At 43.8% G+C, this 72089-nt stretch overlaps 1 protein-coding gene and 1 long non-coding RNA gene across 3 annotated transcripts; both read left to right on the forward strand.

Annotated features, from left to right (window-relative positions):
- Nucleotides 1-14278: 14278 nt before the first annotated feature.
- On the forward strand, nucleotides 14279-44043 carry Dmrtc1 (DMRT like family C1). 2 transcript variants are annotated; one of them, XM_075957527.1, is made up of 7 exons: nucleotides 14279-14412; nucleotides 40292-40443; nucleotides 40734-40789; nucleotides 41095-41231; nucleotides 42189-42255; nucleotides 42425-42554; nucleotides 43516-44043. In XM_075957527.1, exons 2-7 carry the CDS (start codon nucleotides 40374-40376, stop codon nucleotides 43626-43628), a joined length of 573 nt encoding a protein of 190 aa, XP_075813642.1. In that variant the 5' UTR covers nucleotides 14279-14412; nucleotides 40292-40373; the 3' UTR covers nucleotides 43629-44043. The 2 variants fall into 2 exon arrangements, with proteins under 2 accessions (XP_075813642.1, XP_075813643.1); XM_075957528.1 differs by lacking the exon at nucleotides 14279-14412 and adding an exon at nucleotides 30294-30329.
- A 14529-nt stretch (nucleotides 44044-58572) lies between these two features.
- Nucleotides 58573-60585, forward strand: LOC142841041 (uncharacterized). The gene is made up of 4 exons (XR_012909004.1): nucleotides 58573-59001; nucleotides 59671-59815; nucleotides 60121-60179; nucleotides 60529-60585. It is a non-coding gene; the product is annotated as an uncharacterized LOC142841041 (long non-coding RNA).
- Nucleotides 60586-72089: the final 11504 nt, after the last annotated feature.

A 72089-nucleotide genomic window follows, 5' to 3' on the forward strand; every position in this document is an offset into this window, starting at 1 on the left:
GGTTTTCTCAGCCTGCCTTCTTATACTGCCCAGGACCATCAGCCAATGGATGGCACTGTCCACAATAAGCTGGGCCCTCCCACATTAACCACCAATCAAGGAACTGCATCACAGACAAAACCAATTGGGATATTCTCCATTGAGGTTCCCTGTTAAAAAATGACTTTTGATTGTGTCAAGGTAACATAAAACTAGCCAGTGCACATGAATTTGTGTGTGTGTGTGTGTGTGTGTATGTGTGTAAGTGGACAATATATATTTGCTACTGAAAGTGTAAGATTTAATATCATGCTTCACAGCTTCCCTCATTAAGTTGTATAGACCTTGAGGTTGGTTTATTTTGGTATGTGTTGTTTTGTATTTGGAAGTATTTTTATAGTAACGGTTTATTTTTTTTTTAATGGAAAGAGATGGAATCGATGATTGTTTCAATTCAAACTTGGAATGCTGATGAAATAGCCCATTCAGTCAGTGAATTGTAAGGGTCTGATAGGTTACTATTCCTTTCAGCACTAATTTTGCATGGCGGTTGTCCTATTCTAAACTCGATCAGATTGTATTTCATGTGATCTCTTGGTTAATGACCTCTTGACTGTCCCTTCTGATCTCCTGCAATGGTTCTTCTAGAACACTATATTCCCCAGACAAGTACCCAATTTCCTTTCTTACATTTACGTTTTATGGGCTTGTGAGCAGATGACTTTGCCATGCCATGTTTGGGTTCATGGCACCTGAACATGGTTTGATGAACACAGACTGCAGTTGTGTTAAACTCCAGTAGTTCCAAGAAATCTGCTACTTTGGCCAACATCTGGAGTAAATGTCCTTTTAACCTTAGGCAAGCCTGATAAGCTGCAGAGATACAGCACCTATTTCTTAAGAGCAGGACTCAAAGAAAGATGCGAGCTGTCAGGTGGAACCTTGCCAGTAGGCCATGAGTCTCGTGGTAAAATATAAAATAATGGAAATGGGTTAAATTAAGATTTATGAGCTAGCCCATAAGAAGCTGGAGGTAACAGGCCAAGCAGTGATTTAAATGATATAGTTTCTGAGTGATTATTTTGGTTCTGGGCACCTGGGAACAAACAAGCAGCCTACTACAACAAAGGAGGAAATGCCTGGACGGACTGTATTAGCTGGGCAGCCACGAGGCCATCCTGGACTCCACTGCATGCTGATCTCAAACACAAAGAAACCCTTTTAACCAAAAGGGTTTCTGAAAAGGTTAAGTACAAAGGCTCTCGGAGCTCAGATATTAATAGATCCAAACAAGTCCTCTGACACTAGAATATTCTGCTTTTAGGTTGTTTCAGCCTCTTTAATCCAGGAAAACCTGTTTCAGAACTGGAGTACATCCATAATTGAGCTATTCCACAATCCACAAGTCCTATTTCTGGGACTAACATGGGGACATTAATTCCAAAATAGTCTTGCAACCAAAATAGTCTTCCAATCACACAATGATCTAGCCTCCCCAGACTTTCTCAAGGATACCATCTCTACATAATGAACAGGGTTGTGGCAATTCAGTTGCTACCCAGGGTCACTTGGAATTTGCTACCTTGGTAGTCCATTGGTTCCTTCATAATGCCCAAAATGAATTTTAACCCCAATTTTTAAAGAGCCTCAAGTTACATGTATTTCTACGGAACCATCCAAATTGAAACAAGAGATGATTTTTGTACCATGTGATTAAAAGCCATGTCAGTAAGAGTATATAACAATACTTGTTACGGATTGGACACAATGCCCGCCTTCCTCCCCATAAGCTCTTGTATTGAGGCTAATGCCCAGTGGTGTTGCTATGTGAAGAGGTTTTAAAAGTTTTGGGAGAGATCTAGCTGAAGAAACCAGGTTACTGGGCTGGGTCATTGGAGAGACATGATTGTTGTATGGAGAGGGCCCCTGTTTGTCCCTGCTGTCCGGCAAGCTTATACCTGAAATAACCACACAGAAACTGTATTAATTTGAACACTGCCTGGCCCATTAGCTTTCACTTCTTATTGGCTAACTCACCTTCTGTGAAAACAAAAGGAGAACCTCTTTTCCAAAGCAACTTATCCTTAGACAAAAATTTGGAAGTCATGATTCCTTTATAATATACATGCTGGTTTAGCTTAGCAGCCCATTCAATGAAATGTTCCTCTGTACTTAGCTCCTTCACAGTAAAAAAATTCAGTAATATACAGAAACACAATAATATACAGAATCCAGACTCTCTGTAAATTGTCCCTTTTTACATGGCTTATTTTTCTTTACTCCTTTTAATCTATCACTATCTGTAGTCTGTCTCTTTAAAGACTTTACCCTTTTTAAAAAGCATTAACTTTATTTTATGACTCTGTATACTCTTTTTTCTTTTCTCTCTCAAGCCAGATATATTTATATAACACCATGACCCATTTTTAGGTCTTTTATGTCTGAATCTGTCCTTATTGCATTGTCTGTAATTCTCTACTTTCTTGAAGAGCTTTTAAAATGCTAAGCAGCTTGGTTGCAGCTGCTCTGGATGTTGGCTCTGCCTCTCTCCAAATTTAAAATAGTGGGAGCCCCACCAGTGCTAGCTCTGGGACTGCCAGGCAGGAGCCGGGCTCAGCAGTCCAACCCTGAGAATGAGCATGCAGCACATCAACCCTTTTTATCTGAGTTACAGCCAAATCTTCCATGCCGAGCACTGCACAGCCTGGAAACATCTCTGTGTATGGCAGCAGAAATCCATCATGCTCTCCTGCTTGTGCATGCCTTGTAGACCTGATTCCACTACCTGCCTAGGCAGGGAGTGTTGAGCCACAGGCATTGTCTCAACCACTTTCCTCCCAAAACTAGTAGGCACAGAAACATGCAGGCCCACAAATGCCATTGAAGTGATTCATAGCTGGAGTTCATGCTGGTGGCACAGCCCAGGAAGCTGCGTTTTAAAACCGCGCGGCTTTTTTTCCTGCTATGGCTGCTGAGTCAGGAAAATCTTTCTTAAAGGAGCTAAGGCATGATGCCTTCAAACTTTCTCTATTTTTTCTTCTAAAATTCCTTTTTAAGCCCTCTCAGGTTTTACATGGAGTTAGTTGACCATGTTGAAGCACCAACTGTTGTATAGAGAGGGCCCCTTGAAGGCGAAGGTGTAAGTCAAAAACAATCCCACACCAGTTTAGAATTATGATTAATAGAATGGTTATTTATTTAAAGGGGAAAAAACTTACAGATCACCTCCCAGACAACAGCCCTCTGCACAATCAGGAAGGGAGTCTAGTCGCCCGAAGCAGAGCAGGAAGTAAGAGAGAGCGAGAAGGGAAGTGGCCGTTTTTTTAAAGGGAGAGAGACCAGGCTCCAATGGGCTGGTATCTCAGTGGCTATTGCCTGGAGGAGCAGAAGGACCTCCCGCAACAGCCCCTTGTTTGTTCCTTCTGCCTGGCTAACTTACACCCGAAATAACCACACAGAAACTGTATTAATTTAAACACTGCCTTGCCCATTAGCTCTAACTTCTTATTGGCTAACTCTTACATCTTGATATAGCCCATTTCTATTAATCTATGTATTGCCACGTGGCTGTGGCTTACTGGCAAGATTCTAACTGGTGTCTGTCTGAGATGGAGGATCCATGGCTTCTCCTGACTCTGCTTTTCTTCCTCCTAGCATTCAGTTGTGTTTTCTCTGCCAACCTAAGTTCCACTCTATCAACTAGGCCAAGGCAGTTCCTTTATTCATTAGCCAATAAAAGCAACACATGAACAGAAGAACCTCCTACACCACATGATCCTTGGTCCCCTTTCTTTCATATTGTCACTACTTCCTGTCTGCCACTAGGTATTGTTTCCTCTGCCTCCTAATCCTGCTGTCACAATCCTGTGCTTTATCATGGACCTAGAAACACAGCCGTCCATGATCAACTGACCCTTTTGAAACTGTGAGTCAGAGGAAATCCTTCCTTGGGTAATACGCTACTCTAAGGTAGTTGTAAACTGAAACACAGAAGTAACAGATCACTCTAGTGTACACCATCATCACCATGACTCTGTGGAGCTTTGCGATGATCAGAGGCCCCTGAAAGTGGCATTCATAACATCTGGCACCCATGTCCTGACCCACAAAGTAAGTCTTGGTAAATAAAGGAGACCCTGCTAAATACTGGGAAAGCCAAATAAACCTCAGTGGGATTCCTTAGATTCCCAAAATTTGAACCTCCAGTGGAGACATTTAGGGGCTCCATGCCATGGAGTCTCACTGGTGCCCCACCAGCCTCGAATCGGACTACTCCAGTTTGTATTCTGTTTCAGTGCTAGCTAGCCTGATCCACAAAGGAATAACACCTGTACCCAGTACACATGGGGGACTGGAACTACCTGACCCTACTTGGAACAGAGAACATCTCATCTGGCAGTATTTTTCCAGAAGCAGGTGTTACTATTCTAAAACTTTCACCAGTTATGATGGGCTTAAAGGTTATCTGCTCTCAAATCCTTTCTGCCAGGAAGTATATAGTTTGTATATATACTGTATATTGTATATAGGCCAATGTCTAGCATCATGCACACCTTGCAGAAAGGTAGAAAGACCCCAAGGTGGCCCTGATGTTAATATTTTATAATGGCATAACTGATGCTACTTATTTACCACCCTCAATCCTAAATCTGGGCTGCCTGTGAGCCCAAGAACATAGAAGGCACCTATTACTACAGGTAGACACTGAACACGCAGAGAACTCTCTAAAATCTTGAAAACATTCTTGTGGGGCTTGTAGCTAGCACTGGCCTGGTGTTACCCACTGACTTATGGGCACATAAATATCTAGGGTCTGGTTTTTGTGGCTAATTGCTAGCCCACCTATACAATACCACAGTATCTTTATCTTCAGTGTACAGCTATTCCTCTACACTATCACACGCAAGGCGCGTTGTACTATCAGGACAAGTCATAATGTGGTCCTGTGTTTGTAGTCCTCCTCTGACCCATCTTCATATTAGTTTTCATGACTGACTCCTGGATCTGGCCCAAGAGCTGGACTAATCTTCAAAGCCCATTGGCACAGCCAGCCAACCCTAAAATCCCAAAGGATGACTATGGCTCAGACAACACCCATATTCCAGGCTCCTGGGCCACAGTTGTCTTCTCCCTTGTTCTCCACATCACAAGTAGTAAAGCACTCCTCACATGGTTTACATGCATACTCCCACCTTAGGAATACAAACCCCATTAACATTAGGGCTCCATCTTGTCCCTTGGACCTCCAGTGGAGAAACTACTGCTTAGGGATAGCCCTGTGCTAACCAACACATACACATCACTGTAGCTACATCTCCTAATGTCAGACCTCTTATCTGCTCTGGTGATCATGCCACCTTCTTTGCCGTGAATATGGATCAGGAACCACATAATTGCACATGGCTGTTTGGTTTCTCATGCTTACATGCTGTAACATACTCCTCTTCCCCACATGTGTAAGGAATCTGAGCAATACAATATCTGAACAGTAACTGACTCATTTGCCCTGCCTCTGACAACTCATGTCCCATATCCCACCTTGCTAAACTCTCTCTTAGCAGCTTCACCCACAATCTGCCAACCCAGATTTCCCTGCTCCTTTCTCCATGACTGTAATGTGCTGCAAGAGACAGATAGCTCCTTCAGCACTATTCAAAAACCTCCCGGGCTTTTCCTGTCTCGAATGTTTCCCAACATTTGCCATACTCTTGTCTCCTTCAGGGGCTAACCTCATGTTGAGTGTGCCTGGGTGAGCAGTAAATATTCACATCATGTAACCTAGTGCTAGATGAAGTGTGTGAATTATCTTGATTTTCATACACATCTTCTAAGGACAGGGAATCACAGAGCTGGCAGCTGGCCAGAATATCCCCTCTGCAGTAGGGGTGGGATATATTCATCTGCAAGTTGGATAGTGTTAGAAACAGGGAAGTATTATGGATCTGCATGATGCTGACGAATCTTAAAATCATTATACTGAGAAAAAGAAGTCAGGTAAAAGAACATCTAATGGTTCAATAAGTAAACGGGTACAGAATGGGCAAAATTAATCTATGCTGATACAAAGAAGAAAGGTAGCTATGCCTGGGGAAGGCAGTGGGTACTGATTAGAAAGGAACATGGGGGAATTCTGGGAGTGATTTAAGTTATCTCTATTCTGATCTGTGCTTTAGCTACAAGGTCCAGTGCATTTTGCAATAATCAGCTACCTGTAGACTTCCCACCTGCACTTGTTCGTTTTACAGTATGTAACTGATGCTTCAATTTGAATTATCTCAGCACAAAACTAACCTCACACAGGTCTGTCTGCAAGCTTTATTTCTGACTTTATATTTCCACTCAAATCCTCAATCTCTCCCTCTTTCTTGATTTTGTTTCTGTTTTGATGGTGTTAGTTGAATTTAAGATTTTGCACCTGGAAATCATGTGTTCCTAAAATGCAAAGACTCCCTTTTAATTGTTGAATTTAAGAGATTTAGAATTCTATTCATCATGATCATTTTATGTTAGGGCTTATTAGACCAGTACTATGCCATCACCTCTGGACAATGCATTGGTTAACAATCCTCAATATTTCAAGCTTCCCTGAAGAAAAGGAGGATAACATATCAATGGAAGATTTTCTAGTAGATGGGAGAGCAATGTGCGTAAACCTGTTGTTATGTCATGGTGGAAGAGAAAAGAAACGAGGGAAACATGCATGAATACAAATTGTCTAGAGATACACTAATTGAAGCGAGGTGTTTGTGTACATGCTTGCAACGCCAGCATGGTAGGCAGTGGTAGACAATCACAGTAAATAGAGGCCAGCCTGGTCTACACAGTGAGTTCCCCATGTCAGACCTAGTCCCATTCCCCAAAGGTAGAATACCTAGACTAGGATTGATTGTGTTGCATCAAGATAAATATATCAACAATCTTCACAAATCCCAGATCCCAGACCTAAAGCAATGTAGACATGTAATTTGGTAAGTTTAGATAATATTTATACTAAGACTCAAAAATATCAGTGCATACTTCAATGCTCACTGCAGAAATCGCTCCCGGGCAGACACACTCGATGAAGCAAGCTGCCAGGTTAGACATGCTGAATCTTCCCAGTAAGACCAGTGCTCACAGATTATTGGAGAAGGGTTGATCAGGATATCAGAATTAGCCAGTAAGGGCTAGAGCTAAAGGGCCAAGCATTGATTAAAAGAATACAGTGTCTGTGTAATTATTTCGGGGCATAAGCTAGCCGAGCAGGCAGCTGGGGTGTTGGGGACGCAGCCCCGTTGCCGCTCCTTATTACTACAAATGGCGCCCGATGTGATGGACTAAACGCACTTAAAAAACCTGAGAAGGCTTAAAAATAAGGGAGAGAGAGTTTAACACAGATTTTTGCTGTTTGTTGGTGGCGTGCTGTAGAGAAATTTCCTGATTCGGCAACAGCAGCAGAAAAAACGCTGTGTCATTTTAAAGTGCAGCTTCTTGGGGCTGTGCTGCCAGTGTGACTCTAGCTTTAAAGCATTTGTGGCACTCTGCTTGCTAGAGGCAAGCAAGCGCTCTCATCTAAGAGAAGCTTCCTGACTCAGCTTTAGCTGCAAAACCCTGCAGCTCATTAAGAGGTCCTGCCACGAAACACTTAAATGATGTTGACAAAAAGCTGAATGCATGCTTTTCGGTTTTCAGCCGTAGCAGGAAAAAAGCTACTCCGTTTAAAAATGCCGGCTTTCTGGGCTGTCCTGCCATGGCAAACTCTGACTCTTTTATGCAGGCGGTTCGTGCGGTTTGCAAGCACAGGCTGCTGAAGCTCGCTTGCTAGCAGGGACCTTGAAATGCCTTAGAATTGTGGCAGTAAACATGGCTACAGCCAGTACCTCAGCCATGAGGCTGGAAAGCTAAGGAATAGGCTACATCTAGCCGGCAAAGCCACGCCTTTAATCCTACTGAGATTGCTTGTTAAATTAAAGACTCATGTGGTCAGAAAAGGAGAGAGATACAGTAAAGAGAGATTCAAAGACAAAGAAAATTTCTAAATGGTTTACTGTGTGTTAAAAATATATGCAGGCTAAAAGCTGAAGTTCTTAAAACAAAAAAAAAGGAAGAGAGTTGTTGTGTGTGGTAGTACACACCTTTAATCCCAACACTTGGAAGGCAGAGGGAGATAGACCTCTGTGACTTCAAGGTGTGGTAGCACACGCCTTTAATCCCAGTGCCTAAAAGGCAGAGACAAACAGATCTCTGCGAGTTCAAGGTGTAGTAGCAAACACCTTTAATCCCAATGCCTGGGAAGCAGAGACAGGCAGATCTCTGAGAGTTCAAAGACAGCCTGGTCTACAGAGGTATTCCAGGTCAAAGATAAATGCTCAAAAAGCAAAAAGTTAACCTAGGAATGTCACAGCTTAGACTCTTAAGTGCCTAGTGATTTAAAGGCGCAAATCAAAAGTGCTCCTGGATAGTAAAAAATTGCAGATTCACAATAGGACAGATTCAGATCACTAAATGAGTCACACTGTTGGATGAATATACGTAGGCTTGGGAGAGAGAAGAAAAAGAATATAGAGAATAAAGTTAATGGTTAAAAAAAAGGCAAAGTCTTTAAAGAGATAGAGTATAGATAGTTAAGAGATTAAAAGAAATAAAGAAAAATAAGCCACATAAAAATGGAAAATTCACAGAGAGTCTGGATTATGTACATTGTGTTTTCTTTAAAATTTTTGACTGTGAAGGAGCTAAGTACAGAGAGACATTTCATTATATGGGCTGCCAAATGGAACCAGAATGGATATCATGAGGGTATGATTTCAGAGTTTGGGTTGAAGGATATGATGCTTTGGAGAGGGTCTTCTTTTGTTTTCACAGAGGACCAGACCCTGTGGATTGCATCTACCCCGATATGGTTTGATAGACCACGACCTCCCGAAAGGTTCCTGTCAACACCCTCAAAAAATTACTTCACTCAACTGCCAACTGAGATAAACCTGGCACACAGGTTACACCCTAAATGATCTGATTACAGCGCCCCCATTCAGCAGGAAGCAGTTTGGAGAGAAAAAACTGCGCCCATGTTCCCAAATTATTGTTTATAAATGTTCTTTTACATTTAAAGGGGGATATGATATAGATATGAATAATTTGCATTAGTATAGATTTTGCTTTATTGATAGAGATTTAAGGTCAATTTTGTTATATGTATATGCATATTTCTGCTATTGATTAAGATATTGTGATTGTGTAGTTCATTAAAAATGTAATGTATAATTAGGAAATATAGGTTGTTGATGGATAATCATAAATAATAGTCAAGTTTGTAGTCACGTTAGTTAATATTTTCTAGATGTGTGTAGATATATTTTAGATAAGCATTCTTCATATTTTTCAAAGATTATAGGATATGGCATTTTAAATGTTTTAATAACTTAGGACTTTTCATGACAATGAGACACATCTGCTCCTGGCAGCACCAATCTACTTCAAGAGGAAGATGGGCATTGAAGAGGCTACTTATGGAGTTTGATAGCCATTTGGGCAAGAAACTGCTCTTGCCTGGACTGTTGCATAAACTGGACAAAGAGAACCCGCAGAGAAAGGACTGCTGAACTTGCCTAAGGTGAGATGATCTTTCGGGGTCCTGATTCATGAAAGATTTTGGGAGACATTCTGCAGGACACAACAGATAGTGACTGAACTGACTTTGAATTTTCCTGCTTTATGGAAATGTCTGCTGGATACCATGGGCCTGAAGGCTGAAGATGGATGCCCCAACGGTACAGAGGAACTTTGGGTGACTGGCCAGGCAGCGAGATGTCTCTGTCATTTCTAGAGTTTTAAAAGTTGCTTTTTTCTTGTTTGCTTAGGGAGTATTGTATCTTTCTGGAGTCTTTGATGGAGTTAAGAATAGTTAGTTATAGTTATAGTTTTCCTTAGTTATGATAAAGATTATTGTAACTTTTACTTGATAACTGTTTGTTATATGTAATTTTGCTATGTTAAAGTTAAAGCCTTTTTTTTTTGTTTAAACCGAAAAAGGGGAAATGATGGAGGAAGGTCATTGGTTAAATATAAAGAAACTGCTTGGTCCTCATTGGTTAGAAGATAGGTGGGAGGAGTAAACAGAACAGAACGCTGGGAGGAAGAGGAGGTGAGCTCAGACTCCACAGCTCTCCTCTCCGGAGCAGACGCCTCAGAGAGATGCCATGCCCCACCTCCGACCCAGGATGGACTTAGGCTAGAATCTTCCCGGTAAGACCTGTGCTCACAATTTATTAGAGATGGGTTGATCGGGATATCAGAGTTAGCCAGTAAGGGCTAGAGCTAAAGGGCCAAGTAGTGATTAAAAGAATGCAGTGTCCGTGTAATTATTTCGGGGCATAAGGTAGCTGAGCAGGCAGCTGCTGTGTTGGGGACACAGCCCCGTCGCCGCTCCTTATTACTACATTGCATCAAGATAAATATATCAACAATCTTCACAAATCCCAGATCCCAGACCTAAAGCAATGTAGACATGTAATTTGGTAAGTTTAGATAATATTCATACTAAGACTCAAAAATATCAGTGCACCAATTATGGGACTGTTTCTCTGGGATTACTGTTGTAGACTGGGCAAACACAGTACAGATCATCTAGCTCACTGATTTTCACCTAAATAATACTTATTCTGGATTTTGAAATTGCCTCCTACAAGTCTTCCTCTCCACACAGAAAAAGCACACACTAAACAGTCTTTGCATCTGCTCTGAGATTCAAACCTGCCTGGACACCCTGTATTTTTTTCTGGCAACCAGAGCCAGGATGCGCATCTGCATGTGAACACCTCTGGTTGAGTGCTTATTCCCTGAAAACATCAATAAATGTCATGAACTCATTTCCAGTCTTCTATCACATTTGATGGCCAATATGTTGGGTCACACCTGTCTCTGTTTCCTCCTGAATGTTTCCCTGGGTTTAACCACTTAAAAAATAGTTGTCACTACTTCAATTCCTGACTGAGGACAGATTGGTGACATGTTTTTGTTTTGGTTGTTGTTGTTTTTGCCTCTTGAATTTCTAGAGCATGCTAACATGAGCTGTATGTGGCAATGGTGTGGGTTAGAGTGCCTAAGTCTCAGCAACAGCATATAGAGTGATGCATAGAGCAAGACAGACCTGGGACTCCATCCCTTCCCTATGAACATGGCTAGCAGCAGGCTGCTGGCAGTGTGGGTTGTTGTATGGTGGCTCTTCTGCAATTGCAAGTGCATTGGCCTTGGCTTTTTGCCTGTTCTTGGACTGCAGAACACAGTCTCATCTGGTTGTGGACAGAGGTAAGTGTCAGACATCTCGCTGGGCTGACGGTTGATTTTATCAGGGGTGAAGTAACGAGAAGGCACAGTTTCTCAGTGGAGGTACCTGGGCTCCAGTCCAGAACATAGGTGAAACCTGTCAAGTGTCCAACTGCCTGTGCTTAGTGACCAAGGCAGAGAAGACTGTGTACTGCTGGCAGAATTTTAATGAGTGCACAGTCAGAGGTTCCAGCATGTTCCCTTGGCTTGCTTTCTTCTTCTTTTCTTTCTTGTTTTTAACAGTTAAAAGCCACCCAAAGAGAAACGATGTGAATCATTGATAATGAAACACCTTTGAGTGGGATTTAAAATGCATGTCCAAATAAAACACCACAGGGTTTTGTTTAGTGGAAAATTTTTCTGGTGATGATTATCTTGTGGGTGAGGGTCCAATCTGGAGCCAGAGACAATGCTGTTATGTGGAGTATAAGATTGCCTGAGCAGTCAAGAGAGTGAAAAAGCACCTTTAAGAGTTCAAAAGTTATGGGTACAAAAGAGTAGTTCCTACCTGTAGGATGAGAAAAGACAGAGGTCTAGGGAGTAAGAGAAGGCACTCCCTCCCTCCCTGGCTGCAATCAGACCTCTTGGAGACAGCATGGATGTGAAAAGATCTTTTTGTCCCGGGATGGAGAAACTTGCCAGAGAATAAGGGTCTGTGTGACTCTATAGAAGAGACCTCCATTGCAGAGTTGGGGAGCGTGGTGGTCCATGGAGGGGTGAGTCCCCCAGGGGCAGTGTGGTGGTTTGATTAGGCATGGCCCCCATAGACTCGTGTGTTTGAATGTTTGGCCTATAGGAAATGGCACTATTAGGAGGTGTTGCCTTGTTGGAGCAGGAGTGGCCTTGTTGGAGGAAGTGTGTCACTGTGGGGGTGGGATTTGAGGTCTCATATGCTGAAGCTACACCCAGTGATGTAGCCTCCTTCTGCTGCTGTAGATCAAGATGTAGAATTCTCAGCGCCTTCTCAGAGCACCATGTCCACCTGCATGCCCCACCATGTCCTGCCATGATGATTATGAACTAAACCTCTGAAACTGTAAGCCAGCCCCAATCAAATGTTTTCCTTAGAAGAGTTGCCTTGGTCATGGTGTCTTTCACGGCAATAGAAACCCTAAGACAGGCAACCATGGGAAGGCGAGCAAGCCCTGAGGGGCAGCTGGAGTTTATCTGTGCTGACCTCTGACCTCCCCACAGTGAACACCCTAACCTGGATGCTGGAATGGAAGGGAAGCACGTCCCTGCTGGGACTTGCCAGACCACTCCAGTGTTTGACACCTACAGCACCTAGCGCTTGCTTAGCTGGCACAGGAGAAAGGGTAACCGTTACCAGCTCCTCTGCCACCAGGCCGGACAAAGGAAAACTGATTTGGACCAGGACAAACAATAGATAGGAAATGAACTCTAGGGACATCAGGAACCCACAACCTACTGCATTTAGTTCAAAGGCACTAGACTCCCTCTGGTTAAAGACAACAGCAGAAATTTCATAGGAGGAACATTAGACAACAAAGTATCACAGTCCTAGTCAGAGTGACTAGAAAGAAGAAAGCGGTAAAGGAACTGCAGCATGCAATGAACACCCACTGAGAGCAAATTCCAGTTAAGGGCAGTTGTTGTTCATATGGCTTTATAGCAGATCAGTTAAAGATAGGAGACAACCGGGCTTCTGACATGTCAAAAATAATTAGAACACATAGTGGGGAAATATCCAGCTCAGAGCAACAGTAAAACAAAAGGGGGCATTGACAACATCAGAAAAATGCAATAGGTACTCAAGGCAACTTATAAAGAAAACTGAAGTACCCTGAATAGAAGCCAGAATCAATGGCAGGACGTACGTTTTTGTGGTTGATAATCTCCACATTTTCCAGATGCTAACTGTCCTTGGTGCTGAGCTCTACATACCCGGCTATCCTAGTGCAAATCAAGCCATGGACGTCTTGATATTAGCAAATTTTGACCATGATATTCATATAGAGGACAAGATTTTTCAAAAGATTTGAAAACAGAATAATGAGGGGAAATTATTTTATTCAGACGATAAAACATGCTCAAGTCTCCATAACAGGAGGAGCAGCAATAAAATGCCAGCAGCGGGAGAAATTTGAAAAACAGAAGCGTCGGCATCATGTGGAAATTCAGGGACCATTTCATCGGGATACAGAGCCAGTCGCAGACATTAAGAAAAAGAGGCTGATAGCTTACACTCTAGAAAGGGCAGGCTGAAAACGGAATTCTAACCTGTTGGACACGCTGCAACAAAAAGAGGTAATGGCTGGGGTGGAGAAATCTTCTGGTTCCTTGTGGGCTGCCTGGGAGCTGACCTCTGTGCTCAGGGTTTATTGAAGGTTCCTGAATGTCAGATGACGACAGGCCTGAGGAAAGGAAGTACTGTGTGGGGGAACAAAGAGGTCCAGTGAGGTGGGAGGCAGAGGACTAAGTAAACAAAGATGCCACGGGCTCTGGAAAGTTAGATTATACTTAATGTCTCTCTGGACTGTGTAGTGGAGAGGCCACATACCGAAAGGGCATGCGACCACCGCAGCCCTCCCAAGTGGAGCACGCCTAGAGGAAGCAGGAGGGCCTGTTGCTGGAGAAAGGCCTCCCTCCACTCAGGGGCAGAGCCATCTGTCTCCTAGGGAGCTGGCTCCTCTAGGAGCAGGGGGAGGGAGACACAGGTGATCCCAAAGGACCGATTCTTCCCAGTAACAGCCAATAGGGAGGAAGGCAGGCTTGCTTTGAGTGTGGTCCCGAGGCTTCTGGTCTCTTGAAAGGCTGGCCTCAGCGGCCCCCACCTCTGGGAGCAGCGCCCCCGCACCCTTCCGGCCCGGGGCTGCAGTACCGTCCCCGGCCGGCAGAGGCGCTGCGGGGCGGCGCCAGCGCGTTCCCACAGGTCGCGGCGGAGGCTGCGCCCCCTCCCCTGCCCGCTTCCTGGTCCTCGGGGTGTGAGGGCCGCAGCCTGGGACTCCAGACCCAGGGGCTGCGGGTGTCCTCGGCGGCCGCCGCAGCGTCCGCGGCGACGTCACGGTCCTCGCGGCCTCGCAGCCAGCGCTCAGGCCGGCCGCCGAATGCCCGTGGACGCGCATCTCCTCCCCGAGTTCCTGCTTCCCGGGCCAGCCAAAGCCGCAGGTGAGAACGTCCGCGGTAGAGGTGGCACCCAGGGCCTGCGGGTCTCAGAGGGCCCCTGGCCTCCTTCTCTCCTCCTTGCCCAGGAAACCCCGCGGGGGCGCCGGCAGCGGGGACGCTAAGTGCTGCCCGGAGCCCCAAGAGCATTTCTTCTGAGGCACGTAGCCCCCCTCCCCCGCCCAGGTGCTTCTGCGAGCTCCTTTGTGGACCCCCCAAGCCCCTAGGGGATCCCCCGCCGAGCACCCCGCGGGCCCCACCACCCCTGGCGCGCATGCCCAGAGCCCTGGGAGCTAGAAAGTAGCTGAGCTGCTGGCGCAGTACCTGCTGGCTAAGAACGCGAAGACTGTGTGGATCAAAAGGGCAGACATGCTGAAGTGTGTCATCCTAAAGGTGCAGGAGCTTCTTCCCCGAGATTTTCAAGAGAACCTCTGACCTCCCCGAGTTAGTCTTTGGGTCTAGGTGAAGGAACTTGGCCCTCCAGAGCACGCCTATGTCCCTAACAGAAAAAAAAAAAAAAACCAGCCTGCCCTGCCTTGGGGGCCTGACAGGCGACCAGACCAGGGCAAGCACGCCAAAGACTGGGCTTTCTGCTGAGTATCCCGGACTTGATCTTCGTGCAGGCCAGCTGTGTCCCAGAGGAGGCGTTCGGGGAGGTGTGGAGGGTGCTGGAGGTATGCTCGCCTAAAAAGCATCCAGTCCTTGGGGAGCCGTCACCAAAGGGAATGGCCAGAGCTTGTGTGTAGCACAAGTTTGTGGTGCACGAGTAGGTGCCCTCCAGCAGTCCAGTGCTGTCTCTCAGTATTCTTGTGGGTCCCTCCAAGGAAACAAGACAGATGGAAGGCCAGGAGTTTGTGGCCCAAGTGAATGACACCCAGCCCAGAGCCTTGGCTGTGGCAGTAAATGAGGCCTTGAAAGAAGAGGAGGAAGTGCCCAGTGTTCACAGTGCGGTGGCCGAGAAGCAGCTGCTGGAGATGATGTGACAGGTGCGAGAGTTAGTGCGAGTTCCAGTTCCAGGGCCCCTGCCGTGGCTGAAGCAAGCAAGCATCAGCACCAGTGCCAGGGCCAGGGCTAGAGCCATGCCGGAGTGATGGACAGTGCAGGGGCCAGTCACGATCTCAGGCCGGAGTCTGGGATTCTGCCGCCACCAGGGATGGCTGAGGCTTCCTTGCTTTTGTTGTGAGTAGTCAAAGGGGTGCTGGAGCAGTAGGCCCTGTGGCTCTGATTAGGAAGTGCAGGGCTAGAGCAGGGTGAGGAAGGACACATAGCATTCTGCTCCAGGGCTGTGCTTCCTGGTGACTTAGCGCTGAGTCTGCACATGGCAAGGTTGTGCTTTCTCTGTAGCTACCCTCTTTCTCATTGAGAAACAGTTGCGAGGCCTCAAGACATGAGAACTGAGTGATGAAGGCTGAGGATGTGGCTGAGTGGTAGAAGACTTTCCTCAAATGGGCAAGGCTGTGGGTTCCATCCCCGCAGCCATAAGATAAGTCAAAAGTGCCTCGATATGTACATGTCAGATCAGAGTGGAAGCAAAGGCATAGTAAAACATTTCCCAAAGCCTTGCTTTTCTAGACGTATGATTAAGTATGAGCGTCCACGGTTATGCTTGGCATACATCCAGGGTTTCTTTGTTCCTTATTTACGAGAGATTTCTTTGTTTATACAAAACAATTGTGACACTGTCATTTTATGTCTGAAACATCCTGGGGTCAAGTCAGTAGCTCCTTGAGATGCTGACGGAAGTCGTAGCGCGGTGATTCCCCCTCCAGATATTCAGAGGTAAAACACAAATGTGGCCAACACCTGGCACAGCAGAACCAGCTAATGTCTACTTGTATTCACCTAGAGCTCTGGAATGTAGGGGAAAATAAAATTGAATTAGACACCTTGCTCATGGACTCATTTATTTAACCCGTGTCTAGTGACGGTTATGTGAGGCACTGTGTTGGGCACTGGAAGAGCAAGGCAGCAGACTCAGGCTCTGCCCCCCATCTGAGAGTCTAGTTGGGGCTCTCAGTGTAAATAACTGAGGTAGATGCGGCAGGCAGGCTTGACCGGGGTGGTCAGGGAGGCCAGAGGACAGGCATGGGTCTGTGGGAAGGGAGCATCTGGGAGGCAGCAGGCTTCATTGGCATTAGGTAGTGGCCCCCAAGAGAGGCAGCACTAGAGATGTAAAAACTGCCAGTGACCCCCTGTCGGGATGTTGTGGACACCTGGTGGATTCCCTGCTTCCGTGGAACTGGAAGGCTAGAATTAGAGGATGCTGGAGGGGTGGTGAGAGGGCAAGAACACGTGTGCAGGAGACACACTCTCGAGTTGTGGCCGAGAGAGGAGATAAATGAGGATCAACTGGGACTAGACACTCTTGACTTGGGGTTTGCCAGAGGGAAGGCCCACCAGCAGCAGCTGTGGTCCGTGCTCTGGACTCTGGCTCATGTGCAGCTTATTCCCTGCACACTCTGGGTCCTTGACCCGTCCTTTCCAACGAGTGGCAGGAGAGGAGCAAGTGCCCGTTCACCAGAACAGAGAGTGTCCCCTGAGGCAAGGGCACAAAGCAGAGGTTGTCTCCTGAGGCCTGGGAGAGCCAGTGTGTTATGAGGGCAGTGATAGGATTACAGTGAGGTTCCATAAGTTGGAAAGGAAAAAGACTTGTGTGTGGGCAGCTGTAAAGCTTTCTGTTGGTGTTGTGGACCACTGTTGACAGAAATGAGAGAGAACTATGTCTTAGCAGAGCCAGCATAAGCCTTGGTGGCCAGACCGCAGCACCAATCCAATCTGGTTGGGCTACAGAGGTTTTCATGAATAGAGAGGGATCTGATGAAAATGCAGCTCTACCCAAATGTTGATGGCCTGTATATACAGCATGGCTTTTGAAGGACCCACATTTCCTGTGCTTTCTTAGGATAGCTTCCAGTGGATATCAGGAGCCCAGTAGCTGCCCTGTGAGTACTTTGACCCTTGCAGGCTGCTGGTAACATTTCATTTATGTGCTGGTGCCCCTTTAGAAACGTCTTATCCTCTAGACACAAACCCATGGAATCTAGTAGCAGCAATCTTGGGGCCTCCAATGAGATATGTGGGGTCCAGAGAGCACTGGATCTAAAGCCCCTCATTGGTTCATTCCTGTGAAGGAAACAAGGAGAGGTATCTCCTGGGGGACTGGGGGTGATGGTGCTATGGGAATCTGAGGTTGAAGTGGGGTGGGTGTTGTGGGAATGGTCTGTTTTTCTCTAGAATAGGGCTTTTGGGTGTTGATATGAGGATGTCAATCTAAACCCTGTCTTTGGGATGCCAAAAAGTTTCCTTTGCATCTGCAGCGTCACAGCTCATTGTCAGTGGTGAAGGCTGCATAGTGGATGGTGTACATTTTGTACTTCTTACAGTCAGTTTTTCTCAAATATAGCCATGGAGGATTCATTGTCTATAGCCCACAGTCCTAATAGGCACCTCAGCAAGCTCGGCTGTCCCATGAAAGTCCTAAGGATGTGGTCCTCTACAACAGTAGCTGGTCCTCGACTACTGAGCCATATTTCCAGCTCAGCTGTTGCCATTTCTAACATGGTCTCCTCCATGTTAGATCAATGGTTCAGCTGTGTTCCATCTTCCACTGACGTCTTGTCCTGAGGAAACTATGTTTTGTTATCTTTCAAGATCACCAAGGAAATGCAAGAAAGGCCCACATAGGACAAACCATGTGTAGTTAGAGAAAAGGCTGTTCCTTGAAGGTCGACTGTTTTGATAGGCAGGGGTTTGTCTGGGAACTGTTTGTGAGCATGGAAGTCTAAAGCCCTTTTGCAGGATCCAGGGAGTGTTTCTACAAGTTACTTGCTCCCCATTATGCAACCTCCGCCATGTAGCTTTCCCCAAACTGACTCCTCCACTACTCATTCATAAATGAGGCAAAGTATTTCTCCATATGAGGAATTTTTGCAGTGAAAGTGGGCAGAGACATGCTATTCCCTCCTCAAGGATTTTTGGTGCATGCAAGTACCCCTTGGAGTGAGAGCTGAGAGCTGTGGGAAATTCAGTGCACATTGAACAAGGACTCCACCACCACCTCCAAGCAGCAAGCATCATTGCCTCAAGAAGGTGAGTGGATGGCTCAGCCGGAGTAAGAAAGACACTAGTTCCTGCCATTCGCACCAACACTCCCGGGACACCCAGTCTGATACCCAAACCATCTCATCTGAGGTGGGTGTCAGTTTGAAAGTGAAGGAAATGTCATGGAGGCAAAACATTGTAAAGCATGACGGCCTTTATTTCAACTGCACTGAACAAGATTCTCAGGAGGGCAAAGGCCTGGGCAGTAGAAGGCCATGGCCCCGTTCTCGGACCTCAGTGGACTCAGCCTCAGATTGTCCGGCGGCCTCTCCTGAGGAGGAAACAGAGAGACAAGTGGACCCTCAGAAGCCCTGTGGGAATGGAGAGGAGGGCTGGGGTGCTCTCTGAGGGAAAGGAAGGGAGTCATTGCAGCTTGCTGTGAGTGGTAAGAGGCAGGCTGGCTCAGAGCCCTCACCTGAAGAACTTGGACACACGTGCCAGGGCTCTCTGGAACCGACCCTTCCAGGGCCTTCTCGGAGGAGCAGCCTTCCCGGTTCCTCTTGGACCATTGGATGAGTCCTCCATGTTGTGAGCAAAGACATTACCTTCCTGGAAGTATTGCTGTGGGTTTCTCACAGTCTGAAAAAGAGAGTTGAGACCTCATGTTTGCGGTCCCTCATGACTGCTGTCCATTACCCCATTCGGCTACTGGTTGGGGATGGAGAAGTGGGAGCCATGGCCTGACCAAACCCCAGTATCCCCAGAGGATGTTCCAGACCAGCCCCCCTGGAGGATGTTCCAGAGCCCATGGACACGAAACTGACCTGCCCAGGCCATGGAAAGAAGGGAATGAAGATCATCTTCCAGGAGTGTGTGTTCCAGCCACAGCGACTCCTAGGACTTCCTTGCACGAGAGTGTGTGATGGCAGCAGTGATCCTCTTCTCCAGGACTGACTTGGAGAGACCTGCTGAACTGCCTGCTTGGCCGAGTGTAAATGCTAAGCACGCCCCTTCACAGTGCCTGCCCACTCTGCCCCTCCCCATGGTTCCTCCCTGTTTCGGTTCTGGACATCCAGCACATCCAGTGGATACATTGCTGACATGTGACCTGTCCTGTTCCTGTTCTCCCACTCCCACCTCTCCAATGTTCCTACCTCCCTTCCGCTCCCATTGTCTCCTTTTCTGCTCCTTACTCCTCCCTCCCTTCTCTTCCTCCTCAGGTGCTCTTGCCCTCTCTGTGTCTTTCTCTGTTTTCTCTCTGCCCCCCTCCCCCGCAACAGGCTCAAGCCACTTGCAGCTTCCTGAGCAGAGATGCACTAAGGGGCCTCACTCTGAGAAGAAAGCACACTGATATTTTAGCCATACCTCATTTGGGATGACAGCATTTGATCCTTATCATTTAGTGGACTCTCCGGCTCATGGTGTGCACTGCTCTGGTTTCTTGTCTTTCCTAAGTCCTTGGAAATGCTTTAGTGCCACTCAATCCGGGTGTTTCGTACCCGGCTTCAAGCAGGCAGTATCATCTTTCTCCCCTCTTGACCGGTTTTCCCACATTGAGTTGTGAAGCTTGTAGGGGAAATCATGACTGATGCTTATGATGAAGATGTGGCATTTGTGAGGAACGGATGGCTACTCCAGTGCCTTTCAGTTCCAACTAGAGGAGGAGAATGGAGAATGGTCCCTTAGGCCTTTGAATACATGCGCTGTGTAAAGCTGCTGCTGGCCTTCAGCCATCACCTCTGTTCTGCCGTCTTTATGGGCATCACTCCAGAGTTCTAGGTGGACTCCAGGTGGGAGAGACATCATGAGAAGGAACTGGGGGTGGGGTTGCCGTGGAGCAGACACTGTAGGTGAAATTGCCAGACCAAGTCTTTTTCCAGACAAGCCACCTCTGGTCCCTGAGGAGATGATTAGCAGCCCTGGAGATGTGCAAGCAGGTGTGCCTGCCGCTCCTCTGTTATGCCCTGAAGAGTAGAGTCACTGTGCACATCGGAGGTAAAGAGCCCACAGTTTTCATCTGTGCCTTTTCAGAATTTTCCCAAGCACCCCAATAGAAGCTTAGGAATTTCCAGGTACATTTTTGACCAAATCTCAGATCATCATCCCCCTCCCCCAAGAAACAAATAGGTTTCTTGGTCCTCTCTCCTTTCCCCGTCCATGCACTCAAATGGGTTTTCTCTCACAGTGCTCCATGGGAACTTGGAATTACTGGCATGTGAATCAATGAAGGACTGAAGCGATGCTTGTCATTTCTATTCATGCCCATCTGTGTGAATACAAAATGGGGTTCGTATGTCATGATTAGATGTAAATAAGAATCTGCGTTTAATTCTCTGACCTCAATGGTGAGGACTAGAAATGAAGGCCTCATAACTATGCGTCATTTTCCCAACGTCCATATTCATGTAAGGAAAGTGAAGTGGCAAGCAGGGGCTTCTTCCAAACTCCTGCAAAGAGTCCTGTGCTGATAAGGAGAAGAACCACCTTTTGGTCCTGCATCCATAGTAGAACTCCTGGTTTCCTTGCCTGCACTGGGTGCCATCCTCAGCCTCCACCTTGGGGCAGAACGAGACATGAGAACTGTCTCAGGCAGAACCCCTGAGCCCATTATGATGCAGCCTCTGAGTGAGGTTTCCCAGGACTCAGGGCTCAGTCCTAAGCTAAGGGCCCATGCCAAGATTTTGTCCCACTTTAGGACATGCCGAGAGTCTGGTTGGGAGATTCTGAAATCTGCAGTGATGTTCGAGGGGCTGACACATGTGGGTAGTGCTGTGGGTTTGCTTCCTTACCAGTACTGGAATGTGGCAGTTACCTGCTTAGGCAGGACGAGGGTCATAGCATCTGGCCCTGTCTCAAGGCAATAATATATGTGTCCATCATTTGACAGCATGGATCAGTGTCAGTCTGGACTGAACTATGCCCCCTCACAATTTTGTTGTTGAAGTCCTGCCCCAGAGCTGACTGGATTTGGATCCTTTAGTGTGGAATTAAGGAAGAAGTTATCCCTCGGTGGGAAGCTATCTTAAGGGGATTGACGTCCTCATCTGAGGAGACAGCAGAGGACTTGCTCTATGTGTGCAGGAACCCTCATGGAGATGCCATGGGGTGACTTGCTGAGAAGAAGGCTAAGCATGAAACCCGACAGAAACCAAGCTGGGAAGCACTTTGATCTTGGACTGGACAGTCTGGAGGACCAAGAGAAAATAAATTTCCCTTGCTCTAATCATCTTGTCTCTGATAATTTCTTATGGCAGTTTATGAAGCAGAATGGTATGCCCATCTTTGGGTTTCTCTGAAAAATGAGTGTGGTGTTCATTTGGATAACAAGGCAGCTTACTCCTTGAAAAACTGGTGCCGCACGGGCATTAAGTTTTCCCTTTGACACCGCTTGGAAAACAAAAGCTGTCTTCATGTACCTGCATTGAAGGGTACCGTAGGTCTTCAGAGAGTGGGAGCGGGTGGGAGGTGGTGGATCATGATAAAAGGAGTCTCCCATTGTGGGATTGATTCTCATCAATGAGTGATTACAGTCTGTCTGAAATTTTACTTATGTGAAACATGACATATGAGAAGAGAGTGGTTTTCATGGCAGCCTCAGCTTTATCAGGTGCAGAGATAACCAAGGGAAGGAATAGGGATGAGAGAGAATGTTGAACTTTTCAGTTGGAGTGCTGTTACACAGAAGAGAGGTCAGTAGGATCCTGTCAGCCCCGAATCACACCTGGATAAATTATAGGTAATTATTTGTGGAAAGTACTACATGCAATGGTGGATCCCACTACAGCCTTGTGCCTCACAAGTAAATTCCCTGAGCCTCTTAAAGGTTGGAAGCCCTTTGCTTATCTCCAGGGTAGCACATCCAGTTCCTAGGACACATTGCAATGCTTTAAATCTTGCTTGCTTACGTACACCAGGACTAGGAACAGTGTCAGATCAAAGAATAGTCCTGCCATGTACCTTCCACTGTCACCAGCCCTCTTACAACGAGCAGGTATGTATCTTCAAGAATTCTGCAAGCATGCATTACATACATGCATGTGTCCCCATGCATACACACAGTTCTGTTTTTCTTGGCATAAAGTAGGCTCATACTTCAGAGTGTCAAACATTTGGTTTTTATCATTTTTTTTCAGGACTAGGTAAATTTACTTGTCGTCTCATGGAACACCATCACATGGTGTTCATAATATGCAATGTACTGCCTTGTTTATGTCCAGATGTAAGGATCTTGACCTGGCTCTTTACAGATTTCAGCTTTTCAAGTGATTCTTAAGTACACTTGTTCCAGAGTCTGTTTCTCTGGAGGAGAACAGGGACACAGAAAATGAAGGCCACACTAAACATATATTTAAAGAACCTCGGGTGAGTGTATCTCCAAGAAGGAGTTGTGGATCTGTAAGCCCAGGGTGGTGTTCACTGTCTTCAGCCTTAAACTTTGCTACTTTGGTGGGTGACATATTGAGAGGTATTGAGAAATGTCTTTTAGATAGAAATTGAGGTCTCAGGGTGGGTGGGTCATCCCAGGCAGGCAGTACTAAGAGGTGGCCTCCAGGACCTGTGCCGGGGTCAGATCAGGAAAGTCACAAGGACAGCAGACAGGAACGGAGGAAGATCAGGGACCATGGGGTTGCTGGCTGTCAGGAAACTCCTCAGGCTTGGTGTTTGTCATTGAGTCTGGGATGTTTTCTAGAGGAGTAGCTTTCTGGTATGTGTGAACATTTGGTTTCAGTGGGGAAGGAGGAGGAACAGCTCTGGAGGGACAAGACCAGGCAGCTGCAGTGAGTTTGACCCTGAAGACAGGCAGCTGCCTTTTCCTCCATGGTATGTTTGCAGGATTAAAACAGGGCTACCAGGAGGCAGCAGGGTACAACTTCATGTCTCATATAGACTCTGGGATGATGGATGCTCAAAATGATAGTGCTTGATCAACAATTGGACTGACCCATTGTTCAGCCCTTGAGATACTTGCAGGGCATATCAGGAATGGTTTGGAGTCTGTGGGGTCTGTCTTGTGACTTGAGGGGTGATGATTTCTAAGGACCTGGTCTGTCAGATACTATTCAGTCCACCCACACTGTAGCTCTGAGCTTTGAAAATTGACCATCTTGGTTATGATGGGAGGAGCAGGTCAGGAAGATAAATAGCATCTTAGCCTATGGACCCATGCAGGAGGGATCATCAGAGACAGACCTTCATGAGAGCAATAACCTTAGGAACCTTGCAGCTGGGCTGCAGTGTCCGAGTCCCCTGGGCTTTGGGATCAGAGGATGTTCAGGATTTCAGAGAGCTCTCAATGAAAGGTTTCACTGTAGATGTGATACTGAATGTCAGCTCTGGAAACTGTACCACCTTGTTGAAGGTCACAGAGAGATGTGGTATCACAGGCAAGAGAGTCAAATGAGAACACCATGAGTGTGAATAGTGGTGACACATGAATCATGCCTCCTAGCAACTCACAGGGTCCAGAAACCAAGGGACTGTGAAAGGTCCCTCATGAAAAGGAGAGTGCAGGAGGGTGTTTATAGCTAGCTATGGCACCAAAATCAGTGGCTTTCTGTCAAGTAGCCAGGACTGCGCTGGTATAGGTGGGACATCTGGCTCTGGGGAGTGGGGAATGGGGATTCTGGAACTCTTTCTGTGAGCTGGGCAGGGATAAAGTGATGAGGACTGCTTATTATGAAGCTCTACTCCATTAAGACCGGAGCTGCCTACTGGGATTTTGCTTAGTCCAGTGACACCTCCTCCTTAGCCATGTTATGGGTAGGGGTGGCCGTTTCCCTTTAAAAGTCTTCTTTCCTGCAGTGTCCTGAGGGCTGAAAGGAGCAGGAAGCTTCAGAACCTCAACTCTTGGGTCTGTGTTAATTTGGTTATCCCAGATTCATTTCTCGAATGCCCAAAATCCGTATAAAAATTGGCTCTCCACCTGCACACACTGTCCAACATCTACTCTGTGGGTGTCTGGGCTTAGAGTTGGGGGCAGCAAATGGGAGAGTATGCGTTAATGTTCCAGAGCAGAATCTAGGAGATGCACACTTTAGTGGATACATAATTACCATCTCATTTGGTCAGTACAAGGTGCCCTAATACAGGGACTGCTTGTTCCAAAATCAGCAAGACAAAGCTCTTCCCTAGAGTGGAGTCTGACTATGGCAGTTATGGCAGTGTCCCTAACAGAAGCCACACATCAGTGGGCAACAGCTACGGCTGTACAGAGTATGTTATGTGTGATTGGGTGTGTGCACTCCTGCATGCACTCACAAGCAGAGCAGAAGCAGTAAACGTCCGCATATCTGGAGTGTTGTGGGAAGAAAGATGGGGGTGGGAGGGGAATTGGGAAGGACTAGGAAAATAGACAGGAATGGAAAGGAAGGGCAGAAGACAGGCTTCCAGGGGGAGATAGAGAAACATTTGCTCTCTGCATCAGCATCATAGCCTCATTCTGTTTTGATAAAGCTTCTCCAACCACCCAGAATTGCTTGCAAATGTATCCACTCTGATCTGCCCCCTGTCCAGAGAACAATTGCTTTTGTGCTATGTGCTGGGAAGATTAGCCTGCAGCTACTTGTGAGCATTGTAGACCCAGAAAGCAAATGAAAGTCCTTGTAGGGAAAGGGTGGGTCTAGAGGGAACTATAAGTCCAAGGCCCCTAGCGGGAGGATAATTGGAATATCTCTGTGTCCACTGAAGGCAAACTAGAGACTCTTGTGTAGATTCCCAAGGGTAGATTAATGGTGTGTGGAGTGAGAGGTAATGTCTCTTATAGAATCTTTTTATTTGGAAATGCCTGATAGAAGAGAAGCCTCCACAGGCTGGTGAGGAATGTATCCAGCCATGTAGATGTTGGGCTTTCTTAATGAACCATCTAAGAGTCATGACAGAAAGGCTAAATCAGTGCACACCTGAGTGGATGCCCAAGTGGCAGTGCACAGATCATATCCTCTGTGACCTGGTGGAGGCAGAAGGAGTCAAATAGTCATGACATTGATAGTACTTAATCCATTCACCAGCCTGGCCTCAGAAAAGGACAGAGCTCCCAGCTAATATGGAAACCACGACAAGAAGCAGAGTTTTGGGTTCAGGTCAAGAAGATGCCAAATACATCCTTAGATAGTTCAATTGTGTGGATTTCAACCGGTCTTGCCAGGTGGTGTCAGTCAAGTTCATGGAAGAACTGACCCAGTCCAGAGCATCACATGACCTGTTCAAAGTCACAGAGATGACTCATACCAAACCTGGGACTTGACCCTGAGTCTGACTGAGAGGTGTGCACATCCTGTGTCCACTGAGCCTCAAGAAACTCTCCAAGTATGATTCAGACCTTCTGTCATTTGCCCACAGTCCCAGCCCTCTGGTAGTCCTGTTATCTTCAGCATTAGTGACTGACATGTAGTACATCTAACCAAATATACCAGCATTACAGAATAGTTATTCTCCCAGCTTTTCTTTGGTTGGGGAATCTGCATGACTTCTCTAGGTCCTCCACTTTTCACCCTTTCTGACACCTACTTGTAATCAAGGTGTCAGATGCCCATGGACTGTGATCTCATAGGTGGACTGAAGGTGAGCCAGGTGTTGACCGGATCCAGATCCTAATGGGCTGCAGCATGAGGGCCTTAGCCTGTTTCTGTCTGATAGATGTATGATTGCCACCAACTCATCGTAAGCTGTTCATCTCCACAGGGACATGTGCAGTTAGTACTGGAGGGAGGAAGTTTGCCTGTTAGGGGAGGCTTAGTCTTGTGACAGCCTGCCCTTGGGCACCAATGACTTACTACTATAGTTTCCAAATGCTGTTGGCTCAAGCATGGCATTGGGTTGGGCCCATTTCATTAGGACAAACGTGCCTGGAAGGAGGTTGGCACTGAGGGCTGTGCTAGAAGTGTGCTTACCACATGTTTCTGAACTACATGGAATATGCAGTAATGAAAGGTGGTAGGGGAACCTGTTCAAAGAAGGAAGGAAGGGATTAAATGTAGATCTGAGAACACTGAATGCATTCCTAATACTTAAGGGGCAATTCCAGGGAAAGCAGCAGCATTTAGAGCAACACAAAATTAGGTAACCAGTGAAGTTCCCATGTCATTTTCTGTGTTTCTTTTTGAGGAGTTGAGGTGTTGTCGTGAAAAGTATTATAAAAATGGAAACCATAAGACCAAGTGGAGGTCCCATGGCCACTGCATACTTCTTGATAGAGCCTAGGGCATCATGGCGAGGGCAATCCCATCAGCCCAACAGATTCATTTGGCATGATTCCCAGTACCCAGTGAGCCAGAATCCCAAATCAGAGCCTTCGCCAAGATCCAACCAGTTTTTGTGCCAGTAGTGTGGATGCTGTGGAGTTTCTCAGCAACCGGACGCAGAGGGAGATCACGCTGTGTTGTAATTTTACTGAATTCTCTTCCAAAGCAGAAATAGATGGGGTGACACATTGTGACATAAACAACCAGACGTGATGAATGATGGAACTCTGTCGGGTGAGGTCATTGTTGTCAGAATATAAGTTATCACTCCCCTCTAAGCCCTACATGTGGTTTGTGGTTTCTGGGACATTGTGGCTCCTTTTGACCCAGCTCCACAGCCTTCAGCCCACAGCCTTCTTGTTCAGCACTAGAGATGTCCCTCAGTCCCTTATGGAGACGACCACTCTCAATAAAATATTTGATGTTTGGTTTTCTTTATGTCTCAGCGTCACATACTGTCACCTTCACCAAAACACAAACCATATACTGAGGAGATGATAGGAGGACCAAAAAATATTATAAAGCCAAATCACAGAAGTGTGCTTAGCAGTTGGGCAACTTGGATAGTAAGGACTGGGAGCAGCAGACAGTACTTGGTCATCATCCGGGAGTCATGTCTGTGGCACTGTTGATCTTTGAGATTCTGAGTGTGTCTGTTGGGAAGGAGAAAAGAGGGACAGTTGGTCCTTGAGCACCTTGAGGAATTGACACATGGGCTACGGTTCTCTTGGCACATAAATAGACACAGTTAGGCTTGCTGCTATGAGAGAGGCAGAGACTGCGGTCACAAATATCTATAATTCTAGGACTCATAAGGTGGTGGTAGAGGTTCAGAAACTCAAGGACATGATAGTGATGTCTAGGCCAGCTGGGCTCACGGCCTTGCCTTGAAACAAAGATAAGGAGAGGAAAGGAATTCCTCTGATAAGGGAGACTACAATGGTTAATAGAAAATACAGTGTTTTAATGAGAGTCAGTCCTCTTCAGGAAAGCCATCAAAGCCTGCTCTGACATTTGCTGCCTTTTACCAAGTTCTTATTGGGAGTTTTATGTGGATACAGTGGGTCCAGGGCTGTATTCATGATCCCCGGGACTCAGTGACTTCAACATATCCTACTGATATGGGCCATCATAGCCAGCCCATATCTATATTCATTTCACAGAGCCGTGACATCCAGAGACCTGGGTCACTAGCCTTTTGTGGGCAGTGGTCAATCACCTTGGCAGGAAAACAGACTCACATGTTTTTGAGTTTGTTTATCATGGGGAAGAAAGGGCGATCCAGCCACCTTCACTGTTAACCTAGGACTCCAGGCTTTTCCCTGCAGGGGAAGGTCTCCAGACAGCCACAGTTTCCTCATTCAGGAAGGTCCTGTCTCAGCCACAGCAGGTAGAGACATTCAAATTATTCCAGAAGTGTGCTGTGCATTTGGTGTAGGAAAGGAGTTAGTATCAGAGGTGTGCAATCCCCTTAATCCTGTTGTGTTTGTGAAAACTGAGATCCAGTCCTTTCTGAGAATTCTATCCCTGTGTCCCTGTCCCAGTTTACCACTGCCCCTTCTGCAGATAAGTACATGCTGGCCAAGCACTTGATACATTTTCCTCACTCCTTTGGACCTTGGGATGCCTCACTGACTTGTATATCTGTTTCTCGTCCTGTCCTCCTTTCTCCCCCAAGTCCATTCTAATCAAGCATACTACACCAAGGCCAATGGTGAAATGACTTATTGAAAGTGGTTTTCCCTACTGTTTAGAATCCTCTAGCAATGATTTTCTAAGGCTTAAGACTTGGAAGAAGGGTGTGTTTCGGATTGTTAACATCACATTTTCCAAAAGAAAAACACAGTCACTTGTCACTCACATCTTTCTAGTTTGCAGCTCCATCCACATGTTGACAATTTCAGCAAACAGATAGGGAGACCCTTCCTGTATCTTAAATGTCCCATACGCTCTCCATGACTAAAGCCCAAGGCCCAACAAGGATCTGTAATCAGACTCCAGGTGTCTCTTCCATGAATTGGTGGCAGCCAAGAGGCTCCAGAGGGAAGCAAAGTGGCAGGAAGTGTCTCACGTGACCCTGAAGCCTGGAGCTGAAAATCTTTTTCTCTTTGATGGGCTCAACATGCTGTCACACCTTTTGTTTAGTAACTGGCGTTTATTGGTTGTACATAGAACTGAGTTTCATGCCGACAGTGTCATTCAAGTATAGGAGGAAGCTTTTCTCCACAACCCCTACTCTTCCTTCTGTTCTCCTCCAATTTATGGCAAGTGCCTCAATTTCTTCTAATCTGTTTCACTTCTTCTTTGATGTCATTTAGACATCCATGATTTTATGTATGTATGTATGTAAGTGTATATGTATATATATATATATATATATATATATATATATATATATATATACAAAGCTTAGGATTCTCAAGAGTGAGAAAACATGTAAAATTTATCTGTCTGACTTACTTAACTTAAAATGCTACACTCCAAATGCAGAAGAATAAGGCTAGATTCCCCACTTCTCTGCGGAGAAACCCATGGCAAGTGAATGACTAGGTTTACTGTAAGACCTGAAACCCTGATAATGCTAGAGGCAGACAAGGATTTCCTGAAAAGACCTGTGCTTGTTTAGCAAATGAGGCCAGCAGCAAAGGGAGCAGTTAATCCACTGAAGAGACATCATTCAGAATGGGGGAAAAATCTTCACTAACCACACACCTGGTAGAAGAGAGCTACCTAGCTGTTGAGTATTGAAAAAGGCAGCATGCCTGAGGATCTCTCCATGGTCCTGATCGTGAGGATGCTCTGGCCTAGCATGTAGCAGAGTTGGAGAAGAGCTTGCTAGAACATGATTGGCCTTGAGACCATGACATCTCAGACCCAGAACAATGATGTCTGTCAGAAGCAGCTCTTTGTTTTGCTGTAACTCTTGTGAGGAGTACCACCCTATCTAACCCAGGCTGACCTTGAACTCAGAATCCTTCTGTCTCAGCCTCCCTATGCTGAGGATAGAGGCATACACCCACACAACCAATGTAATGTATGGTTCTGATCTGCAGTAGGAGGAGAAAGAATTTGAAGGTGCACCATGTGCAAACATTTTAAAATAGAGGTATCCCTGCTGGCTGCTGTTTCCAAGAGCATCTGAACTAGTACCTGCCTACAGTGTATGTTGCAGGCTGGAATTCTTACAGTTTGTAGTGTCTCCCAGTTTTCAACAGGATACAGGCAGCTGATTTCTATTCTGTTTCCATTCTGACTCATGACATGGTACTCTTACTCCTTTTGAGATGGCCATTTCATTTCTATATCTGCCATTCTCAAATCAGTGGTGTTCTCTTCCATTGTAGCTTATTCCTTTTTGTTCATTTGTTTGTTCATTTTTTCTACTTTTGCCATCAGAGTTCTCAGTGTGCTCCAATGTGTTTCTTCTGCATGGTTGAAATGAAGACTGTGTTGTTCTCAGGCTCATTCTTCTGTTTGCTATCCATTTCTTCTGATTCATTGGATGATTTTCAATTCACTGGCATAGTGGCAGTTTCTTCATGCTCATAATAACCATGCAAGGCTGACAAGATTTACCTGGAAGTTCTGCTGAAAATAAAATATCCATGAGGCTTCAGGGATTTTCCCTCCAGAAATTAACAGGTATGTCAATGTGTGTATGCCGGCCCTAATGCTATACAAATACCTGGGGCCATGACAGACTGTTCACCATCAGTAATTCTGCCCCACACCCACTTGCTCTCTGGTGTAGAAGGAAGAAATCACACAGAATTATAGATGGACATAAACTGGTGTTTGGGCACATACCTGCCACCCTGTTACGGGAGACTGGATCTGGAGTTTTGTAAGTTTGAAGACAACATGGGATCCATACTGAGTTTCAGATCTTAGTTACTTCTCTATTTTTGTGAGGCGACATCATAGCCAAAGCAACTTATGAGAGAAAGAAGCATTTTGTTAGGTGTTTGTTTTCAGTTCCATAGGTAAAGTCCTCAGCATCAGGGCAGGGATCCTGGTCACAGGCAGGTAGACATGGTTCTGAGCATATAACACACAGGCGGCCATGGTGCTGGAGCAGTAGCTGCAAACTTACATGTTGAGACAACACCCAGAATGGTGAGAGACCAGAGCTGGCCCTATGGTGCGGTGTGGACTTTTGAAACCTCCAAGCCCACTCCTAGAGACACAGCTACTCCACCAAGGCCATATGTCCTAATCCTTCCCAAAAGGTCCCACCAACTGAAACCAATATTCAAACACATGAGCCTGTGGAGGTCATAGGCATTCACAACATCACAGCTACAGCGCTGGGTATAGTGAGAATGTATCTAAAAAACACTCCCAATTCTCAAGACAACCAAGGGAAGCCCAAGCAATTGAAGCTCCCCAAGCATTGCTACCACTAACTCACTGTTAGAGGCAGCCTGATCTACTGTCTCCACACCCTCACAAGTGTCTGTCTCTCTGCATACATTCCTCCTCTCTGCCTTCTCATTTCTGTCAATTATATCAGGACTTCATGTAGGCATAAAGGAGCAATAAATATCCTAAAATATAAGAAAGGCACAGAACTCAATAGCAAAGGAAACCTACAGCTATCCCTGTTTGAAAATTGACTGAGGATCTGTGTAGACATTGTTAAAAGGAGATGTACAAATGGCCAACAGATAGGGACAAAAGTTCTTGGCAATAATCATCAGGAGAATGGGAATCAAATTTGCAGTGAGAGATCATCTCACCTTTTGTGCTGGGCTTGCCATCCGAGATGAGAATTAGAGCCAACAAGGAGCAGAGTACAAGATTGTTAAAGTGGGAATTGGTACAACAGCTATTGAAAACGCCATGCACGTGTCTCCAGACATTAACATTAGAACTACTATGCATTTTAGCTGTACCTGTACTGAGGGTATATCCCAAAGCCCTAAAGTCAGTGGTCCAAAATATCTGAATCCCTACACTGACTGAGGCATCACCTACACTACCTGTCCTAGGAACATAATCTAAATGTCCGTTAGTGGATAATCACATCAAGAATATAGCTGGATCTGGGGGCAAAACCTGCAATTACAGGCACTTGCAAGGCTGTGCCAGAAGGATAATAAGTTGATGACTTGCCTGGGCTACAGAATGAGCTTAAGTACAAATGTTGTGCAAATTAGTAAGATACAGTTGCATTTCCTTTAGTTTTAAAATGGACTGGGAATTTAGCCAATTGAGAGAGTATTTACTTGCCAAGTGCAAAGACTACATTCAATCCACGGGCTCTGTAAAAACTACTCCTCCTCTCTATGCACACAGACATTGTACACATGAAATAAAACATTTTTTGACCACAGACAGGAATCTTGGCAGGCCCAAGGGTTGCCTTTGTTTACAACAACATGGGGACAGTGAGAAAAAAGAAAAAAAAACAGAAATAATCTGTTACCTGCTTTCCAAAGAGAAGGAAAGTGTACAATAATGGTTCCCAATGACAATGTGAACATAGAGGTGTAAATGACAGCTTAAGTGCACAAACTTATTTTTTATTTTAAGTATATAATGTGTACTATACCTTGGTATCCTGCTTTGAAGTATGTATAGGTTGTAAATGTGATCACTGAGTGCATAATAAAGAGTCTGGGCTAGCTCTTTAAAATTTATTTAACCATTTCAACACGTTCTACTTTTTGTTCCTATACGATACAAAATTATAAATTTAGGTACATATCAAACATGTATGTTCAACATCTATGGGTTTACGACGTCACTGTGTACGGGAAATGTGCATGGTGGAAGATCGTAAATGCTTTCTCCACAGAAGAATAATGGTGACTCTGGAGGGTGACTGATGGGATTTACCTTGATGGTAGTAGTTGTGTCACAATGGTTTACACACCTGGAAACCCAAAAGCATACAATTTTAATTTTGAGATTTTTTATTTTTGAGAAAGCTGGGGCGGGGGGAGACACATCGACACAGCTGTGAGAACCCAGGGCTCAAAACCAACAAGCGCTGAGCCCTTAGAAGTGGCAACACTTAAACTGGTCATGCCCTAGTTCACAGGCTAGGAGAAGAGAATGCTCTTGGAGAGAGTACAGAGAGTCACTTGTGACTGGGGTGGGCAGTGGCAAGTATCTTCTCCCAGGAAGTCGGGACTCTGTAGTTCTGTAGAGTGGGAGGCAGGACACAGGGCCACCAAAGCCTAGAACTGTGTGTCTCAACCTTCCTCATGTTGTAATCCCTTAGTACAGTTCGTCACCTGGTGGTGACCCCAACCATAAAATTATTTTCTACTTCATAACTCCAAGTTTGCTGCTGTTATGAATCATAATGTAAACATGTGGTATGTAGAATGTTTGCTATGCAACCTCCAAGGGATCGAGACGCACAGGTTGAGGACTGCTGACCTAAAAGGACCATGCTAGGTGATTGTGGCAAGAGCTGAGATCAGCAGCAGAGGTACGTCATTTGGAAAACAAAATGTAGTGCTGAATATCCCAGTGAGCCCTGTGTGGGCAGTGGACAGCTAGTTCTGTGGTCACGATTAGTCAGCTTGGGAGGTGCTGGGCAGGATGGGTCTGTGTCTGGTCGGAGGGACAGATGTGAAGGCTTCTTATGCATCTGTCCAGCTGCCTTTATCCCACCTCTGCTTCTGCATTCTAGATCAGCTACTGAGAGAAACCAAATATCACCAATTATTCCAGTAGACATTCATTGTTTCATTTCTGTCTCTTCTCCCATTCTTCTCCACCCTGTAACCCCCCCCCTTCTCTCTCACACACATAGACATGGGGTTTGATATACTCAGAAGGCATAACCTCTGGGAAGACTGTCTTTCTCTTGGGAGGTGAAATTTCTAATTCTCTTTTGGGTTGGTAGTGCCGAGCCATGTATCTGAGGTTCAGCTAGGACTGGAGAAGTTGTGACACAGAGCTCACATTCTCAGCTGAGTTTGGATCTACTCGACACAAACGAGGGTCACTGAGAAGAGGGAACTGCAGTGGAGGAAATCCTTCCATCAGACTGGTGTGCAGGTCTCCTTGATGAACACTTGCTGGCAGAGGAACCAGCCAGCTGGGGCTGTGCCATCCATGGGCAAGTGATCCTGTGCTATGTAAGCAAAGTAAAGAAAGTAGCCCGAGAAAACCACAAAAGCTCGGCAACAAGAAGCCTTTTCTATGGCCTCTGCTTCAGTTCCTGCTTTGAGTTCCTGTCTGTCTTCAATCAATTCTAGGACCCTAAGACATGGGTTGAAACAGGCCACTTCTCCCCAGCTTGCTTTAAGCGTATGGGGTTAATAGAAACCAAAATCACAGGACCAAAGTCAGTAGACAGAGGACTTGTGGGGGGAGATGATGCTCAGCCCATCAGACCTGCCACAGAAAGATCACTTCTAAGTCATTGATCACACTGGGATTAGCTACTTGGTGACGGTTAGTCGGTGATGTCGATAGGACTGGATTTGGAATCAACTGGGAGACACATCTCCAAGGATGTCTGGGAGGATGTTCCCATAAACATTTATCTGTGGAGAGAATGACTGCCCAGGAGTGTGGACTGCATCATTACATGGACTGGGTTCCAGGAGTGAATAAAAATGAAAAAGCAGCTGGGTGGTGGTGGCGCACGCCTTTAATCCCAGCACTTGGGAGGCAGAGGCAGGCGGATCTCTGTGAGTTCGAGGCCAGCCTGGTCTAGAAGAGCTAGTTCCAGGACAGGAACCAAAAGCTACGGAGAAACCCTGTCTCGAAAATCCCCCCAAAAAAGAGAAAGAAACAAAAAGAAAAAGCAATTGCCAGTGTCCCCTCCTCCATGCATTCTGTTTTTTACCAGTTGTGGAGTCTTGGCTGCCTGCTCCTGCCACTGTGAACTCTGCCACTTTCCCCTCCAGCCTGGATTAGACCCTTTTAATATGTGAGCTAAAATGTATTCTTTCTGTGAGCTATTTTTGAAAGCAATGAAAAACATAACCAATACAAACTCCAACTATTCTCTATCTGTGGGTCCCACCCTGGCTCTCTTACAGAAGTAGAGAAGAAGGCCTTGAGGCTCGAAATTCTGTTGTCTCCCTGGTACACTTTCTGGCCTCTGAGAAGCCCCTCCTTCTCTCAGCAAGGAAGGACTCACCCCTTCTCAGCAAGGAAGGACAATGGTTTCTTACAGCTGGTCCTGGTCAAGCATGTTTTTACTCCATTAGTTTGAAGCATATAGGAGACTGTCATTTGAAGGGAGATGGTATTTGTGTTTTCTGTGTCCTATTTATGTCCTCCTGTAGTCAAAATACATTTTATAGGTCAGTAAAACTGCCTAAGGGTAAAGATGAGTTATGTTTTATCCTCAGTGCAGCCTTGCCCTGGGATAAATGTTTCAGGACCTTTCAGGTTCACCCTAGGAAGACAAAAAACCCTCATAACGTGGAGAGTGACCTTGTGTGGTAGAGACAAACAAGGCTGTTTTTTGACCCCTGTTTTTTCCCCGAGGAGCTGTGGGTGCTTGGGTAGTGCTCGTGAGCAAAATGTCTAAAGCCCTTTTAAAGGCTCCATGTATTCTTTGTGTATGCTTCCCGCTCCCATAATCTCTGCTCAAGACTTCTCAGCTATGAAGTCTGCATAGAATACAAGGGGAGAGGCCTGCAAGCTGCTCCTCCTGGATGTATGGAAGTGTGGGTCAGAGGTGCCAGCTGTGGGAAAGAAACAGTTCTGAGTGAGACTGCTTTGCTACAAAGACCGGAGCAAGTGTCTTTGCCTCAGAGGGGGAACCTGATGTCCTAGGAGAACTCAGAAAGACACTTGCTCTCCCCTCCAAGATATCCCACCCCCATCACCAAGACATCATCCCCAGCACATCTTAAGTTGATGTCAGTAGGAAATATAAATAAAATATAATGAAGGCAAAACATTGTAAAGCATGACAACCTTTATTTCAACCGCACTAAACAAGATTCTCAGGAGGGTAAGGGCCTGGGCAGCAGAACGCCATGGCCCTGTTCTCGGCCTTTTTCTGTCCAGCGGCCTCTCCTGAGAAGGAAACAGAGAGACTAGTGGACCCTCAGAAGCCCTGTGGGAATGGAGAGGAGGGCTGGGGTGTTCTCTAGGCGAGAGGTAGAGACTCATTGCAGCTTTCTGTGAGTGGTAAGAGGCAGGCTGACTCAGAGCCCCACCTGAAGAACTTGGACACACGTGCCAGGGCTCTCTGGAACAGACCCTTCCAAGGCCTTCTCGGAGGAGCAGCCTTCCCGGTTCCTCTTGGGCCATTGGATGAGTTTTCCATGTTGTGAGCAAAGACATTACCTTCCTGGAAGTATTGTTGTGGGTTTCTCACAGTCTAAAAAAGAGAGTTGAGACCTCATGTTTGCGGTCCCTCATGACTGCTTTCCATTACCTCATGTGGGTACTGTGATGTGTATCTGCACTACTGGTTGAGGTGCTGAGGATGGAGAAGTTGGGAGCCCTGGCCTGAAGAACCCCAGTACCCCTGGAGGATGATCCAGAGCACATAAACATGAAGCTCACCTGCCCAGGGGGTGGAAAGAAGGGAAAGGATATCATCTTCCTAGAGTGTGACGCCCCACTCAGGACATTTATCCACAGTTCTGCTGAGGTCCCCACTGTGCTGGCTGTGGAACCGAGACCTGCCCCCTGCATAGCCCTAATCTCCACCCCTCCATGGCCCTAAGCCCCATTGTTCCTGCCCATGGTTCCTCCCTGCTTCAGTTCAGTACATTGTGCTCAACCAGTAGATACATTTCTGGAGCATGACCTTCGTCCTAACTCCCGCCCCCAGAACTTTCTGTTTCTTCCTCTGCATTTCACCTTCACTCTAGCTAGCTCAGCAGCCTGAATGAAGTTCTGCAGGCTGAACTGAAAATGCCGAGGACTTCGGGTACACAGTGAGTTCCCTGTGTGTGGGGTCTCCACTGACAAACGTGCTCATGATGCCTGTCTGTGGTTGCTCCGTTAAGTTAGGACCGTGAGGTTTCTCATGGCGCTCTCTTGGTGCTTGGTCCAAACTGTTCATAAAATTCCAGAACAAGGTCTGGTCATGGCGCTGTGAGGCTGGAAGGCCTGGACCCTACTTCTTCTCTCTGAGGCGTTTGCTCTGTGCAGGTTACCCGCATATCTGAGCATCTGCTTCTGGTGAATGATGGAAAGTATTTGGGGACTGCAGAGCGTGTACAATGTGCAGGACAGTCCTCAGGTCGTAGGTATTAAAGGTTAGCAGTTTACTCTTAGAATCGAGATTCACTTTGGGTTACATCTTGGAATCTGTTGGAGCCATCGATCTTTGTTTGCTTTTTCCCCTCAGGCCATCCACTTTTTCTGTCCCATTTCCTAATAGAATTATCGTGGAGCCTTTGTAGTGCTGTCTGTGACCTGCCTCTGATCTCACTGGAGTGTGTGTCCTGTCCTAAGGTGACTCCGTGCTGTGGTGCTTACCTCCGTGTTGGAGCATGATAGTGAAATGCTGGGGTTCATAATTCTCCATCTTTGTCCTCTTCCACATGTCGTTGGCCCTTTTATGTCATAAGCACTGCTATAGATCTTTGCGCGATAACTTTTCCTTCTCTTGATGATTACAGAGAGTGGAAACCTTTTGAATGTTTTGATCAGTGAGCATAGCATACTTTATTTTAATTTCTTTTTGCAAGATTTTAATAGTTTTTTTTCTAAACAAATGTTCCAGTGCTTATGCCCATATTTTTAACAGATATTTTGTTTGTTTTAATGTTTTTGTAGATGTCATTTAAAACCCTTTGGGTCTCCAAATTGTGGAAACAATCTCCTTAATTGTTTCTAATATAATGAATTCTATTGGGATTTTACATACTAAATTTTCTATTCAAATACTTTGTACAGAGTTTCTAATATTTAGAGATGATTTTTATCTGTAATATGTAGTGATGAGGTGAGCAGGGCTGCTTTTTGTCCTGTCTGGCTTCTGCACGGCTAGCTTAGCCCCAGAAATAATAACACAGAAACCGTATTCATTTAAACACTGCCTGGTCCATTATTTCCAGCCTCTTATTGGCTAATTCTCATATCTTGATTAACCCATTTCTAATAATCTGTGTGGCACCACGAGGTGGTGGCTTACCATGAAGATTCTAACCTACGTCCATCTTGGGTTGGAGCTTCATGGCGTCTGCCTGACTCTGCTTTCTACCCAGCATTCTGTTCTGTCTACTTCACTTACCAAATTTTCTGCCCTATGAAAAAGCCAAGGCAGTTTCTTTATTTAACCAATGAAATCAACACAAAACAGAAGACACTCCTACATCAGGAATATGGAGTATTTCTTGTATCAAATATGTCACTTTTAACGGAAGATAATCCAGAGGTGTTTTTTGTTTAATGGAATGCAATTAACTAAACAGTTCATAATTAGACAAAATACAGAAAACATTGACTGTAGAGTGTTCAGCCATAAATGCGATATCTGTGTCTTATGATCCCCTTTCCCTCTACTCCTCTCCACTCTGGTCTACCCCACCCCCACTCCACCAAGATTCAGGGAACTTTGTAAAGAGAAGGCAAGGATAGTATAAGACTCAAAGTCAGGGAAAACCATGACTAACAGTGTCTTCTGCTTATCAAAGAATCACTTACTTTTGAACTTGTAGCACATAAGCTGTAGACCATCAAGTCAGTCGATAATCTAGCATGGTTGGGAGAGGGGGTCATGAGTCTGCACACCTCCTTGAAAAGTTATGGACAGTTGATAGATTTGGGGGTTGGGGAGAATTGACTTTTTCTTAAAGTGTGGCCTTAGTCTGTCATGCTCCTGTGGTTTGCCCTACACCCAGGATTGCACATTTGTTTTAGTGGATTATTAAAGAAAAACAAATAGGACACAGAGTTTGGAGGGGTGGAAAGGTAGATGGTGAACATAGGAAGAGTTAAGGGAGGAGTTGGGTCTGAATATTTTAAAAACTCATTGTATTGATGTCTCACAGGGTTGATAAAAATATACAAAAAAGAGGACATGGCTGGGATGGGTCTGAGAGGAACTGGGGGAGGAGTCAGGTAGAGTATTATCAAAATACATTGCTTGCATATATAAAATTTTCAAAGAATTAATAAAAATATACTAAAATATATAACCAAATGGCATTCTTTTACTTCCTCCCTTTCAATCTGTATGCCTTTTTATTTATTTTGAGGTTTTTGTTTCTATGTGGCAGCTATGGCCTAAAGTTTAATGTATGCATATGGTTTAATTTGTATAGAGAGACATTCGAGCTCATTTCTGATTTTTTGAATGGAGTATTCTGTCTTTTCAATATCACATATTTTCTTTCATCCATACAATCTAATTAATTTGTACATGTATATAGACATACATACATCAAAGCTAAAGAGACAACATTTAGAGAAAGAAAAGAAACTAAAGTGTGGTAGAAACAAGAGAGTGATAAAGGAAAATAAAGATGAATATATTTTTTCTCATGTATAGAGTCTTCATTCAATTGTATGTGTATACATGTATGTGTGTGTGTGCATGTGCATGTATATAACATGAAAGTAGAAGAGGAACTATTTGGGGGTAAGAAGAGGACTGGGTGGAAGATGAGCACGTGAGTGCAATGGAAGGATATATGAGTAAAGCACTGTGCTAACCATGTGAAAATGTCAGAACTCATCCATCATTTTGAATGCTAAATAAAAATTATAAGATAATAAGACTATAAAAGTTAATGAAAAGAATTACTTACCTTTTCACCAGTAAGTATATTTCTAGCAATGGATTTTTTGGTAGATGCATTTTATTGGATTGAGGCTATGTTTTTGTGCTCCTACAATGCCAACTTTTTAATCTGATATTTATCATGGGTGGGCTTTTATGTTGTTAAATATCTTTTCTGTTATACATCTTGGTAACTTCTGTCCTTTTATTTTATACCACTAATACAGTAAAATTCATTGGTGGGTCTTTTTGAGACAAGGTCTCACTCTAGCCCAAGCTATCATGGAATTCATTGTGTAGTCAAGGCTGACCTCAAATCTGTTGGAATCCAGTTGTCTGAACCTTCTGAATGCTGGGATGTGTGCATATGCCATTAGACCAAGCTTTAGCATTGGTATTTAAATGAAAGGCGTCTTGCATTTCTAGGGAAAGCTATGTTTGATGTTGGATGTTTTTCATACATTCTTGAAATCAAACTGCTAAAATTTCATGAGAGAGGTTTGCATCTATGTTCATGAGGAATATTGGTCAGTAATACTACCTGTGGCATCTTTTATTTCTTCATAGAAGTAATGTTGAACACATTAAATAAATAGGGAAGTTCTTTCTTTTACTTTCTAAAAAAGCTCTTGTCAGATTGCTTTGGCATTTTGTTCATTGGACATAATTAATACCAGTGATGATTGAGGCATGTGTTGAGTCAATGAATAAAGTATGACATTTCACTGAGGCAAGTCACAGTGGCTGGGGAAACTTGATAGATTCAACTTAGTCCCAACACAGCAGTAGATTGCTTGTCCAAATAAGGGGGTAAAAGTATTGTTGCCTCTTCAAGTCTTAGGACTGTCAAAATCGTGCCTTCTTTTCCTATGTATAGTGTCTGGGAGACCTCTTCTATATGTAACTAATGTTAGGTCTACAAATCCCCCTGTTTTAGGGAACTACGCAAGGCCTTGTCTGTTGTGAGTGCCTTCAAGAAGAAACAGATAAAGAGACGCCTAGTTTGGAGACAGAGAAGGATGATGATGGCGGCTGCCTCTAATGCGCACATGCATGTCAAGAAATTGACTATGGAAGAAGGAGTTTGCAGTAAGTGTCTTTCACTAGATAGGGTCCCTGAACTTGGGGAGGAAGCATGAGTATTTTTGTAACCAGTCCCATCACTGACATGCAGTGTAACCTTCAGCAAGAACTCTCTAATGTATAAAAAAAAATCATTGTCAGGTGCCAAAGTGTTTACAGGAAGGAATGCTTTGGCAAGGCATTAGGGAGCAGAAAAGATCAGTAATGACATGAGATTTTAGTATAGGTGTGGGGTTATTATAGAAAGGGGATGGTAGGGAAGGAAGTCTGAACCCTGTGTGACCATTATTTTATAGCTGGAAAGAACACTATGCATCAGCTCCAGGTCAAGGTTGACGCAGCAACCCAGGAGGTAAGAAGAGTCTATTGCCCAAGGGGAATTTTCCTATCAGCCATTGCCCAGACCCTTTTCAGTATATCCTGAAGACAGTTTCCATTTCTAATCCTATGACCTACTCCTCTTGTGGCACTGGAAAAATCACTTCTCTCTGGACCTCAGTGTTCTCAAATCAGAGTAAAATGTAAGGTTGGATGGTCTTCAAGGTTCCCACAGCTTGGAATTCTGTGTTCTTATTTTCATCCAAAATTATACTCATTCTTAATCTTTCCATGAACAACTGGGTGTCTGATCCTTATCTTTGATCTCTGCCTCTTCAGGAGAGCTCTAAGGGGCCTGTGCTGCTGAGTCAGCCCCCAGAACTAACATCTATGCCATATACTCCGGAGACCACGGGGCAACAACTGGCAGTTTCCCTTTCAGGGGAGCTCCATGGGCTCTCTACCATGCCGAGCATGTGAGTAGGACAAGGAACATAGGATGTACTGTGTTTGGGGATTTCCAACTTTGTGTTTAGTGCCATGAGTGTTAGCAGCAGGAGAATGATAATAGGAAGAAGGAGGTAAAGGAGCAAGGGAAGGAGAAATTAGCAAGGGTAGAAAACTTTCAGCGTTGGCACTTTCTATCCAAGAGGATCTGCACAAGTAGTTTTCCAAGTCTCCATTTCCCAGCAAGTATGTTGGTGGACATAGTCTATATCTATACCATTGAAAAGAGAACTAACACAAGGTCTACCACATAGTAGGTCTTCAACGTGTTGAGAATGTTATTACTTTTTGACAGATAGAGAAGGAAGGTCCTGCTGAAATCTGGGAGCTTTGTAAGGAGGTTTCACAGGGCCTCAGGAGTCTGTCCAAAGGACAGTGAACCTGAATTATCTTTCATGGCCAGAGCTAATTGGGTAAGGTGGGGGCAAGATGCAGCCACTGAAAAAGGATGGTACTCACAATGCCTTCAGCTGCTTTCAGACTAAAACATAGACACTATGATTCATCATCATCATTTTCACTCTAGCCCTGGAAGGAAAAAGCCAGTATAAGCTATTGTTTCTGGGATGCAGGTAAAGGGGATGCTGAAAATGAGTCGGCCAATAGAAAGGGCTTGCCCAAAGCACAAGGTTAAATATCCACGCAATCATTTGGATCCCCAAATCTCAGTATTGCAGATTCCTGCTACTTTGTCTACTGGTAGGATATTTCTGTGAGAACATTTCTTTGGAGTATGTGTGGTTGAGATAGGGTTTATCAGTAGCTTTTGGAGCCTGTCATAGAACTAGCTCTTGTAGACTAGGCTGGCCTCGAACTCACAGAGATCTGCCTGCCTCTGCCTCCCAAGTGCTGGGATTAAAGGCGTGCGCCACCACTACCAGGCTTCATGAGAACTTTTAATACCTTGGCCCTTCCTCTTCTTACAGGTGCCCAAGCCTGATGCTTCAGCCCTGTGCCACTACTGACCCTATGCTACTGCAGTCACAGGTCCTGGTAAAGACATGGGATTCAGAACAATGGGAGGAAATAAGTTTTGGAGATGTGAACACAAGTAGACGGGGCAGAGTGGGGGGCATCTGGGCAGCAGGTGCTAGAGGGTTACTTATCATAGAAGAGGACACACATTTCCCTAGTCTTCATTTTCTCACCCTTTCTTCTGCAGGGCCCCAGTGCCTCCAACCAGGCTTCAGTTTCTGCTACCTTGGAGTGGCAGGAGATGCTGGAGGCTGCTGAAGCTCTGATGACTCTGAAAAATTCTTCGCAGACACGTCACCAGCCCTGTGGTGTACCAGGTATGTGGGGATATTTGGCAGACAGAAAGCTGTGAGATGAGTTATTGGTAGCTATCTAGAAACCCAGAGTTGGTGTTTTTAACTACCTTGGAGCCAAGCACTCAAGTTCCTAAGGCTGACTTGAGCGATGGTGCCTAGGGGTTACTCAGTGAATCTTCAGGTCACTAAATGTTTTGGTCTATAAAAATTGCCCAGTGCCCTGACATCAAGAAACAGGTAGACTGAGGTCCCTGAGATAGCAAAATCTTACTCCAGGGGAAGCAGTATATCAAGTAGAAGGAATAGAACTGGATATAACGGTTCCCAATGCATGGTTGTGTCCCAGTCCACTGTAGACTGAGAAGAACCAGTAGAACATGCACAGAGGATAAGGGTCTGGCATGGAACGAGATCATGATGGCCACTTGAAAGCATTTCCAATGTAGATACAGAGCCTGAACAGCCTTATCAGGTAGAATTTTGCCAGTGAATTTCAGTGGTCAACCCAAACAGGAAGGGCTTCCTGAGATCAAAGGAGTATTACATGACTGGGGAGGCTGAGGTGGAGTCTGGGCACTACTGAGACAAAAACGCCAATGGATATTGGCTTGTGGGTGGGAAGCCACTCTGGGTGGACATGCTGGAACAAAAGGCAATTAATGAAACTATAGAGAGATTGTCACTGAGGTCTAGCAGAATGGGTGATGTAGGCTAGGCCAGCAAATCTGTGGGGTGAGGAGATAGAGAATTTCTTCAGTGAGGATCATATCTAGAAATCCCAGGTTTGACCAAAAGGGATTGCTGGCTGTGCCTGAGGGATGGTAGAGCAAATACCAGAGATAAGGAGGTCTGATGGGGATTGGTATATTCCTGGTCTCTCTGACAAATCTGAGATTGTTTGAGACACAACAAAGGTGAAGAGAGAGCTGAGGAGAGTATCATGTATGTGATCTGACTTTGATCTTTGTTTTTCTGTCTTTAGGTCCTGCTGGAGAGAGGGGACTGCAGCTGGCCAGCCCCACAATGCCACCTCGGCCTGCTAGCTCTGGTTCACTGCCTTCTGGACATCTGGATTGCATGTCCCTCTTGACCTAAGAACCCAGACTGTGAGGCCTTGCTAGAGCACTGCCTGTTTGATTCTTGTTTCTGAATTTGCAAAATGGCTCCTGCCCAAAGTGCTTAATGTGTTTTTTAAGCATTCAGGTATTTTATAAGCTTTCAGATCCTTTTTATGATGTAGGGCAATTACTTGGCTTTCCTATATTCTTTATCCCCATCCTTTATTTCTTTGGAAGCTTGGGGCTTTTTATGTGTCTTATAAAATGCTTTGTGCAATCTAATATGATCAATCAATCTATCAGTGGGGTTCTGAGTGATATCAAATGCCAGTGTTTTCCTTTGTGTGCACTTGCACACTTATCTGTGCACTACTGTACTTACATATGTATGTGGAAACAGGATTTTTCACATTGCATCTAGATTTGTGTGTTACCAGAAATAAATAATTTTATAAGGCACTAAGAAGTATGGGTTGTTTGTTAAGTGGCATATGACAAATATCAAGGAAGACTACATAAACAGTTATCTAGAAATTTATTCTATTGAAGCATCAAGTAAGAGGTTTAAAAGAGCAAATATCAGTTACAATGTCTTTCAGAATTGCACAGCCCCTTTATTTGCTACCAAAGTCAACATTGTGTAGTATTCAGTGGTCTTCTTCATCCCTGGAGGAGGTGCTGTGTCCTCTAATAATGTTTGAACTCATTGCAGAAATAGAGATCCTATCAGACAGACAGAAATTTCAACCAGACTTTGTTGGATGAACTTTTTCCTTCCAAACCTTTCCTCATTCCATCACAAATGATTGTTGATGACATCTATTTATACTATTTCTTCTTTCCTGATGCTATGCTAATCAGAATTCTGATATTTTCCATATGATGATGGAATCAGTTAGGATATGGAGCAAGACTGAAGATCATCTCACTTTCCTTCTACTCCCTTGAGTAATTACATGGATAAATGATCCCTAAGTCCATTCATTCCCAATGACAGATGTTTAAGGTCAAGTATTCTTGAAGGAGTATGTGAGGAATAGCCAAGGTCCTGCTATACAGGGACATCCTCACCACGGGTTGGTTCGATAGCTGAGTTATTCTTTTTGGATTTGTAGACACCAATAGGCAATGTTTCCCATTCCGAATGCACAGAAGTTATATATGGTGAGTGCAATACTTATATGATCTATAAACCATTATCAGTATTTAACTTTTTAGTTGAAATCCATTTAAGATTTCTATTCTGAGCCAGGCAGTGGTTGTGCATGCCTTTAATCCCAGAACTTGGGAGGCAAAGGTAGGCAGATCTCTCTGAGTTTGAAACTAGCCTAGTCTACAAGAGTTAGTTCCAGGACAGGCTCCAAAGCTACAGAGAAACCCTGTCTCAAAAAACCAATAAAAAATATTTCTATTCAGATATAGTGTGAAGAAGACATCCAGTTATACAGATACCATGAATTAAACATTTTCCAAAGTAAGTGGCATTCATATTATGATAGTCAAGAATACATGGACTCCAAGACCCATGAGAAGTATAGAGGTCATTTGAGAAGTCACAGCACATAGACCATGATTAAAATAAGAAAGAATTCTAGCTCTGGTTGTAGGAAAATTCTCAAGTATGTCTCTTTATGCCCCTATCTCTATTATACATAAGGTAGAAAAACCAGGAGAAATCTGGAACGCTTAGCCCCTAAGTTAGTAGTGAGAATGACTTGGTAGACTGGCCTATGAATTCAATGTTCTGGGTTATACAGCAGTTATATGGCAAACCAGTTTCTATCTTGCCTGATTTGAAAGGCTGAAGGAAATTGATTGGCCATTGGAAGCCCCTTACAACAGGCCAGAAACATTAGAGCTGAAGGTCTAAATGCAGATATCATGTGAACAAGAAACTAGCAAAGATTATACAAGTAACTGAGCCTCTGGCCCATTGGCAACAGTCTTCCTATATGCTAAGCCAGGGTGCAGTCTTGGAAAAGTGTTTTCTTTAAAACCTTCAAATCCAAACAAAACATTAAAAGGCATATATATTAACAGAGAAGGATGGGACAATTACAAAAACAAATTAAAACTCCAAAAGTTGTACTGAAAGAAACTCAGGACTAGGAGAGACATCAAAAAGAACAGAAAAAAATCACCCTAACAATGTTTGATAAGTTAAAAGTCAACACAGAGAGTCAAAAACAATGTATAAAATAACAACAAAAATGAAGACAGAAGTCAACATTTTTATTAGATATTTTTATTTTATGTGTGAGTGTTTTGTCTGAATAAATGCATATGTTTCACATCCGTGTTTAGTACCTGTGGAGATTCAGAAGATGGTAAGATGGTATTGGATTCCCTGGAACTTCAGGTAACTGTAAAGATGTTTGTGAACCACCATGTGGGTGCTGGGAGTCAAATGCAGGTCTTCTGCAAGAACAGGTTTCTTTCCAGGCCCTGCAGTTTCTGATTTTAAACCACTGTATAAAGTTACAATTATCAAAGTGTCTGGTATTGGGCATACAAAAAAGACAAACAGTCCAGGAGAAAACCATAGTGCCAAGAAATAAATTCCTACCCATATGGTTAAATGACCTTTGACAGTGGGCCCACTGGATGAAGGACAGTACTGCCTCAATACGACATATTGGAAAACCACATGGAAAAATGCGGTTGGTACATTGCATCATCTAAAAATTATCTGAAAAGAATTAAGGCACAAGAAGAAAAAAAGTTGTTGAATTTAAATTGGTCTGCCTTTTCTCAGAACAAGATGAAAATGAAATATTCTTGTTGTTTTCATATCATCTTTGATTATTGTGATCATTGCTTTGGAAATAATTTAATTTGTGTTCAATTGTGATTGAAATAAACTAATTTAAAATAATTTCAGATTTTCATAATACTTAATGACTCTCCAAATTTGTATAGCATTTGTATTACTTTTGAAGTGATGTTCATGCATAACCATGTATGATTATTGATCACCTTGTCAGCAAATAGAAGAACAATTTGAGTGATTAGTTTCATACCTGTGTAAAGCAAGCAAAAGAAAACAAGATGAGATATATAGCATCAATATATGTAGGTTAAGATCAATACCAATAAGATCTCCATAAAAAGATTTGACTTTTTTATTCAGTTTACTCTTTTCTATCTCTTTTATTCAGTTTACTTTTTAAATATCTCTTAATTGTTACAAAGGATGTTGACTTCATTGTGAAAATGAAGAAAGGCCATGAATTTGAAAGAGACCAAGGAATGGTATAAAGAAGGTTTTGGAGGGAGGAAAGGAAAAGGGGAAATAATGTAATATATTATAATTTGTGATGGTTTGAATGAGAATGACCCCCATAAGTTTATATGTTTGAATGTCTAGGTCTCAGTTGGTAGACTGTTTAGGAAAGATTAGCAAATAGGTATGACCTTATTGGAGAAGGTGTGTCACTGAGGGTGAAGGCTTTGATGTTTTAAAATCCTGTGCCAGACCCAGTTTTATTTTCTCTTCCAGAAATTTACAGTTCAGATGTAAGTTCTCAGCTACTGCTCCAGAGCCATACTTGCCTGCCTGCTGACACAGAGTCTCCACTGTAATGATCACAGACTAACCTAAGCCTCTAAAACTATAAGCAAGTATACAATTAAATGTATCTTCTATAAGTTGTCTTGGTCATGCTGATAGAACAGTAACTAAGACATAACCACCAAACAGAAGCAATTTTTCAAACCATAAAAACTGATCAATTATTGCCTTCTTTGTGCATTTTTTATGTGAAACGAGGTCTTCCTATATTCCTAGGTTGGCTTTGAACTCTTGACTAAAGTGATCCTCTCACTTTATTAAAGCTTAAATATTTTATTTCATGGTTTATTCAGTTTCTAATTTTGTTGGGGAGTTTCTGAGATTGTGTTTTGTTGTGTTTAGAGCTAATGGGCCAGGCAGCATTTAAATAAATACAGTTTCTGTGTGATTAATTCAGGTATAAGCTAGCTGAGTGGTTGGGACGACAAGCAGCCTGCCTTCCTGTTACAGATTGGCACCCATGTGGTCAACTAAATCCATGTGAAATCTGATAGAGCTTCAAAAACAATACAGAGTTTAACACAGCTTCTTGCTGTTTGCTGGTGGCTTGCCACAGCTGCTTTAAGAGAGATTTTCCTCATTCAGCTGTAGTGGGGGCGGGGAAGCCACACAGTTTTAAAATGCCAGCTTTCATGGCTATGCTGCTAATGTGACCTTTGTCTCTTGTGGGAGATAGAGCATTTGGATGGGATTTGTGAGTAAAGTACTATGGCTTGCTTGATGGAAACGTGGACTTGCTGTGTGCCTAAAAGAGAGGCAATACATTCAGCTCAGAGGCACAAGCATCTCTGCCATGCTGGACTCTGCAGAGTGTGGGCAGGAACTACTATCTTTACCATAATAACAGCACAGCTTAAGTTTTAGACTGGGAAGGCAAACAGGCTGTACCATATTACTCCTAACAAGGGTACACCTGAAGATTTTAAGAAGCGCTTAGCAGTTTAAGAAGTGCTCCTGGACTATGAAGACTTACAGATTCACAATAGGACAGATTGAGACATAAAAGACCTCTAAATGGGTCACAATGTTGGATAAATGTACATAGGCTTGGGGGAGACAAAAAAAGAGTATAGACTATAAAATAAAGTTAATGCTTTAAAAAATAAAGGTAAAATCTTTAAAGAGACAGGTAGTACAGATAGTCATAGATTAAAATGAGGAAAACAATAAGCCACATAAAATGGAAAATTCACAGAGACTCTGGATTCTGTATATTATTGTGTTTTCTTTGAATTTTTTGACTGTGAAGGAGCTAAGTACAGAGAGACATTTCATTGCTTGGGCTGCTAAGCTAAACCAGCATGCATATTATAAATGTATTATGACTTCAGGATTTGGGTCTAAGGATATGGTGCTTTGGAAAAGAGGTTCTTTAGTTTTCACAGAGGATGAGACCCTGTGTACTCCTTCTAGACCAATATGGTATGTTAGACCACACCCTCCTGAAAGGTTGCTATAAATACTCTCAGAAAATTACTTCATTCAACTTCTGACTGAGATGAACCTAGCACACAGGATATACCATGAAGGACCTGATTAACAGTGCCCCCATATAGCAGGAAGAAGTTTGGAGAGAAATAACTATGTCCATATTTTCAAATATTGTTTATAAAATCTTTGTTTTCATTTAAAGGGGGATATGATATAGAAATAAATAATTTGCATTGGTATGGATCTTGCTTTATTGATATAAATTTAAGGTCAATCTTGTTATATGTATATTTCTGCTCTTGATTAAGGTATTGTGATTGTGTAGTTCATTTAAAATTATAATGTATAATTAAGAAATATAGATTAATAGATAATCTCTATAATAGTCAAGTTTGTAGTCATGTTAAATTTTCTAGATGTTCATTTTAGATGGATAGACATTCTTCATATATTTCAAAGACTACAGAATATGGCATTTAAAGTGTTTTAATAACTTAGGACTTTTCATGACAATGACACACATCTACTCCTGGCAGCACCAAGCTATTTTGAGAGGAAGATGGGCATCAAAGAGACTCCTTAGCCATTTGAGCAGGAAACTGCTCTTGCCTGGACTGTTGCATAAACTGGACATGAAGAACCTACAGAGAGAGGACTACTAAACTTGTCTAAAGGTGAGATGGTCCTTCGGGGTTCCTGCTTCATGAGAGAGCCTGCGAGACATTCTTCAGGACACAGAAGAAAGTGACTGAACAGTCTTTGAAATTTCCAGCTTCATGAAAAAGTCTGCTGGATACTATGGGCCTGTAGGATGAAGATAGATCCATGCCCCAATGGTACAAAAAAACTTTGGGTAAATGTCCAGGCAGCGAGATGCCTTTGTCATTTCTAAAGTTTTGGAAGTTGCTTACAATGCACTTTTTGTTTACTTAGGTAATATTATATCCTTCTGGAGTCTTTGGTGGAGTTGAAGAGTAGATTTATAATTATAGTTAGAGTTTTCCTTTGTTATGATAAAAGATAAAATAGATATAACTATTGTAACTGTAATTCTTGCTTGATACCTGTTATATGTAATTTCACTATGTTAAAGTTAAAGCCTTCCTTTTTCTTTAAACAGAAAAGGGAAAATGGTGTAGGAGTTCCTTCTGTTTGTGTGTTGCTTTCATTGGGTAATGAATAAAGAAACTGCCTTGGCCTAGTTGATAGGACAAAACTTAGGTAGGTGGAGTAGACAAAACTGAATTCTGGGAAGAAGGGCAGAGTGGCAGATGTTATGGATCTTTTGCTTGAGATGGACACTGGTTAGAATCTTGCCAGTAAGCCACAGTCACATGGCAATATACAGATTAATAGAAATGGGTTAAATTAAGATGTAAGAATTAGCCAATAAGAAATTAGAGCTAATGGGATAGGCAGTGTTTAAATGAATACAGTTTCTGTGTGGTTATTTTGGGTATAAGCTAGCCAAGTGGTCAGGATGACAAGCAGCCTGCTCCTCCTGTTACAGAATAGTGTAGGAGTTCCTTTTGTTTGTGTGTTGCTTTCATTGGTTAATCAATAAAGAAACTGCTTGGCTTGATAGGGCAGAACTTAGGTAGGTGGAAAAGACAGAACTGAATTCTGGGAGGAAGAAAGCAGAGAGGGAGAGCTGCCATGGAGACTCCAGGTCAGACATGCTGAATATTTCCTGGTAAGCCATGACCTCGTGGAGGTATACAGATTAATAGAAATGGGTTAAATCAAGATGTGAGAGTTAGCTAATAAGAGGCTAGAAATAATACAATTTCTGTGTGGTTATTTTGGGAGTAAGCTGGCTGGGTGGCCGAGACAAACAAAGGGCCACCCTCCTCATGCAACAGCTTAGTGTATTATATAAAGAATTTCATTATTACAGTCATACATACAGGATGCTCATATACATTATCATTAACCTTTTTATTATTACCTTTATCCTTTGAGATTTTGTGCAGTGTTTTGAGATCATATTTGCCTCCTCCTTACTCTTCTCAAACACAACTTCTCTTCTTTGTGCACCAAACAAATAAGTGTCCTCTTATTTTTTTTTCACCCATCAAGTCCAACTTGTGCTGCCCATATATTCTTAAATGTTTGGTCTTCCATTGGAGTGTGGTCCACTTACAAGAGACAATAGTGTTAGAGAAAACTGACTCTTCCTTTCCTAGACACTATCAGTTGCCAATAGTTCCTCAGATAGAGGTTGTGTCCACTTCCTCTCTCTATGCTTGGAGTTTTTCTGACTTATAAGAGTTTTGCTCATGCTATAACACTTGCTTTGAGTCCATATATAAAGCTGCCCTACTGCATCTAGAGGATAATTTCATGATACTCATCAGCTGTCTCTGATTCTTACAATGTTTCAGCCCCTTCTTCCACAATGATCCAACTATGTACACACCAGTTTGTCTTAGCACTGCCCAGTATGGACATATCTTTAGAAAAAATTTACAGATTCTACAGAAATTTTAGATCTGTCCCATAATTTTATATGGTAAATATGGAAGATGGGGAGGATCTAATAATGATATTTCAGCTCTGCTGGAAATTATATTCCCTTAATATTTTCTAAGTTCACAGTAACAAGATGCATTCTAAAATCATCTATGGAAACCCAATCTCCAAGTATTTTTATCTCAGGGCTGAAAAAGTTGTTTAGAGGACAAGGGTAAGTCAGGAGAGGTCAAACAGTTACATCTTCAGAAAGAAAAATCTGGAAGATAAACTGTGACACAAACTCCTTCTTTCATCAAAGCTGATTTTTTGGAAGAAAATAGGTTGTGTAAGGAATACTGAGGAATCACTCAGAACAAGCAAATCACGAGGAAACCAGAATTCTCCCTACAAAGGCAGGAACCCTCACTGTGGAAAAAGCTTGCTAAGTACCAGAAATGGCTTATGTTTGTGTATCCAGCAATGTGGCAGATTTTCTTCTGCTCATTGTCACTTACATATCCATGGCTTTGGAATCTTTAGACATAAAACTTGAGCCACTTGCCAGCAGAGGTGATACACACCTTTACCAGCACTCAGGGTGCAGAGGAAGTTGTATCTCTGTGACTTCGAGGCCAGCCTGGTCTACAAGAACTAGTTCCAGGACATACTCCAAAGCTACAGGAAAACCCTGCCTCGAAAAACCAAGACCAAACTGATGGAGGAAGGTTATTGGCTAATAAAGGAACTGCCTTGGCCCATTTTATTGGTTAGAACATAGGTAGGTGGAGGAAACAGAACAGAACGCTGGGAGGAAGAGGAAGTGAGCTCAGACTCCACAGCTCTCCTCTCGGGAGCAGACGCCTCAGAAGAGAGGCCCTGCACCTCTCTCCTGGGCAGACACAGGCGATGAAGCAAGCCGCCAGGCTAGACATGCTGAATCTTTCCTGGTAAGACCGGTGATCACAGATTATTAGAGATGGGTTGATCGGGATATCAGAATTAGCCAGTAAGGGCTAGAGCCGTGATTAAATGAATACAGTTTGTGTGTTGTTATTTCGGGGCATAAGCTAGCCGAGCAGGCAGCCGGGGTGCTGGGAATGCAGCCCTGCCGCTCCTTATTACTACAAATAGCACCCAACGAGGGGCTAAACCCACTTAAAAAACCTGAGAAGGCTTAAAAATAAGGGAGAAAGAGTTTAACACAGATTTTGCTGTTTGTTGGTGGCGTGCTGTAGAGAGATTTCCTGATTCAGCAACAGCAGCAGATAAAACGCTGTGTCATTTTAAAGCGCAGCTTCTTGAGGCTGTGCTGCCAGCGTGAACTCTGGCTTTAAAGCATTTGTGGCACTCTGCTTGCTAGAGGCAAGCAAGCGCTCTCATCTAAGAGAAGCTTCCTGACTCAGCTTTAGCTGCAAAACCCTGCAGCTCATTAAGAGGTCCTGCCACGAAACACTTAAATGGTGTTGACGAAAAGCTGAGTGCATGCTTTTCGGTTTTCAGCCGTAGCAGGAAAAAAGCTGCGCTGTTTAAAAATGCCGGCTTTCTGGGCCTTCCTGCCAGGGCAAACTCTGATTGTTTGAGGCAGGAGGGCCGGCTACCGAGAGAGGACTTGAGTATTGTCTGTTGTAGCTCACTGGCTGGCAGGGAATTTGAAATGCCATAGAGTTGTGGCTATAAACATGGCTACAGCCAGTACCTCAGCCATGAGGCTGGAAAGCTAAGGAATGGGCTACATCTAGCCCGCAAAGCAACAGCTGTAGTCCTACTGATATTGCTTGGTAAATTAAAGGCTCTTGTGGTCAGAAAAAGAGAGATATACAGTAAAGAGAGATTCTAAGACAAAGAAAATTTCTAAATGGTTTACTGTGTGTTAAAAATATATGCAAGGTAAAAGTTGAAGTTCTTAAAGTAAAAAAAAAAGGAAGAGAGTTGTTGTGTGTGGTAGTACACACCTTTAATCCCAACACTTGGAAGGCAGAGGGAGATTGAATTCTGTGACTTCAAGGCGTCATAGCACATGCCTTTAATCCCAGTGCCTAAAAGGCAGAGACAAACAGATCTCTGTGAGTTCAAGGTGTAGTAGCAAACACCTTTAATCCCAATGCCTGGGAAGCAGAGACAGGCAGATCTCTGAGAGTTCAAAGACAGCCTGGTCTACAGAGTTATTCCAGGTCAACGATAAATGCTCAAAAAGCAAAAAGTTAACCTAGGAATGTCACAGCTTAGATTCTTAAGTGCCTAGTGATTTAAAGCAAATCAAAAGTGCTCCTGAATAGTAAAAAATTGCAGATTCATAATAGGACAGATTCAGATCACTAAATGAGTCACACTGTTGGATGAATGTACGTAGGCTTGGGAGAGAGAAGAAAAAGAATATAGAGAATAAAGTTAATGGTTTAAAAAAAGGTAAAGTCTTTAAAGAGACAGAGTACAGATAGTTAAGAGATTAAAATAAATAAAGAAAAATAAGCCACGTAAAAATGGAAAATTCACAGAGAGTCTGGATTATGTACATTGTGTTTTCTTTAAAATATTTGACTGTGAAGGAGCTAAGTACAGAAAGACATTTCATTATATGGGCTACCAAGTGGAACCAGAATGGATATCATGAGGGTATGATTTCAGAATTTGGGTCTAAGGATATGATGCTTTGGAGAGGGTCTTCTTTTGTTTTCACAGAGGACCAGACCCTGTGGATTGCATCTATTCCAATTTGGTTTGATGGACCACGCCCTCCTGAAGGGTTGGTGTGAACATCTTCAGAAAATTGCTTCGCTCAACTGCCAACTGAGATGAAACTACCACACAGGTTATACCATGAAAGACCTAATTAACGATGCCCCCATTCAGCAGGAAGCAGTTTGGAGAGAAAAAACTGCGCCCATGTTCTCATATATGGTTTATAAATGTTCTTTAACACTTAAAGGGGGATATGTATAGATATGAATAATTTGTATTAGTATAGTTTTTGCTTTATTGATAGAGATTTAAGGTCAATTTTGTTATATGTATATGTATTTCTGATCTTTATTAAGGTATTGTGATTGTGTAGTTCATTTAAAAATGTAATGTATATAGGTAGTTAATAGATAATCATAATAGTCAAGTTTGTAGTCATGTTAAGATTTTCTAGATGTGCGTAGATATATTTTAGATAGGCATTCTTCATATTTTTCAAAGACTATAGAATATGGCATTTAATGTTTTAATAACTTAGGACTTTTCATGACAATGAGACACTCTGCTCCTGGCAGCACCAATCTACTTCAAGAGGAAGATGGGCATCGAAGAGGATACTTAGGGAGTTTGATAGCCATTTGGGCAAGAAACTGCTCTTGCCTGGACTATTGCATAAACTGGACACAGAGAACCCATAGAGAGAGGACTACTGAACTTGCCTAAAGGTGAGATGATCTTTTGGGGTTCCTGATTCATGAAAGAGTCTGCAAGACATTCTGCAGGACAAGCAGATAGTGACTGCCTTTGAAATTTCCTGCTTTGTGGAAATGTCTGCTGGAAACTATGGGCCTGTAGGCTGAAGATGGATGCCCCAACGGTACAGAGAAACTTTGGGTGACTGTCCAGGCAGTGAGATGTCTCTGTCATTTTTAGAGTTTTAAAAGTTGCTTACTTTTTGTTTGCTTAGGTAATATTGTATCTTTCTGGAGTCTTTGATGGAGTTAAGAATAGTTAGTTATAGCTATAGTTTTCCTTAGTTATGATAAAGATTATTGCAATTTTTACTTGATAACTGTTTTGTTATATGTAATTTTGCTATGTTAAAGTTAAAGCCTTTTTTTTGTTTAAACAGAAAAAGGGGAAATGATGGAGGAAGGTCATTGGCTAATAAAGGAACTGCCTTGGCCCATTTTATTGGTTAGAACATAAGTAGGTGGAGTAAACAGAACAGAACGCTGGGAGGAAGAGGAAGTGAGCTCAGACTCCACAGCTCTCCTCTCGGGAGCAGACGCCTCAGAAGAGAGGCCATGCTCTGCTCTCCCAGGCAGACGCACACAATGAAGTAAGCCGCCAGGTCAGACATGCTGAATCTTTCCCGGTAAGACTAGAGCTACATAGATTATTAGAGATGGGTTGATCGGGATATCAGAATTAGCTAGTAAGGGCTAGAGCAGAATGGGCCAAGCAGTGATTAAATGAATACAGTTTGTGTGTTGTTACTTCGGGGCATAAGCTAGCCAAGCAGGCGGCCGGGGTGCTGGGAACACAGCCCTGCCGCTCCTTATTACTACATCAAACCAAACAAAAAACAAAAAAACTTGAGCCACTTGTAGATTTAATCCTCAATTTTCAGTAATTCTATGTTTATCAAATCCTCCAGCTGTACTCATGTTGTTCATGAACAGACACCAATAGCATCTTTTCTCTGGTTTTCCAATTGCAGAAATACGTTATAACTTCTTAATGCTGGCAGCAAATCCTAAATTAAAATCAGGACGTGTACCTCCTATCAAGGATATCAGCCTGTGTTCTCTCATTTTTTTCTTGGCAATAATCTTGGATTTCTTATGGAATTCCTGCTCATTCCTTATTTTTTTTTGCTCTGGGTATGCTGTTCACATAAATGCATGTGGAGGGATGTCTGTGTGCTGATACACAGCCCCAGCTGAAAGCAGGCTTTCCTTGTGTTTCCTAGAGAAGCCCTCGCCTTCAAGTCATACCATGGATTCATTTTGTCAAGCTGTGAACTGTATGCTTATACTGAGATTAAGAAAAAATTTAAAAAGAGATATTAATTGGTCAATTTAATTTTGATAAAATCTTCAAAGGACTTTAAGAAGATGGAGTTTATCACGCTCTGCTATGTGTTCGCAGATGGAAAAAAAGGTGAGGGACAAGGAAACTAGGAATACACTATGTGTCCCACATAGGCCTTGAATTTGCCATCTTCCTGCCTCAGGCTCCCAAGTACATGGGATTACAGACCTTAACAATTAAGCTAGTGTATGTGAACTCTCATTCAGTTCAGGGTGTTTGCTATTTATTGCTATAAGCAATTATCTTCTCTCATCCAGTACTTTAGTATTCTGAAAAATTTAGTTGAGTGGATATGAGGACTAAAATTTTAGAAGCTAAATTTTGATGAAATGCAAAGAAAGGTTGTTAATAGGTAGCCCTGGTTTTTGTGTTTCATTTACTGTACTATCAGACTCTAAAATTCCTTTCTAATAGGCCAGTTGGAGAACAAGCAGAGATCCTAACTGATCTTTTGAAAATAAACAAATGCATGATGATAGCATTATATAAGAGTAATCAAATAATTTCTGTTACCATCCACAAATAGCATAGTCCTTTGCAACATCATATAAAATCCACTTTTAAAAACAAAAATAAAACCAAAATCTGGTAGGGTAAATTTTTAAAAAAGTAATGGGGCAAGTATGACAATTTAACTGCAAACAGTCTGGCAGCCTGCCTAATATATACATTTAACGACTTTTCTTGGTGAGATAATATTATTGTGCTCCTCTGGACAAACAATACAGTTCTTTGAAGAAGCATGCGAAAGCAATTTATGGGGAGGTTTGGAAGGCTGAAATGGCAAGGTGAAGCCTCAATCCCTACAAAAACCTGGAGGCAGAAATCTTTAATAAATAAATAAATTAATAAAAAAAAGAAAAAAGGAAACAAATAGGAAGAATGTAGATTTAAAGTTCAATAAATCAATTACTTTGTTTAAAAAAAAGAAGAAGCTACATGAGTGTATGGTTTAGATAAAAGAGTGTTCAGTGTATTGGTCTCCAGCTGGGTCTTCTCAAGCTAAAGAAGGTGAGGGAAATGGATCATTCCCCCAATTGTAGAGGTGCACGTGAACATTTTTGATGAAATTCACTTGGAGTTCATCTGGGAAATAGGGAGAGCAGAAGGCATGCATGACAGGAGATTTGCATGGAGATATTAGGGGTGTCAGTGAAGAAGGGGAACTGCTGTCTTCTTCCTGCAAATCCTCGAAGGTTGTCCCCACCCCAAAACACCACCACCATCAGCAGGAAGAACAGGAGTTGCCCAAGTTCAAATCCCGCTTTCCACACGCTGTGCTCTATTCTGAACCTATAAATACGGTGCTCTACACAGTGTGTTCAAGAACCATTGTGAGCACGCCATGGGGCTCCTGCCTATAATCCCAGCACTCAAGTCTGAGTCGTGTGAGAGGACAGCCTGGGCTACACAGGAAGTAAAAGGCCATCCTGAGCTACATACCAAGATCATTTTTCAATGGATTTTAGGAGCTGGAGAGATGGGTGGGCAGTTCTAGAGACCCAGGTTTGATTCCCAGTACCCATACTGGAAGCTCACAACCATCTACAACAAAATTTGGTCCCAGAGGGTCCACAAGGTCTTCCAGCTTCTGAGAGCACTGTACCCATGTGGTGCACAGACATGAATGCATGCAAGTCATATACATAGAATAAGACAGCAAATCTTTAAATTTTAAAACAGAGTAAAACAAAAAAAGCCTAGGAAGCAACAAGCATCATGAAGTTAGGTAATATTCAGGGTAGCTACGCTAAAGTAATGAAACTTCTGGTTCTAAATAGGGCCTGAGTACAAATTATTTCTATTTACCTGAAATTAACCAAAACACGGTTTGAATGTGGGTTATGTGTGCGTGGCTGCACACTCCCCTCTTGATGTGTGCATACTGGCGCCAGAGGTGGACTTTGGGTGTCTTGTTCAATCCCTCTTCACCTTCTTTCTTGAGACACAGTATTTCACTGAACCTGGATCTCACCGATTTGCTTGAACATGTAAGCAAGTTCCAGGGTTCCTCTAGTCTCTGCCTCTCCAATGTAGGGTCTGTAAGATCCTTTCTCCACAGTTGGCATTTTTATATGTGTTCTGGGGTTTAAACTCGGGTCCTCATGGTTGCTATGTACAGACTGAGCTATTGCTCCAGCCCACACATGATGACTAATTTCGTTTGGTTTTTCAAGACAGGGTTTCTCTGTGCAGCCTTGGCTGTCCTAGAATTCACTCTGTAGGCCACCTTGGCCATGAACTCAGAGAGATCTGCCAAGCACTGCCTCTCTACTGCTGGGGTTGTAGACATGTGGCAAGACAGACACCCAGGTTTAGCCCCCACGTACCTGACTTTGAAAAGTTAACAAGAGCTTTGCAAGGAGGTATGCTGAAAGTGCTGACACCTCGCATTTCCCGTGAAAAAAGAGGAAACCTGGGTAAAGACCACTAGGAAGGGCAAGTCTCATTTCTCTCCCCAGAGATGCTGGGTGCTAACACGAATCACTAGAAGTCAATGTGGGTCACAGAGCAACCATAAGGTCTGGACAAAGTCAGGATGAGGGGAGTACATATGAAAGCTCATTGGTCCAGAACCATCATGGCCTGAGGAGAGAAAAAGGAGGGATGGCAGCTCATTGGTTGGAAACTGAGTTGCTTGAGGAAGGACATGCATCTTCCTCTGAACCGAGCTCCTTGCTTCTGATCCGCTGGACACTGAGGTACCCACAAGGTGGCATCAAAAATAAGATCTGCCCATTCCTTGCCTGTTCTCCTCCCTCCACCATCTCTGGGAACCCAGGCTCTTTAGCTCTTTGCCTCCTTACACAACTAAAGGGGAAACGCTGAAGACATCACTTACCCTGCCCACTCATGAGCACAGCTTGCAAGGGTTCCCAGCTTCAGGAACCTGAGGGAGGCTCCTGCTCCTTTTGATGCAGGTGGGACAGAAATGGATGGCTGGGTTTCCTGAGGGGAACCTGTATCTTTGAACTACTGGAGGATCCAGACAGACACAGGGAGCATTTGCCAAGGAGGAGAAGAAATGTGTGCCCATGTGCCACTGTGAAATGTGGAGAAGCATCTAGAAGTCTGGCCAGAGGCTATGGCAGAAGGCATGGGTTTTCTGGACTGCAGAGGGAGCATGCCATCCTGAGATAAACAGCCTGGTATGGAACTATCTCTTGGATTGAACATGGTATAACATTTGGACCTGCATCAAAAAAATTACAAAAGATTTGTTTCAGTAGCAGAAGAATATAGGGGGAAAGGAGGATGGAGGACTGGTGATGAGCAGGGAAAGGCATGATTAGGCTTCCATGGTGCTTGAGTGAACAGGTGGTTAGCAGAAGGTGAAGTGTGAGAGAGACCTGTATGATGGAGAGTCTGAGTGACCAGGTAAAATGAAGGGTAAGACAAAGACCATGATAAGAAGAAGGGAGAGAAAATTGGTCCCAGTCATGAGCAGGATGGAAGACAGGAAGAGTCTAGGCACCAGAGACAGAGTTACCTGTTAGCAGTGTAAGTGCACTGGAGGGTAGGAATTCCGGCAGCCATTTTGGTGACCTGCCCTAACTGTAGAGCCATGGAACATGGAACTTGACGAATGTTCTGTTTCCTACTGGACTCCCGAGTAACTTAACACTGGACCAGATCACCAAAGAGGGGGTAAAACTTGGTCCCAGAGGACCTGTAGTTTGCTCTGACCGTGTCTTGCCATAGGATCAGAAGAAACTGAGGGTGTAACAGGTTTGTGCCTCTTCCAGTTGTGTACGTACACTGTCTCTGGCGTGTACTACCTCTAGGGGAGAGGTCAGGCCTCCTGCTGTATGTGTGACTAACTTGACTCTTTCAATCCCTACTTCAGGGACTCTAGTGGGGTCTTGTCTGCCGTGAGCTTTGTGAAGAACATAGAATACACGGAGAGAGTGGAATCTCACTTGAGGCTATGGCTACTAAAGGCAACTCTCACGTGAAGGTTAAGCAGGGTCTCGCCCAACCAGGAACCATGGGTGAGTGTCTCTGGCCATGGAGGGTTCTCAGGTGGCAGCAGTAATCCTAAAGCTTCCGTCACCAGCCATGACACAGAGTTGTCACTCGACCTTGTACAAACCCTCCCTCCCCAGACCTAACCTGTTCAGGTATACTATCTGTGCCAAGTATCACGTTTATACAGAAAGGAGAGACATTGTGGGTGGGATATTAACAGGACTGATGGTGACCCAAGTCCTCAGTTGGGGAGGGGGTGGAGTTAGGTACTTTCAAGGGAATATGGTGGGAAGGGAGACTCAGTCAAGCTCTGCATGGTCTTTTCCAGATGGGCAACAGGGCATCGTCCAGCAGCCTGAAGCCCTGCCTCACACAGTTGTGCAGCAGGTAAGGAAAGTAATTTGCTACGGGGAAAGTCTCTATGCCAGAAGTCACTGTCCAGACAAATTTGAGTGTGTCCTAAACTCTGAGATTCCAGCACCAATTCTCGGTGCATTGCGACCTTGGGAAAATAACTTCTCTTTGGGGCTCAGTGTCCTCCAGTAGAGGAATAACCAAAACGGTGAGTCTCTGTGGCTGGTCACCAAGGTCTTGAGAGCCCTGCCATCCTCCATGGTCATCACCAAGGTCTGGAGAGCCCTGCCATTGTCCATGGCTGTCACCATTTTAATACAGTTCTGTCCATTGAGTCTTGGTGTTCAGATTTGATCTTCAACATGGATGTCTTTCTTTGCAGGACATCACCCAGGTGCCTCTGTTGCTACACTGGCCCACAGTAATTGTACCTCTGAACAATGTTCCAGCGAATTTGAATCCTCAAATGACCATTACTTTCTCATGGAATCCCAGCCAGCCGGTGACTATACCTTGCGCGTGAGTACAACAGAGACCACGGAGGCTGTTGTGGCTAATGGTACTGTCTCCAAACTCGAGCTTGGTACTGCAGCATTAGGAGCAGCAAGAAGGAGGAACAAGAGAGGAAGGAAAACATGGAGCAAGAGGAGAGGAAAGAAAGGAAGGTGGAAGGAAGGGAGGGAGGGAGGAGGGAATGAAAGAATGGAGGGAAGGAATTAAGGAAGGAAGGAAGAAAGGAAGGAAGCAAGGAAGGGAGGGAGGAAGGAAGGAAGGAAGAAGGTAGGGACAAAAAGATCTAGGGGAATGACAGAGCTACATTTCAGCCTAACTTGCAAGAGAGGATCTTCCCAGATTTAGTATTTGCTGAACAACATGCTAGGGAAAGCATCCTTCTAAGTCACTCACTTCCTGTGGGCATGCTTGGAAAATATTCTACACAGGAGCATTAAAGAGGACCAGCATATTGCATCCAGCAGGCAGTGGACTACAAAATGCTGATACTATCCATCTACACTGAAATGAATTGACACGGGAGAAGGTTCTGCTGAAATCTGGAGGAATAGTCGAAAGGGCCAGAGAGGCCCAGGGAAACAGTTCTGGCCCACAGAGAATGTGTCTACTAAATGAGCTATCTTATCCTTCATGACCAGTGGGGAGTGGGCAAAGTGGAGGAAAGACCTAGTCTCTGCAGAGGACCATACCGTCATCTTTCCTGGTGCGGTGCAGATCAGAACAGCTGTTGGTCGTCTTCAGTGTACCCGGGAAGGAGAGGGTTCACAAAAAGTAGTGTCTCTAGGAGGATCTAAGGAAGGAGGTTGGAGGGAAGCCAGGTCAGGTAGTGTGAGGGTCCATCCGAGGACCAGGGGACTAGTGTCATTTGTACTAGTGTCCACACTCATTCACAACCCCTCAGCCTGATCCCGCAGAGCCCCCGGCCCTCCATATGTGTTCATGGGAGTTGTCATCCAGAGTGTTTAACCTCCTGGCTTCTCCTCTGCATGTTCTCAGGATCTCTAACATGATCTCGGAGCCCTGCATCTGCAGTATCCCGCTTGTAGTGCCGTCACACGATGTGGTAAATGAGTGGGTCGAGGTTCTTGGAAGGGATGGCCTTGGTGGATGAGAGGAGGAGAAGCTCACAGAGATGGGTGTTTGGTGGAAAGGAATGGAGGCTGGAGGGCCCACTGTGGTCGGGGAGGTGTCTTGTCAGAATTCACTCTCTCGTATCTCTTCCATTGCATCTGTGTCCAGGGCCCTGACAATGCCAACCAGACCAATGATGTCATCTCCACCCAGACCAATGATGTCGCCAACCAGCAGGGTCTTGAAGTCAACACCCAACTGCCAGGTGTTTCCAACCACGGTGCACTCCCTGCTGAGGGGGATAGGCAGAAGACACTGGATGCTGCAGAGACACTCCTGATTCTTCATAACTCCCCTCAGGCCTAGCAGGAGACTTCCAGCATACCAGGTACCTGGCTCCTTGAACGAGGAACAAGGGGTGGACAGGGTGCGGAAAATGGACGGCTCCTGACAAGATACTGGAGGCTAGAGTGGGTTAATTCATCAACTTGGAGGCCAGAGCCTTGAGCTCTTCCGTCTGATTAAGGTCTGGTATCCAGGGTCTGCTCAGTACATCTTCGCTTTCAAGTGTTTTGCTCAACAGCAGAGGGCCAGTATCCTGAAGTCAAGAAAAGTAGGAGGCCTTCCAGGCGGCAAGTTCTTTATCGAGGGCAGGCCGCAAGCAAAGTGGAAGGACTAGGGCCTGGTGGATTGAATCCCAGCCCACAGTGGTGTCCCAGTCTGCACCAGCCTGAGAAGGCCTGGGAAGATATGTGCAGGGGATAAGGGCCTCTAATGAAAGGAGATGGTCCTGTGGACTCAGGACACGTTCCATGTAGACATGGAACGAGGATGCCTTCTGAAGCTGACTTTAGCCAGCACATCACAAGTCCATCAAGGAAGGAATCTGTGAGTTCAGAGTAGAATTTCACAGTCAGCGAGGCTGGAAAGAGGCTTCTGAGTAAAATTGGTCAAGGAAGAGCACTGTGTGAGTGGGAAGCCGGTCTGGGTGGATGGCGTGGAACAGGGGATGTGCAATGAAGCTGGAGAGCTTGCTTCTCAAAGAGGTCTAGCAGGGTTCATGATGTAAGCTGTGCCAGAAACTCTGGGGCCAGGGCTGAAAGATGCAGGCTTCTTGTCAGAGCAAGGATCTTATTCAGAGATCTTGGCCTTGACCTGAAGGAATCTACAGCTGGGTGTAATGGTGACATGAGTACTGGAGAGAAGGAATTCAGGTAGGAACAGTTCTGTTCATCAGTCCCTGGGAAAATCTAAGAGCATTTGTTTGGTACACAGCGTGATGACAAGAGAGCCAGGCAGTGACATATTTGTGATCTGACTTAACATTTGCATGTCTTTCTGCAGGTCCTGATGGGGAGTGAAGACTACAGCTGTCCTGCCTCTGGATGTCACCACTTCAGCCTACACACTCTGCTTCACCCAATGATACCTGAACATCTTGATAGCACCCCACTCTGGCCCTAAGTGAGATACAAAGCTGGGCTGCCATGGACTTCCTGTCGTTGACTGAATTTGCAACATAGTTCTTGTCCAAACTCATTATATCTTTTTCTTGGGCCTTTATTTGAAGCACCTGAATCTTCCAGTGCGTCATAAAATCTGCACTGTGCTGGGCATTATCAACTCTCTGTTCACAAGATTCAGAGTCCTTAACTTGGCAGCCCTTTTTGTGTCTTCATTGTTTGCATATGCAAATAGTTCTAATGTAGACATGTCTTTGGATATGTCAAGGTTCTCCATTGGGTTGAGTATTCTGTGTGTGAACATGAATAAAGTTTCATTGTTGTAAAGCACTGAGAAGTATAGACTGACTCTTTCAAAAACATACACCAGTATGTTCAGCGAGTCTGGTTTTATCCCAGGCCTTTTCAGACCCAGGCCAGCTGGCCTTGTTGAGTTCCCGATAGAACATCTCCATTGTCTCAGTGTGTGGGTGCACCCCTCGCGGTCCTGAGTTCCTTGCTCGTGCTCTCTCTCCTTCTGCTCCTGATTTGGACCTTGAGATTTCTGTCCGGTGCTCCAATGTGGGTCTCTGTCTCTGTTTCCTTTCATTGCCTGATGAAGGTTAACATTCAGGAGGATGCCTATATGTTTTTATTTGGGTTCTCCTTCTTATTCAGCTTCTCTAACGGACAATGAGGACTACTGAGAACTCAAGAACAATGGCAATGGGTTTTTGATCCTACTGCACATACTGGCTTTGTGGGAGCCTAGGCAGTTTGGATGCTCACTTTACTAGACCTTGGTGGAGGTCTGGGGTCCCTGGACTTCCCACAGGGCAGGGAACCCTGATTGCTCTTTGGGCTCACAAGGGAGGGGGACTTGATTGGGAGAGGGGGAGGGAATTGGGAGGCGGTGGCGGGGAAGAGACAGAAATCTTTAATAAATAAATAAATTTAATAATAATAAAACAAAAAAACATACGTCAGATATTTGGGATCACTGCCTTCTTTGCTAAGCAGGCTGAGTGTTTATTACTTGTTTTATTAAGGCACCAAGATCACCAGGCATTGGGTAGAAGGCTTTGTCAAAGGTGCGGCCTCCTTATTGACTAACCATCTTGGGATCTGTAGTACAACCTCTGAACAGGACTATTACCTGTCCCATGGCATATCAGTCTTTCCCATCTGGATGGAGTGAATGGGATTTGGCCGAAAACACATTGTTCCACCTCATAGTGCATAGTTTACTAGTAATGCATTGTTAAAGCTGTTCATGCCATATTGTAGAGAGAGACTGCTCTTTCTTTCCTTGGCTGCCCAGATCCAAATAATCACACAGAAACTATATTAATGACAATATTGTTTGACCAATAGCTTAGACATATTTCTAGCTAACTCTTACATCTCAAATTAATCGATTTCTATTAATCTGTGAATCATCACGAAGCTGTGGCCTACTGGTCAGGCTCTGGCTGGTGTCTGGCTGGCGTCCTTCTTCTTTGGCATCTACATGGTGTCTCTTTTACTCTGCCTACTTTCTCTTCATATCTCTGTGAGGACTTGCCACCTGTCTTGACTCTACTAAGCCATTGGCCGACACAGCTTCTTTAATAACCGATGGTAATAAGACATTTCCATAGCACACAGAGGGGAACCCAATATCATCATATGTCAGGTTTGTTGCAATCGTTCCAACCCCATCCTCCCTTGGCTCCCAGGATCTAGTCCCCTGGGACACTAATCATGTGATGTAAAGAATCACATTTTAGGAATTAAACTGTATATATTGCTGTGCTTTCAACTTTCATGCTGATTATGGTTTTAGAAGTCCCTGATCCACAGCACCCAACTTAAAAAGTATTTCAGCTTTGAAGTGAAAATAATACACCTATTGACCATGATTGAAAAGTAATTTGTAACTGTGGTTTTGCATTCATATCTTTACACTTAATACAACCGAACAGTGTATTTCTTTGTCGTTTTTAACAGGAAACATGTATTTTGTGCATAAAGGGAGTCAAAACAAAAAATTTCATGTTCAAGGAAACCATTGTAAATAGTTAACTTTTACACATATCTTGCACTAAAATCTTTATGTCTAAATTTGCTTTTAGTTGAAGGATATGTATAACAAGATTGTTTCCTGCTGACATGTAGAGCCTGCTTTGTGGTCCTTGAAATGATTATCAAGAACTAAAAGAAAAGAAAACAATATTTAAGGCATGATTTGGAAATGCAGTGTAGACTCGACCGCAAGAGCTTTTCTCAATCATGGCCAGAAATGTCTCAAATCTGCAGAATTCTCTGTTAGCCAGTAAAATTGTAAGTCTATGCAAAGAGAAAGCATCTCTGGCAACAGCATTTCTGCATTTGAAGAGGCTGACTCTTGTCCATTGCTGCTTCTTGAGACCCTTTCTGCACATGTTCAGTGGCTTTTTGAGAGGGATGCCTTAATGTAGGTGGGTCTTCTGTCCATGTGTTACTTTCATTGGTCAAATAAAGAGACTTCTTTGGCATTTTATAGGACAGCAGCTTAGATAGGTGGAGTAGACAGAACAGAATGCTGGGAAGAAGGCAATGAGGCAGACACTATAGGTCTCCTCTCCAAGAAGGACGCAGGTTAAGATCCTTCCTGGTAAGTCACCATCTCGTGGTGCTACACTCATTAATAGAAATGGGTTAATCAAGATATAAGTGTTAGCCAGTAAGAGGCTAGAGCTAATGGGCCAAGCAGGGTTTAAAAGAATACAATTTGTATGTTGTTATTTCGTAGCATAATCTAGCCGGTGGCTGGCAGCTGGGAGGCGGGAAGCAGGCTGCAGATCCTACTACAAATATAGGGGAAGGGAGCATAGTGAGGAAATACTGGAGCAAAATGAGACTGCAAACTAGCTGAGAAACCTCCAAACTCTGCATCTTCATGTCTCATGTCACAGTGCTCTTCAGATTTTCAACTCCTTCCTGCTTTGCTGACTGTAATACACTTCTCTCTCTTGTGTGGGTACCACTCCCTGTTAGCAACTTTCCATGACAAGTATTCCATGGCTCTAACACCCCCAACATATTGGGGTCTCCATAGCAATCCAGGCTTAACCTTCCCAGCTTCACACAATGGCTTCTCTGGGCCTCCAGTTTCAGAGACACTTCTGACATGTGCTTGCCTCAGCAGCTTTCCTTAGTTTTGGAGGAAGATTCCATAGCCCCTATATTCTATCCCTAAAGACAGAACTAAGTGGTTGAAACTTCCCAGTTCTGCTGCTTGCTGAGGCTGAAACATATACCCTTCAATTAATTTTATCTTCACCAACTTTTGTTTCTGATTTACTGCCTAAGCTTGGCTGTCCTGGAACTTCTTTTGTAGACCAGTCTGGCCTAGAATCAGACATCTGCCAGCTTCTGCCTTTGGAGTTCTAGGATTAATGTCTTGCATCAACACATTGGGCTCTAAGCTTTTCTTTAATTGCTTTTCCCAAGTTGGAAATTTGTCTGTGGGGATCTTGTCCTGAAGTCACCATTCCTTTTATTCTGTTTCTTAATCTGTTTATTTCTTTGAACACAGCATTTAGCTCTATTCCAATTCCTGCTTTGTTGCGGGAGGTCCTTCCACTCTTCCAGCCAATAGCCGCTGAGATACCAGCCCATTGTGGCGTGGTCCCTCTCCCTTTAAAAAAGGGGCCACTTCCCTTCTCGCTCTCTCTTACTTCCTGCTCCACTTCCGGCGACTAGACTCCCTTTCTGATTGTGCAGAGGGCTGTTGTCTGGGACGGTGATCTGTAAGTTTTTTTCCCCTTTAAATAAATAACCATTCTATTAATCATAATTCTAAACTGGTGTGGGATTGTTTTTGACTTACGCCTTCGCCTTCATCTGGTGCCCAACGTTTGGTTTCCTGAACCCTCCTTCCCCTGCTCGGCTGCCTGCCACCAGTTCGGCTTGGCCCGAGCCCTCCTTCCCTCAGCCATGGCCTGTGCCTTGCGGCCTGTGCCTTGTGCGTGGAGCCAGCAGTTTAATATAAATTATCACGCAGTGGCTTTTCTTGCTGCAGTTCTTTATATCTTCCCTTTAGACACCTCAGATTGGCTTCAAGTCCCCATATGTCCTATATTTGCCTCCCCACATGGATTTAAACTCCACAGGCCCGAGTAGTCTCTGCCCGCGTGGTTTGCTCTTAAGCAGCGTGAACCAGAGCACGCGGTTGCCAGTTGCCGAAAGCTGCAATCCCTCAGGGCAACTCTGTCACGTGGAGGTATACATGGCTTCCAGGTTACTCTTCTCTACCCCTGGATTCTGGATTTATGGTTCCGTGTACAAAATTGATTCAATTACATTTACTTTGTTGAGCAACTTGCATTTCCCAGTTTTTAACAAATACTAGGCGGACCCTGAAACAGGACCACGTTTTCGTCATGACTTGGCAACAGCGATCACCTGCTGGATAATAGGTAATATGGCAGTTTTCGTTTCCAACACAAATTTTACTGTTTTATTTACTAGTACAATGGGTCATATCATGATGGGGGAGAGTCTTCTGTTTTGTGTTAATTTCATTGGTTAAATAAAGAGACTGCCCTGGCCCTTTAATAGGATAGAAAATTAAGTAGTCGGAGTAAACAGAACAGAATGCTGGGAGAAAGAAGCTGAATCAGAGAGTCCCCATGATTCTCCTACTCCAGACAGACGCAGGTTAAGTTCTTTCCTGGTAAGCCAACTCATGGTGCTACACAGAATATTAGGGAATATTATCAATATGTAAGAGCTAGCCAATAAGAGGCTGGAACTAATGGACCAGGCAGTGTTTAAAAGAATACAGTTTCCGTGTAATTATTTCGGGGCATAAGCTAGCAATGTGGGCGGCCAGGTGCCGGGGACGCAGCCCCGCCGTTCCTACTACTACAGTATCATGCAAGGTTTATATGACTATGGGGATAACTTAATTTACTGGTTACTAGGTTTCAGTATTCGTTTGAATAGTCTATCATTTAGTAAGAATATGGCACTCCTAAAAACCATACAATCTTTACTAGAAACTCATGCAGGTCAGGAGATTCAGGATTAAAAAGAGACAGTAATAAAAAGACTTGAAATGATTGAAGAAATTATTGGAGCTGGTGAACAGAGTAAGAAGGCACAAGGACAGGATACAATGCCACCACCAGCTATTAGAACTGGCTTATCCAGGGTTTTAGCGACATACCCTGTAATTTATTCTGACAAAGTGTCAACTTCTAAAGGCTCAAAGGGAGTCAAAGAAGCTAGATGGACGCCAATAGCAATGAATGATCTAAAACAAATTAAGTAAGCTATTGTTAATTTTGGCTTGCACTCTGCATATGTTAAGGAAATGATAAGGACTTGGGCTTCTAATGCTAGAGCTACCCCCCATGATTTCCATCAGTTAGTGTCTGCAGTTTTAGATAATGGACCTTCCTTGATGTTTGGAATCTATTTCAGAGAAGAATCCAAGCATATGGAACAGCAAGGAAGAGCAAAAGGTGTGGAGGTTTCCCAAGATCAAATTCTTGGTGCAGGAGAATATGCTGATCCACAGGTCCAAGCTCTTTATGACGATGAAGTACTGTGTCTATTTCACCAAGCAGCTTTAAATGCTTGAAATAGGATACAAGATCCAGCAGAAAGGGTTGAATCATATACCAGAATTAGGCAGGGACGGAGAGAAGCCTTTATTGACTTTTTGCAAAGATTAATTAAGGCTCTGGACATAGGGGTAACAGACCCAGAAGCTAGATGAATAATTCTTGAATCTCTAGCTTTTGAGGATGCAAACATAGAATGAAAAAAGATAATTGGGCCTTTAAAGTCTAGATCAGCACCTATGGATGAATGGATTCAGCATATGATGAATGTTGAGACGTTTAGCTATAATGAAGAATCTTGGGTAGAAGAAGCGATTTCCAAAGCAATGAGGAGACATCAAACTTCCAGGTGTTTTAATTGTGGTAAATTAGGACATTTGCAAAGGGATTGCAGGCAAAGAATTTCTAGGAATAAATCTATTCTGGGAATGACAAAAATAGGAGACCTTGGCCTTCAGGTATATGTAGGAGATGTAGTAAAGGCGGACATCAGTCCAACAAATGCAGGTCAACAACAGACAGACAAGGCAACCTGATACCATCGGGAAACTCCTTGAGAGGCCTCTCACAGGCCCCCAAGCCAACAGTGGCCCAGTCATTCCCAGTCACAGTGGAGAACGTGCCTCACCAAGAAAATTAAAAGCTCCAATTTCTGCTGTAAAAAGCAATACTGGTCTAAATGATGAATTACACGTGGAGGATGAGTCAAAAAAACCAGTAGGACAGAGTAAACGTACATTTTGGCAGACTTCTATTAACGATCAAAGACCAAAGCTAAGAGTCTGTATAAATGGCACTTTTATTGAAGGCTTATTGGACACAAGTGCGGATGTAAGTATCATTATTCCAGAATCTTGGCATCTGAATTGGCCTCTTCAAGAGGTAGATGTTCAGTTCCTGGAAATTAGAACCCTATCTTGTGTAAAACAAAGCACAAGATGGGTTGAATGCATAGGGCCCGAAGGGCAAATAGGAAGACTAAGGCCATATATAGCCAATATTGCCATAAATTTATGGGACCGTGACCTGCTTATATGCTGTTGTATGATAGGGCCTCTCTTGGGTATATTCCCAAGAGTGGTATTACTGGATCTTGGGGTAGGTTGATCCTGAATTTCCTGAGAAATCACCACACTGATTTCCAAAGTGGTTATACAAGTTTGCATTCCCACCAGCAATGGATGAGTGTGCCCCTTATTCCACAACCTCTCCAGCAAAGGCTATCATTGGTGTTTTTGATTTTAGCCATTCTGACAGGTGTAAGATGATATCTCAAAGTTGTTTTAATTTGCATTTCCCTGATCACCAAGGAGGATGAGCATGACCTTAAGTGTCTTTTGTCCATTTGAATTTCTTCTGTTGAGAATTCTCTGTTCAGTTCAGTGCCCCATTTTTTAATTGGGTTAATTAGCATTTTAAAGTCTAGTTTCATGAGTTCTCTATATATTTTGAAGATCAGACCTTTGTCTGTTGCAGGGTTGGTGAAAATCTTCTCCCAGTCAGTGGGTTGCCTTTTTGTCTTAGTGACAGTGTCCTTTGCTTTACAGAAGCTTCTCAGTTTCAGGAGGTGCCGTTTATTCAATGTTGCTTTGCTGGGATTATATGTAGGAAGTGGTCTCCTGTGCCCATATGTTGTAGCATACAGAATTACAGGCCAATCTCACTCATGAACATCGATGCGAAAATCCTCAATAAAATACTGGCAAACCGAATCCAAGAACACATTAGAAAAATTATCCATTATGATCAAGTAGGCTTCATCCCAGGGATGCAGGGCTGGTTCAACATACGAAAATCTATTTGCAATTTTAAAAGACATTGATCTTGAAATTTAACCATCATTATACTTTCACAGGACCCCCCATGACTAGAACATCGCCCCATGAAAGCTGGAAGTAATTTGAGAGGACGACGTCCCCTCTCCCAGTAAAGTTTGCCCTTGGGTTTAGGGACATCATTTAGGGGTTGATTATAATTAGTATATGGTTGAGGGTTGGGGGAGGAATTTTATAAACTCAGGGATCATTTTGAAAAAAAAAAGAGGGATGATGGGATAATAGTTTTGTAATTGTGAGTTACTGTTTTTAGACAAATATATTGGTATCCATTCTTGTATATTTATATTGATACAAAGTTAAATTATATTGATTATTACATGCATGCATGTTTCTACCTCTGTTTAAAACATTTTTTATGTATTGACATATATTATATTGATATATATATATAGTATATATTTACCATATTGCAGTGTACATTTCTACCTCTGATTAAGATACTTATATATTGTTTGTGTATTGATATATATTTACCATACTGCAATGTATATTTGTACATTGTTTATACTTGGAGGTCATTGTCCTCATTTATTTCACAGTCGTTTATTGTCTTAGTTTTTAAGTTAGATAGGTATTGAGAATTATACAGATCAATAGTATTCTAAGTTTGTTATTTATAATTAGACTAATCAGGTTATTTAGATACATACAGATTATATTCAGTATAGATAGAAAATCTTCAACCTCTTCAAAGAGATGTAGAAAATGGCCTTTAATCTAACTCAGAGTTTTGTGGTAGTGAGACACAATTGCTCCTCGCAACACCACTCTATTCCCGAGAGAATGTTGAGCACCAAAGATACTCCACCTGGAGCCTTTCTTTTTGGCAGAACTGGCTTTTGGGCAAAGAAATGCCCATACCTCAACCACTGACAGAGATACAGAGCATGATTCAATGGATAAAACAGGACTGTCATATCCTGCCAAGACAGGGTAAGATAGTTTTGAAAAGTTGCTTGCCTTTGAAAATGGTAAGTCAGTTATGTTAGGCCTTAGCCAAATTTGGTTGCTTCAACGCTGCAAATGTGACTTTGGGTGATTGCCCAGGTAGCTAGTTGTCTCTGTGATTTGTTGCATGTTTTGGAAGTTGTTTGATTGCACTTCTTAATTACTCAGGTAACATTATTTCCCTTCTCAGATCTTCGATGTGGTTGAAGACTACATAAATGTAGTTACTTTCCACTCATGACTTGGCCAAGTTATTTATTATACAAGACCTAAGCTAGCTAGAATAGGATATTTGTACTTATTGTATATGATTTCGTAGTAGGTTTAGAAATCTCTTACTTAAATAAAAGGGGGAGATGTTGTGGGAGGTCCTTCCCCTCTTCCAGCCAATAGCCGCTGAGATACCAGCCCATTGGGGCACGGTCTCTCTCCCTTTAAAAAAGGGCCCACTTCCCTTCTTGCTCTCTTTTCCTTCCTGCTCTGCTTCCGGCGACTAAACTCCATGATTGTGCAGAGGGCTGTTGTCTGGGACGGTGA

This window comes from Microtus pennsylvanicus, chromosome X (genome assembly GCF_037038515.1).
Source record: "Microtus pennsylvanicus isolate mMicPen1 chromosome X, mMicPen1.hap1, whole genome shotgun sequence".
Lineage (NCBI taxonomy): Eukaryota > Metazoa > Chordata > Mammalia > Rodentia > Cricetidae > Microtus > Microtus pennsylvanicus.

Coding starts and splice junctions, on each gene's coding strand:
- Dmrtc1 (XM_075957527.1), top strand. CDS start 40,374: ATGATGATGGCGGCTGCCTCTAATGCGCACATGCATGTCAAGAAATTG. Junction 40,790..41,094: donor TTGACGCAGCAACCCAGGAG/GTAAGAAGAGTC, acceptor CTGCCTCTTCAG/GAGAGCTCTAAGGGGCCTGT. Junction 42,555..43,515: donor CCAGCCCTGTGGTGTACCAG/GTATGTGGGGAT, acceptor TTCTGTCTTTAG/GTCCTGCTGGAGAGAGGGGA.